Source organism: Sinocyclocheilus rhinocerous, unplaced genomic scaffold, assembly GCF_001515625.1.
Source record: "Sinocyclocheilus rhinocerous isolate Xijiao unplaced genomic scaffold, SAMN03320098_v1.1 scaffold1835, whole genome shotgun sequence".
In the NCBI taxonomy this organism is placed as follows: domain Eukaryota; kingdom Metazoa; phylum Chordata; class Actinopteri; order Cypriniformes; family Cyprinidae; genus Sinocyclocheilus; species Sinocyclocheilus rhinocerous.
In genome coordinates, this window is record NW_015655387.1 from 128,172 (window position 1) to 189,651 (window position 61,480).

At 34.1% G+C, this 61,480-nt stretch overlaps 3 protein-coding genes across 8 annotated transcripts; 1 reads left to right on the forward strand and 2 right to left on the reverse strand.

Annotated features, from left to right (window-relative positions):
• Nucleotides 1-22,196: 22,196 nt before the first annotated feature.
• LOC107718018 (calcipressin-1-like) lies at nucleotides 22,197-35,485 on the reverse strand. The gene is made up of 4 exons (XM_016524936.1): nucleotides 35,352-35,485; nucleotides 25,115-25,288; nucleotides 23,922-24,081; nucleotides 22,197-22,869 (listed from the first exon to the last, which is right to left on the reverse strand). The coding sequence occupies exons 1-4, from the start codon at nucleotides 35,469-35,471 to the stop codon at nucleotides 22,697-22,699; spliced, it is 627 nt and encodes a 208-aa protein (XP_016380422.1). The 5' UTR covers nucleotides 35,472-35,485; the 3' UTR covers nucleotides 22,197-22,696.
• Nucleotides 35,486-35,723: 238 nt separating this feature from the next.
• On the forward strand, nucleotides 35,724-49,122 carry LOC107718016 (chloride intracellular channel protein 4-like). Of its 6 annotated transcripts, none has more exons than XM_016524932.1 (7): nucleotides 35,724-35,800; nucleotides 36,857-38,624; nucleotides 44,430-44,539; nucleotides 45,869-45,994; nucleotides 46,087-46,193; nucleotides 46,287-46,468; nucleotides 47,273-47,523. In XM_016524932.1, the coding sequence occupies exons 2-7, from the start codon at nucleotides 36,873-36,875 to the stop codon at nucleotides 47,432-47,434; spliced, it is 2,439 nt and encodes an 812-aa protein (XP_016380418.1). In that variant the 5' UTR covers nucleotides 35,724-35,800; nucleotides 36,857-36,872; the 3' UTR covers nucleotides 47,435-47,523. The 6 variants fall into 6 exon arrangements, with proteins under 6 accessions (XP_016380418.1, XP_016380419.1, XP_016380415.1 ...); XM_016524933.1 differs by lacking the exon at nucleotides 35,724-35,800 and adding an exon at nucleotides 36,638-36,685; XM_016524929.1 differs by lacking the exon at nucleotides 35,724-35,800 and adding an exon at nucleotides 48,549-49,122 and having other exon boundaries at nucleotides 36,792-38,624; nucleotides 47,273-47,458.
• Nucleotides 49,005-54,788, reverse strand: LOC107718017 (uncharacterized). The gene is made up of 5 exons (XM_016524935.1): nucleotides 54,036-54,788; nucleotides 50,236-50,721; nucleotides 49,403-49,443; nucleotides 49,138-49,291; nucleotides 49,005-49,046 (listed from the first exon to the last, which is right to left on the reverse strand). The coding sequence occupies exons 1-5, from the start codon at nucleotides 54,139-54,141 to the stop codon at nucleotides 49,015-49,017; spliced, it is 819 nt and encodes a 272-aa protein (XP_016380421.1). The 5' UTR covers nucleotides 54,142-54,788; the 3' UTR covers nucleotides 49,005-49,014.
• Nucleotides 54,789-61,480: the final 6,692 nt, after the last annotated feature.

A 61,480-nucleotide genomic window follows, 5' to 3' on the forward strand; every position in this document is an offset into this window, starting at 1 on the left:
TCAAATCAATAATTCATAATAAGCGGCTAGCTGTACAATATCTTACATCTCACATCTGTGGCTATGAGAATGTGCTGGATATTTGGGTTGATTTGAAGACCTGAAAAGAGCTAGTCAGTCAGTGCTGCGATGTGTGTGAGACAGCCGAGAGCTCGATGAGGCCAGACGCCACAGACGTGCTTCATCACCTGTCTGTCAAAATGACGGGCAGAGATCGCTATGAGAGCTTTAAAACAAATTCTTCAATCTGAAGAGATGGATCTCGCATCCCTAAAAATCCCAGCAGAGCATCTTCTCTCCTCCTGGCAAACTCAAGCATTCTGCATCCGTTACTGTATCTGTGTCAAGGAAGAAAAAAACGAGTCATTACCCAATTTTTTTCTGTGAATTTATGGCTGCTTCTTCATAATTTACAAACCTGTCCTACTTATTGTTGCGGCATCTGTACCAGACTCCATGTCTGCAACTTTACTTACATTTAACTGAAGTACTAAAATTAACTGAAATATTTAAAAAAATACTAATAAAAATGACAAAAGCACATAACAAAATTACTCAAATTAAAACTGAAAATATAAACATATAAGCTAATTTAAAATATTGATAAATATTATAATAGTATGTAAATAATACCAAAACAACACAGTTGCAAAAATGTGAGATAGATATTATAACAAGATATTATATTTTACATAAATTTAAGAACCCAAATTATTGCAAATGATTGCTTATTATTGCAATGCAAATATCATAAATATTAAATAAAAAGGAGACATATTACTTAAAATGTCTATACATTTTTAAATATCTTAAATGTATTGGAATGTATTGAAATTAAGCTTTCATTTATGATTTTAAAAATCAATAAAAACGGACTTTTTTTTACTTTATTTGGTTGGAAAACATGCTTAACTGCCAAGAAAATAATGTGTTAAATCCTGATGGGCTTAAAAAGAAATGCTATTTTCCTTCAGATTCCCTTACATGAACATTCACACAAACTGCAGTTGAACTCTGAAGGAGTAATCATTGTGTTTTACTGGAACGCTCTCAGAGGGATTACATAACTCAAACATGTTTCATTTCAACACACGTGCATGTGAGAACATGGCAGAAATCCTTAGAAAATGCCCACAGTGCTGCTGCTGCTGCTGCATTATTCACTTGGAACTAACAAACACTATTATGGAACATACAGTATATGAAAGTTTAATTATCATGCATGGTTAATGCGTTTAATGGGACGCGGATCTCTCTGTGAGCTAAAAATATCTCCCTCTGAAGATCTTGACCTAAAAGATCAAATGCAGCTGGAGAATGTTAGATGAGCTAAATGTCTTGGCCTGGCGAGATGCTTTAAAAATGTAATAATAATTCTGAGTGGGTGGATTGGGGACAAAACATTACACACTACCATTTACCTGAAAATACACACCAATCTACAGAAGTCTGATTCTGCCTCATTATTATTAAAAAAATAAAAAAAATTAAAAGTAATTGTGACTTTTTTATCATAATTGCTACTTTATATCTCAGAATTTAATTTTAACAGCTGCAAATCACTGTTGTTATTGTTAACTAAAACTAATTAAAAATAGTTGTTGTTAATTAAAATAAAGCTGAAATAAAACCAAATAAAACTTAAAAATCAAAAATAATTCAAAATTAATTTCAAAAGAAATATTCCCTTGGCAAATAACTGAAATAAAAATTGAAGTAGTAAATCTGAAATACATAAAGCTAAATATAAAACAAAACTAATATAAATGACAAAAGCACATAACAAAATGACTAAATATTAAAATAAAAATTAGAAAAATAAAGCTAATTCAAACTATTAACAAATACTATAATAATATATAAATAATACTACAGTGTTGTAAATTTGCAACAGACAAAAACAACACATTATATTTTACCTAAGTAAAATAAAGCTTATATTTAAGAACCCAAAATGATTGCACATTTTTGATTATTATTGCAATGCAAACAAACCTCATTCTTATGAATGCATCTTCTGAATTAATTTTATTAAAGGGGTATTATGGTATTATGCATATTATGCTTTTTCACTTTTTGAATTTTAAAAGCGGCCCATTAAAATTAATAAAAAGTTGAGAACCACTCCTCTAGTCTACTGGAGATATTTCGTCTCTTTTCAAGAACTACAACGAGCGGCTCGTTTGGACTACAGCGTTGTTTTCCAGGGTTTGTGATGTCACAAAGCGGCCCATTAAAATTAATAAAAAGTTGAGAACCACTCCTCTAGTCTACTTCAAAACTGGATCTCACATAAAATAAACAAGGCACTCTAGGAAGTGATATTTTAAAAAAAAATAAAAAAAAGGTCTCTGCATCTATAATTTTATCTCATAAGCAATGGACTCTCATGCCGTCCCTTCCATCTACATTATCAGCACCAGTCTTTCCTTTTAGTGACATTTCTACTGTAACCTCAAAACACATCCGAACACAAGCAGTCTTATTCTTTATCTGTTTGGCTCTCACAAACATGCACACGCACACGTAAACCCTTTGTAATTATGGCTTAATGCGCCTCTCCAGGGACACAGTGAAGAAGATAAAGGAAGTAAATATCATGTCGTGTCCCTGAAGTCATTTCCCATCGGTGGGAGCTTTGTCACGCAGAGACCTTTGACCTGCAGCTTTATATCGGCTCATCCTTTAGGGAATCTAAAAAAAAGTGTGCAAACCAAAGTGGCTTCAAAACACGTGACGGAATAATAATCGCACATCTCAGCCCATTTTAAAAGGCTTTAGTCTGGACTTTGACCAGAATAATGTATTCAAATCCCAGCCTTTACCATTATAAAGCAATCTGCAAAGCTGCTTCCAAATCCTCTTTCAGCATCATAATCTGTTCCATATACAAAGCAAGTATGTGTTTCTTAAAATATATGACGACGGTCATTAATGTTGCCCAAAATGGGGTCAAGATGATTTAAAGACGCTGCCTAGAGAAAGCGAGAGAGTCTCCTGCTGTGGAAAACCGTGACCTGTTAGAATGAGTAATGGAAAGACGCTTCCTTATGGATGGAGCAGCATCTAGTGGCTCTCAGTTCATTAACTCATCACCCAAAAAATGCTAAAATGTGCTCACCCTCAGGCCATCCGAGATTAGGATGAGTTTGTTTCTTCATCAGATTTGGAGAAATGTAGCATTGCATCAGTGTCTCAGCAATGGATGTTCTGCAGTGAATGGGTGCCGTCAGAATGAGAGTCCAAACAGCTGATAAAAACATCACAATAATCCACAAGTAATCCACAGCACTCCAGTTCAACATCTTGAGAAGACAAAAGCTGCTGTTTGCAAGAAACAAATCCATCATAAGATGTTTTCAACCAAAAAGCATGTCCTCTCTCTATAACGCGTTTCCTCCAGTGAAAAAGTGGTCTGGTCTTAATCCGGAGAAAAATCTGCACAGATCAAGCACCGTTTACAAGCCAAAACAGCTGTAAACAAATACATGTGTAGATTTTGATGGACTGGAGTAAGGGTTATTATGGATTATGAACTCATAGTTTAGTTAAAAACATCTTAATGATGGGTTTTATTTCTTACAAACATGCAGCTTTTGGCTTGTTAAGACATTAACTGATGGACTGGAGTGGTGTGGATTACTTGTGGATTATTGTGATGTTTTTATCAGCTGTTTGGACTCTCATTCTGACGGCACCCATTCACTGCAGAGCAAGTGATGCAATGCTACATTTCTCCAAATCTGATGAAGAAACAAACTCATCTACATCTTTTATGGCCTGAGGGTGAGGACATTGTCAGCAAATTTTCATTTTTGGATAAACTATTGCTTTAAAGAGCAGCAGCAGCTGCAGCAGCAGGAGGTAGTGATGGTGACTCACATCACCAGATGCATCGCTGCATGCAAAAGAGAAACAAAACAAGTGTGGTAATGTTCTGAATGGAATACTAAAGTCCTACATACTTCACAATGTATATAGTATTGCTTACTACTTTCTAAAATTAGAATTGCATGCAATAAACAGCTAATTAAAATTGCAATGCAATTAAAATTGTGCACAGTGATGGAGCACAGTATGCTGTTCTTACAGCTGCATGAAGCTAGTGTTGGATGATCTACTATCATTTTATATTAGCATGTGTTTTAGTGATACACTGTATATAAAATCACTAAAACACATGCTAATATAAATGTTCTCATTGTTTTGATGCAAGGACAGAAGTTTAAATCATTGTTTTTGTCTTTCTGCATCACATTAAATCACCCGTCACTCATAAATACACTCATACAGAACACCACGTATGATGTACGGTTATATAACATATAATGTTGTTGGCCTGAATATGACGTCATTAATTATGGACCGTGATGTTGAAGGCCATTGCGTCATAGAGCCGCACATGAGCATCTGTTTCACTGAAACACGCCAGCCTACACAGGAATCATTCCTCAACCAGGATTTGCCTGCCACAACTCTAATTAACATCCACTCCACAACTCTAATTAACATCCACTCCACAACTCTAATTAACATCCACTCCACAACTTTAATTAGGCACTTGTGGCTTAAAGAAAAATCGTCAAAGCGGGATTGTGTTAATTAAGTTTTTAATCATTCGAATGTTTCTCATACCAAATATTCATACAACAGCCTTAAGGGTTCACAGCTCAGATGAATGAAATTAGCTGATCGGGCTCAAACCGATAAAAACTGATGATTCTATTACCCAGCTAACATTCTTCCAGTAACATTAATACAATGTTCATTCAAAGTTATCTGTTCTTTAATAATGTCCTCTAAAATTTACACATCATTCATGGAATGTTTTTTTTTTCTTCATTATTTTAGTAGGACATTCATCTAACATTTTTTTAATGTTAAAGAAATTAATTATTAATATATTTAAAACGTTAATTTAAACAGAGACTCATTTTAAAATATTAAGTAGTTTTAAAAAAAAAATTTCTGAATAATTAACTCCCAAACCTAAATGTAATCGTTTAAGTTCAGAACATTCAAAAGCAACATTCTCAAAATGAAAACAACAACAACAACAAACACTATTTATACATTGTTAATGGAATGTTTAGGTGGATGCTTGTCTAACAGATTGTTTTAAATGTTACTTCTTGTTTCAGAATGTTCAGAGAAATATCAAAAGTAATGCTTCCATAATGTTTAAAAAAATATTTATTCAAATGTACAATTAATTTCAAAATATTTAATTATTTAAATTTAAATGTAATTTATCTATAATTTTAATTTAAATTGAAACTATTTTAAAATAAGAAGTACATTTAAAACACATTTTCTGAATAAGAGCTAAATTTAATCATTTAAGAGTCGTAATTTAAATGTAACAAATTGTTTCAGAATGTGTACAGAACATTCAAAAGTAGCATTCTCTTAACGTTTATTTAAAATGGAATGTTCACTTAACATTTACATAACCCCAAAGAAATAAATGAATTAATTAATTAATAATAAAAAAATGAATGTTTTGAACATTCAGAGAACATTCAGAAATAACATATCCATAAACATTAGCAAAACGTTCTTATAACATATTTTTGTTAGCTGAGTAGTTTAAAACGCCCCTTTTAGACTTGCACTCTATTCATTTACTAACTGCTTGTTTTCTTAAAATAACACACTAGCTTCTCTAATCTTTTTGTATTCTATCTATTTGTTATATATTTATTATACAATTAACCAAAAGCAAAAAAGGCCTCTTGCTCTATTCTTTTTCTATTCTATCTGTTTTCTTTTTATTTATTATATAATAAAAAAAAAAAATCATTGCTCTTTTGTTGATTTTGATTGCTTCTATTGTCCTCATTTGTAAGTTAAAAGTGTCTGCTAAATGACTAAATGTAAATGTAGTTTGTTTCTTAGAGGAAGTTTTGTTCAAAACCTTTGACTTGGTTCAGTAACACCCTAGCAACCGCATAGCAACACCTTGGCAACCACCCAGAACACTCTAGTATCGTTATAGCTTTATCACAACAGACCCGGGACCCATTTTCAGATTTGTGACCTACTTGTGGAGCAGGACTGTAATAGATCAGCTGTATTTGTGTCTTCCTCTTCTCTCACAGTCTGTGAATGAGGCTATAGTCTATAGATCTGTGCTGCAAAGGTGCTCATTAAACCAAAGCAAACGTGCTGCACTTCAGTCTAGAGCTGTCTGGAGTGTGAATGTGGAGGATATTGAGCGATTGACTGAGCATCTGCAGCAGATGACGGTCCACTGAAGGAGCTGCTGGAAGATGAACAGCAGGATGAGAAGAAACCACATTCACAACACATTTTACTTCCATAACATGATGTATTTCTGAATGCATCAATATTCAACAAGGGAAAAAAAATGTAGGTCAGAAATTTGTGCAAAGACTCTATTTGACAAGTGGTTGAAAAAAAAAAAAAATCAATGAACAATGCTGTTAAAGCATCGGTTAATAGTTTTTAGGTATACATTTTATAAATTTAAAATGAAATAAATTAACATTAGTTAATCTTTTATGAAAACACAAATTAAAAATGAACAATTGTGTAATATTTATACAATGTATTGTATTATAATGTTAGTATTATATCATTTTTATGACATAGAACAATATTTATAAATTAACATTAGCAGATTAATAAATGCTATAAAAATGTTCATTTTTAGTTCATGATAATGCAGTAATTAATGTTAATATTTCGTTTTGATAGTCGTTACATTTCAAATTAATGTAAAAATAGATAAATGTATTTGTTTTAATGTAAATCAAATTTAATATTCATAATTTACATTTTTAATTTTATCCACAAGAATTGTGCAGTTGTAACTCCCTATTTGACCAGCAACTGAAAAATAAATATATAGAAAAACGAACAATAAATTAATCTTATTTAATGTTAGATTTACCCAATACATTTTATACATCAAAAGTTAATCAAATTAACATTAGTTATATTTTAAGAACAAATGTTTTAACGTAGAACAACTGTAATATTTATACAATTTGTGAAATAGTATTAGTATATTATTTTAATTTATATAATATTTACACCTATATTTATAAATTACAATTAGCATTAATAAATGCTGTAAAAATTAATTTAGCTGTTCATTGTTAGTTCATGATACTGAATGCATTAATGTTAATGTTTCATTTTTAAATATTTATGAAAATGATATGTAAAATTAATTCTAAAAACGAATACGCTTATTTTTCTAATTAATTGTGTTTATTTTATTTTTTTTACTTCTAAACAATTTTAAAAAGAAGTACTTTGTACTCTAAATTGATTCTTAATTCCCAAACTAAATTTAATAAGTTTCTAAGTAAGCGGAAGAAGTGTGAAGTAGACCAGAAAAGAAAAAAAATCTAATCTCTCTACTTTTCACAGTCCATTAACACTCTTTGTTGTTAAGTTTACAAAACTGCAATATCTGAACAGGCTGTTTGTTCCAAGCACTGATTTTGTGATTAGTTCAGTTGGTTTGACGTACGTCAGCGTCTCTAGTGTTGGATTGGTTTGTGTGCAGGGCGTTATGACCCATTTTTGGTTCAGTGGAATGCCGAGACTCTCAGTGGAATGCCCAGGTGCGGACCAGAACATGCTCCACAAACACGGATCATCAGGGGACTCGCGGCCCCTCGGCGCCCTCGATGTGTTAATGACATACGTGCAACATCAGCCGCTCTTAAAACTCAACACAACATCAGAGCATTCTTACAGAAAAGAATCAACAAACACAGATCTTTTCTTGTCTCCAGCAATGACATTAAACAGACACTCTGCTTCTCAGAATCTGCTCAGATCTAATAAGATTCCAAAATCTGCATCAACCGATTTCTTTATGAACTCCGACATCTCTCATCACAGTCATAATTGGTCTCCAATCAACAAATGACTTGTGCTGATGCATGCATAATTAATGCATTCATTTATGTTAATGTTTAATTTGAATATATGTAGTCTACATGTTTATTTTCAATGTAATTAATGGAATTATATTATGAAAATATTGTAAAACAAGTATCTAAAAATACATAAAATATTATATTAATCAACAGAAAAGAAAAATTGAACAAAATATATTTTTCTTGTTTTCCTTACACACACACACACAAGGTATTTTTGCATGTTTTAAGTTTATAATGATTTATAATCACATAATCAAGGCATGCAATTATTCATACAAGTGTGGAGGAAATTTCTTAAAAAAAAATAAATAAAAAAAAAATAATAATTAAAAAAAATAATAAAATTAAATAAATAAAATAAAATAAAATAAAATAAAATAAAATAAAATAAAATAAAATAAAATAAAATAAAATAAAATAAAATAAAATAAAATAAAATAAAATAAAATAAAATAAAATAAAATAAAATAAAATAAAATAAAATAAAATAAAATAAAATAAAATAAAATAAAATAAAATAAAATAAAATAAAATAAAATAAAATAAAATAAAATAAAATAAAATAAAATAAAATAAAATAAAATAATATAAAATAAAATAATAAAATAAAATAAAATAAAATAAAAACTTGAATGCTGATGTATCCACATTACCAGAAAACTGGTAACCAGTGTTTTAGTTTTTGTATCATTGGGATACTATTATACTTTTATTCATGCTTTAAATATGTTTTGTATTTTTTCCATTTAGTTTTTTAGTAGTTTAGTTTTTTAAAATATGTCTATAGTTTTTATTTTTATTTCAGTCTTAACTTTAGTTATTTGAAATAATATCTATAAATAAATATATAAATGTATAATATTTTATAAATGTATATTGTGTGTGTGTTTGTGTTTCACTTTTATTTCAAGTAATGAAAATTATGTTTTTTTTTAAAAATGTTTTTAGATTTAATTTTACTTTAGTTTTAGTTACCCTGCTGGTGATAAGGAATTATTCATAAATAATTTCAGAAACTTTTCATATAAAAACATAAAAGGACCTCTTTTTTGCATCAATAGATCAGAGAAACAAATACGTCCCATGGGCAAAAACTGTCTAAAACTATATAAAATATATCATTCATCAAAAGAAGCTGCTATGGATGTGTGAGAGGTTTATTTAGGGTACATTATCAAGCATATCAAGCTCACTTCAAAGGCTCCAGGTATATTTTGTCGCACCTCACGCTTTCAGTTCACAGCTAAAAGCTCTACAGCCTAAAATCACCATACATTATGCAAAGTACTGAAGAGGCTTCTTCTCATGATCACACTTGTATGGATACTGAAGCAGCGCAGGTTCGCTTTGATCATGAGAGGAGGCCGATCGATTACAAAACCCAAACACACACATTTACATACAAATACTTGCTATTTTTGCATTGTGGTCCATCAAACTAAAGCAGCTTTCTTCATATGCAAAAACTCAAACTACACACATAATGTTGTGCACTGGGAGACTTATGCAAGTTGATTGAGAGTTTTATGTAGCAAAGGTTTCAAAGTAGCTTTATAGAAAATCATGATGTTTATAATATTTAAATATCTTCATGCCTTATAGTTGCATTTAGCAGATTTTTTAGCAGAGCTTTGCAATAAGTTTATAGCCATTGAGATCTATAGAATATATGTGACCCTGGACCACAAAACCAGTCATAAGGGTCAATCTTTTGAAATTGAGATTTATACATCATCTGAAAGCTGAATAAATAAGCTTTTTTTGGTTTGTTAGGATAGGACGATATTTGGCCGAGATACAACTATTTGAAAATCTGGAATCTGAGGGTGCAAAAAAAATCAAAATATTAAGAAAATCATCTTTAAAGTTGTCCAAATTAAGTTCTTAGCAATGCATATTACTAATCAAAAATTAAGTTTTGATATATTTATGGTAGGAAATTTACAAAATATCTATGAACATGATCTTTACTTAATATCCTAATGATTTTTGGCATAAAAGAAAAATTTATCATTTTGACACATACAATGTATTTTTGGTTATTGCTACAAATATACCCCAGCGACTTATGACTGCTTTGTGGCCCAGGGTCAAATATTGGCCTATAATATTCTGTACGCCAATAAATATCCAATTTTATAAGAGCTGGGCGATAATATAGTTAGGGGTAAATTTTGCTACAAAACAAAAAAACTAAGCACTAGAGATTTGCTATATAATACATTAAACATTTTGCAATGATATAAACAATCACTCAGCTGAGTTTAATAATGATATTAAAATACATTTTTTTTTAAATATTTATAATAGACATTTCTTTTATGTTCTCTTTTTCTCCTATCTTCTCTTATGTTTAAACAAACACAAATTAACAATGAACAATAGCATATTATTTATGCAATTTATAATTTTAGTATAAAAACATAAAATCTATATTTGCATTACTTAGATAAATTTTTGTAATTTGTATTTATAATATATAGAACAATATTTATAAATTAACATTAACGTAGATTAATAAATGCTGTAAAAATTAATTAATTTACTGGTCATTGTACGTTCATGACCCCGAATGCATTAATTATTGCTATTGGTTAAATTGATTATTTATTAAAATAAAAATGTTAATTATTTTTTAAATTGAATCAATTTAAATATTTCAAATTTAATCTATCAATATTCTATATAATTTATTTTAGATTTATATGTTATATTTAATATAGATTAGATAGATAGATAGATAGATAGATAGACAGACAGACAGACAGATAGATAGATAGATAGATAGATAGATAGATAGATAGATAGATAGATAGACAGACAGACAGACAGAGATAGATAGATAGATAGATATCACAACATAGAACATAAATAATGGGAGAAATAATCCATTTTTAATTAGAGTAGTAAGCTATTTTCATTAATTGCTTTTGAATAACATACATAATGAACATTTATCTCTAATTGTCTGTGATCTTGACTTTTCACTGAGCCGTCAGTGTCACAATGCATGTTGTGTGACCTAAAGACGAGGTTTCTTGCAAGGCAGCATATTGTTCCTGCCTAAGTTTTTGAACAATCTTAAAATGCTGTCTCTGTAGACTGCTGGAAGACAGCTTGACAGCTTGTCATTGTCCAATTTGCTATGAGAACTTCATTAGGTTTGAACCTGTCCAAACGAAGGCCTCCAATCTCCCATTGCTCATCCTGACAAAACAAAAACAGCTCAGCTGCACAAACTGGCAGATGTTGTTTTGCAAAGACTCAAAAAAAGGCCCCGGTTTCCCGGAATCTAGTGTTATTTTACCCAGCGTGCCGAGCGCTTGAGCGAAGGTGCCTGTGGAGTGAAGGGGGCGATGAAGGTCATGAATGGAGAAAGCAAGACATTCATCACACACCTTACCTCTCTCTCTCTCTGTGTTTGTTCAGATGGACAGATAAACTCTTCCTCCCACATTCACTCCCACTGATCTTCATTAGCGCTTCACTTTCTGACTCGTGCTGCTGAGCGCTTGAGGCCATCGTGATAATCAGAGTGCATTTTAAATTTCCTTAACTATTTAAAAAATATGAAATGCAGATTGATCGATGTTCATGTGGGCTGAGAGCAATCCATCTCTAACCTGGAATCAGTAGGTTTTTGAATGCTGCATCTCTGTGCACCGTTGGTAACTTGCATAGCAAACGTGCTTCAGTTTTCAGGCCATAACACAAATGTTCATAAAACGATGTTTTTGGGTCATTGTGCTGCTTGAAAATTCATTTTTGCTCCACATGCAGATCTCTGACTGACTGAGACTCTGTGTTTGGCTCTATTCATTATTCAGGCTTAGAAACCTCTGAACATCAGCCGTGCTAACAGGGAACATTCTCTCAACGTTCTGGCAATGTTCATTAAAAGTTTTTTAATATTCTCAAAATGTTAGCACATAAACATTATTTCTACATCATTCATGGAAGGGTTTTGTTTGATGTTTGTCTAACGCTTTTTAAATGTTTCTGCTTGTTCAAAATGTTCATAGAACATTAAAAGGTAACATTTCTATAATGTTTGCCAATATAAAATGGAATGTTTCTGTAATGTTCTGAAAATCTTTTCTGTTACATAAAAAAAAACAGGCATTTTGAAAATTTTTATAACTTAATGGGAACGTTAGTACATTAGAGCATATTTTTGATAGATGGAATGCTGCCACTAACATGACAGCAGAAATGATTTTGTACCTGATTATCGGTTTGCATCATAGCATTTTGCTTTCGTTTACTTTAGTCTCATTTTCTCCCGATGGTTTAAGAGTTTGTCACATGGATTCCAGCAAACTCTTGGTGTGACTTCATGTTGGCTTTTCTCAGAAGTGACGTCTTTTTAGCCGCTTCCCCAAGAGGTGAATCTGTGAAGACACTGTTAATGTCTGGACAGTTTCAGCCATTTCAGCCACTAACACGTCAAATCTGTCTTCAACATTTGTAGCTTTTTGGTTCTCTGAGCAAAAAAACAAAAAAAAAACGAGGTCAAACGACAAGAACTATCAATTGAGTCATATGCAGTTTTTATAACAGACAGCTTTACGCACCTTGGAATCTTCTCTAGTCTTTTTATAACCTTATTTCGAAGGTTATCTCATTCAAGGTTAGCTCACTGATCTTCATGATAGCAGGACTGATCTGCTGTTTTAGGCACAAAACATTTTCTACACACGTATGTAAAATCAAACACTTAATCTGTGCAGCTGAGTGAAAGTTTTATTGATTTCTTAGATATTTAAAATTAAACTTGAACTTATAAACTTGATATCTTTAAATGTTCATACCATATAATTGCATTTAGCAGATTAGAGGTGGGCGATAATCTAGTTTACTTTACATTTTGCAATGGTACAAGCAATCAAGCAGATATTTTTTATAATATATTTCAAGCAGATATTTGTACATTTGTATAAAAAGACTGTATGCATACAATGCGGTGGTTGGCCATGCATTAATGTCTTGCATACGTGCAAAGAGTGTTTCTATCATGAAAGAATGTATCATGAAGTAATGTTTTGTTTAAAAAAAAAAAAAAAACTTAAAAAACGTAGGGAGAAATCCACTTAGCAATGCTTCAATATACCACTTTATTTATGCACTTCAACAGAATGAGACATGTTTGTCAGTTCAGTAGCTGTATCTGTTGATTAAAACAAATTCATATTTTGAAGCCTACTAGTGAAAACATCCGAGTCCCTAGTGTCTGTCACAGAAGTCAAAGAGGTCATAGGTCAGCGCTGGGGTGATCAGTGTTTCCAGCTGAGTGTGTACGTGTGCATTTACACTCTTCATATCAACACTGACGTCAAATTCACATGCAAATAACATATTTCACCGTGTGCAAGCATGAAAACATATATTTAAAAACTCAAACTCATAAACCTTTCACAAGTAACTATAATGCTCTAGCGCCACCTGCAGGCCTCCATTTCACTCTCGCTTAAAGTTGAAATTACATTAAAACTAACCCTGAGTTTTCTCATTACATTACAGAGAGAGGAAAAAAACACACTCAGAAGATCATGCAGCACAAACAGGAGCCCAGAAACCACTTTAGTCATTCATTTGTAAGAACAAAAGTAATGGCTGCTGGTCTTTGTCGCGTGTTCAGTCCACCTCACAGAAGATCTATTGTGTTGAGGCCTGGAGGAGGATTCAATTAAATCAGAGTAGGTGGACCATCTTCATCATGACAGCAGCTTGAGTGGGCGGCTGTTTTACAGTTTGTGCATTTATGTTCGCATGTGAACATGACATTTAGACCCATGTATATTAGTGGGTGTTTCTGGCTTGTTTTGTCTCAGCTGAGTCAGTCAACACAAAGACAATCACTGATGACATAATTTACAACACATGGCAGGAATAAACCCCAATCAGTGAAGAATCGAGGGCCTTTTCGTTTCAGAGAGGAGACTGAACTACAGTGTTGGGAAATCAAGGGCTCCAGCAGCAGCGGGAAACCAAATGAAACATTTGCATGTCCAAAATATTTTTTTTTCCAAGCAGCGCTGACATCATGGAAATTCAGAAACCTGAAAGGTCACGCTAACCATCTAAAACAACTTTATTTCTGTGTATGAGCGAAAACATGTAAGATAGAGAGAGAGAGAGAGATGCAAAATCCACAGCTATTTTCCATATATTTACATAAATAAATACACACACACACACACAAAAATAGACTCTCACAGCCAATTGTAATGTTGCTATGCCCTCTAAAGGGTGCTCTGTATTTGCTATAAAAACATACAAAAATGACATTAAAACGGACATTAAAAGTATTTTCCAAAAATGTACATTTTGCATAAACCATTACACTATTATAGTATAATATAATATAATATAATATAATATAATATAATATAATATAATATAATATAATATAATATAATATAATATAATATAATATAATATAATATAATATAATATAATATAATATAATATAATATAATATAATATAATACTATTTTTCAATATTTTAAATTAATTTCTTATATTTGTATTATTCCGCTCAAATATAATGTAATTAAATATTACGTAATATATTTCAATAAATATATTACAATTATATAATACATATCTTTTTTTTTATATTTTAAATTTTTATTTATTTTTGTTTTCAGTATTCAGAGTTATTCTACATAACGCTTAAGGATAGACTTAAAACAGTTTAATGAAACATTTATTCTAAATCCTTCTATAATGTTCATCAGCTTTCTAGAACTGGGCTGCGTTCAGCCCCGACAAAAACGGTGCAAAACGTTTTTTAAACGGAAACGGTGGTGCGTTGAACACTGTTCTGATGACGCAAGTGTTGCAGCTATGGCGGCTGAGGCCCCTGAGCTGTCCCTTTAAAGGACCATCTGATTGGCTGCGTCGTTATTACGTGACCTGGATGCGCTGCGGGATTGGTCATCTGGAGAATTGCGAGCATTGGGAGGCAAGTGTTGTCGGCTAATACGAAACATAACGTTTATTCTGCTATAGGGGGCGCTTTATAGCACAGAAAGCCAAATCTCTCACTGAGCTGCATTCAAATCTCGAGATTTATGTTTTTTTTTTTTTTTTACTGAGTTTAGAAATTACAATATATTATAAACATAATAATCTATTAATTTCAATTGATCATTTAAATTATATATTTTAGAAAAATCCAGTTTATTACGACTAGATCCATTTTCACAGCGCTGAGAAAACATGCACCACGTGGCACACGCTGTCACGTCAGGTCACCATAGACATAATAAATATTGTGTACGTATATATCTATGATTATGTACTTCTACTATGTACTTATGTAGCTGTATTTCTATAGTCTTTGATGCAGGTCACCCAGACCAATTTGAAACAACTTCCGGGCTACTAAGCTCCGCCTACTTCAGAATCCGGTATCATACTGATTTCCGTTCTAGCCGTTAATTCGGTTCGTGTGTTCTCGAGACGCCTCCAAAGGTCATTTTACTGTCCCATATGGCGAATAAATAGAAAAAGCTCGAGTTGAGTTTAGTGTCAGCCGCCAATCAAATCGAAAGAAGAAGAAGAGTTTAGAGTCGGACAGATTTACCTTCATTCTACAGAATAAAACCTCATCATGATCAACTGGAAGGTCAGTCGCATGCAGAACATTACGATGTATTTGATGATAATAATATTGTGTTAATAATATTTTCTGGCTGATAGTATCGTTACCTCGTCAGTAATACAGTCGCTAGATTAACAAAAAGTACCATGGTAAAAACATGTTTTTGGATATTTACTATAGCAGTATCGTGTTATTGTAGTGCTACCATGGTATTCTTTGCTGTGTGTGTGTGTGTGTGTGTGTGTGTGTTTGTGTATTTATTTATTTACGTGTGTTTTCTCTGTAAACTAAGGGTGCATACTATTGCTGAGAAACACAGTCACTACTCAGCAGTCAGATGTCTGTATGCACAAAGACACAGATCCCTAAAGAAGACCATGTCTGCAGATAAAACTTAGTTTAGAAGCATTTTTTAAATGTGAACGAGCACCTCATGACTACACCACGTTATGTACCAGAAGCTGCAAAAGACCCAGGCGCAAGTGGAATGTACAAAACATGGTGACATTAATTTTTAAGTAAATATAATGGGCGATATATAAATATATATATATATGTATATGTATGTATGTATGTATGTATATATATGTTCCAGTTAATAATGACAATAGAATGAACTGGATGTTAATAAATAGATAATAATAAAATCACATTTCTTACATTAACCCAAAACCCCAAAATATTGCAAAATTCACAGATACTCACTGATGTTTGTGCTGCTGTTCATTTCCTTCCTGTGAACGATGTCACTTCCTGCAGGTTGATCTCATTAAGGAAGATCTCTACAAAATAGTTCATAATAAAAAATAAGATGGGAAGTGATATTAAGGATTATTGAGGAAGTTGATCACGAAATAAAACAATATTCACAAGAATAGTCTATTGGAATAGAATATTGGAGAAAGTACAGTACAGAAAACTAAAGTATTGAAATTATTTTAAATTCACCTGTATGCTCACTGTGACTTTATCATAAAATAAATTTATATTTTTTACATAAAAATATATGAAACATTTTAGCACTTTAGTATCAATAACCACTGTAATCAAACGAATGTCATTTTTAATATTATTTATATACTATTCTAGTATTTATTCATATTTTGATTAGCTTTTATTTTTTTGTTTTCAGTTTTCAGTTTAGTTCAAATTTTAGTAATTTTGCCATGTGCTTTTGTCATTTTAATTTAAGGTTTTGTTTTGAAGGTTAAATGTTTCTATTTAGCTTTAATTCATTTTTATTTCAGTATCAGTTTTTGCAATTTTTACAAATTAAAATTATTTCAGTTTGTGGCCAAATCAGCATTTCAAATTTTAATTTAGGTTTAAGTTTTTCGTGTAATATTTCAATTGCCGAAAATGTTTTTTTTTTAACAGTTTGAGTTAACAATAACAAAACTGTATCAAACAGAAGAGTGAAACAATGTAACAATCCTTTTTTTTTTTTTTCAATGTGATTGCATATTTAGTTTTGATAACAATAACGTCTGGTAATGATATGATGTGTGTGTTGTATTGTAATGGGAGTTTTGTGTTGTTGTAGTCATAATGGCGTGTGTAACTGTGTGTTGTCAGGCTCTGGATGACGTGCCGGTGCTGCTGTACATCCTGGCACTGAAGACGCTTGTGTTGTGTTTGGCGTTTGCTGGAACGAAGATCTACCAGAGTAAGAAAGCAGAAGCTGCTCTGAAACAGCAGATGGAGATGCAGAAGAAACTCGCTCTGCAAACGCAGGAGCTCATCGATAACAAGAAGGACGACTGACGTCAGAAAACAGGTGAATAAACGCACGATTGACAGAACCTGAGCAGAGTAATGGCAGTGTGTTTAACCCTAAAAAGGGCAAAACCATAAAGAGACATCAGAAAATGTATTTATTGCAAATAATAAAATTTCATGATTTGTTTTCTAAACTTGACTCTTATATTGGATTTTAATGTTAGTATCCCCCAGGATACGTCTCCCCTTTGGGGGTATAAATTCACTGAAAACAACCCTTGTTTATCAATGCTTGTTGCAACATGGTTGTAATTCCTCAACGCTCTGGAATACAGACCTAAGGGTGGTCTCTTTTTTTTAAAGAAGACACATAGCAGATTATTGCTGAAGTGAAAGCATTTCAAAATAAGTATAAATAAAGTTTACGTTTACAGTAAAGATAATGTAGTATACTATTTTTATTTTATTGTATATAAAATGCATATTTTATAAAATAGGTTGCACTCTAAAATTTCTATGAAATCAAAGCCATATGTCTAACCAAGTTATGTTCCAAATTTAAAAGTTGATATCAAAACAGTTGTGGTTCCTGTGAGATTTTGTTTGGGCACTATACCAAAAATAACCACTGGGTTACGCCCAAACTCTTTTAAAATGTTTTTGCAAATGTTTCAGAAGTTTTCTGTCACAAATCAATCATTGTCTGTCACAATAACACTTCTATAACCAAATATGTGACCCTAGACCACAAAACCAGTCATATAAGGGTCAATTTTTCGAAACTGAGATTTATACATCATCTGAAAGCTGAATAAATAAGCTTTCCATTGATGTATGGTTTGTTATGATACAACTATTTGAAAATCTGGAATCTGAGGGTGCAAACAAATCAAAATATAGAGAAAATCATCTTTAAAGTTGTCCAAATGTTCTTAGCAATGCATATTACTAATCAAAAATTACGTTTTGATATATTTACGGTAGGACATTTACAAAATATCTTCATGGAACATGATCTTTACTTAATATCCTAATGATTTTTGGCATAAAAGAAAAATCTATAATTTTGACCCATACAATGTATTTTTGGCTATTGCTACAAATATACCCCAGCGACTTAACACTGCTTTTGTGCTCCAGGGTCACATATGGAACCTTGACTGTCAGACCTTTCCAGCAATATGTGTTTTATCAAGATTACAAAAATATTTGATTTTCTCTCTCTCTCTATATATATATATATATATATATATATATATATACACGAGTCTGTATATATGCTATTATGTCTTGATTCATTATACCCCTAAAAGGGCGACGGTATCTCCTGAGATACAAACATTTAGACACAGATTACAAAAAAAGTAAGCATTTAATAATTTTTAAACCGGTAAGTCCTCTCCAGCATGTATAAATATGTGAACTAGATCAACCAAAGCTTCCCCCAGGATACTTCGCCCCTTTCAGGGTTAATTCTGTGTTTGTTGCGGCAGTGCTGTCAGCGTGACGTGTGGATTCAGATGTTAAAGCAAAAGCCTCGGCAACATGGACTGCTGCACAAGTCTTGCTTTTTATACACCGTTTTTATTTATTATCTCAGAAGTTTGTAAATAAAAATGTTTTTATTCCTATATCCAATTATGCTGTGTGTTCATAACTTAAATAGTTCAGAATTGTGGTATTCATGAATCAGACTAAAACAAAACAGTAGTGTATAATAAACAGGGTATAAAAGACTTCATATGATTTTGATGTATGTACTGGCATTACATAGAGTTTTGTGCATGACCAGCAGGTGCCGCTGTACAGATCCTCTTGCTGAATGAAGCGACTGTGAGCTGCAGAAATGAAATATGAGCAGGACAAGGTTACATCGACCTGTTTATCAATACCTCATTGCTTTCTGGGAAAGAACCTGCTATAAATGACACTTAATGTAGATGAAACAGAGTTTAACATGCTTGAGCTTTGAAACCTGGATAACCAAAATCAGTTTATGAAATGTATATGAATTATATATATTATGAATTATTATATTTCATTAATTTATTAAATATTTTTAAATGTATAAATTATATATATATATATACACACAATATTTTTTTTTATATATACTTTTTTATTTTATATTAGTGCTGTCAAACGATTAATGGCATCCAAAATAAATGTTTTTGTTTACATAATATATGTATGTGTGCTGTGTATATTTATTATGTATATATAAATACACACATACATGCATGTATATATTTCAGAAAAATAGGTTATGTCTATATATTAAATATATCTATTTATAATAAATAAATAAATTATTTGAATATAAATATAGACATGTAAATATTATCTAAATATATACTGTATGTGTGTATTTATGTATACATAATAAATATACACAGAACACACACATACTGTATATAATGCAAACAAAAACATTTGTATGCGATTAATCGCACTATTTTATATATAACATTTATTAACTATTGTTAGTTAAAATAATCTCTATATGTATAGATTATATATAGTATTTTAATTAACCTATTAACATTTATAATAATATATAGAATACCTAAGTTAATAACTATAACGTATAATAATTGCATTTTTTGTACTGGCTCATGATGCAAAAATCTTTACGCGTTATACAATATTTTTCTTTGCTTTGGGGTGAAATAACAGATCAATTTTGCTCTTGAATTATAGAGTATTTCAGTTTTTACGAACACACAAGCACATTTAGAAGAAACTCAAGCATCATTGCCTGATGCATTTTGCTGTCCTGATGTAATTTGAAAGCAATTTTAATTATGAAGCAGATCATTCTTAAGCTGCTGATCCTGCATTGTCACGCAGAAAATGAGCAACAGCCAACGACTGAGTGATTCTGAATCTGATGTTCGTTTGCTTCATACCAACATCATGCTTAAAGAAATATGAATGCATAAAGGGGTCATATGATGCTTTTTTAAAGATCATTATTTTGTGTATTTGGTGTAACAGAATATGTTGACATGCTTTAATGTTCAAAAAACACATTATTTTTCAAATACTGTACATTATCTAGTTGGAATATTCAAAATCTAACAATCAACAACTGCACTGTGTTTTTAAAGTTTCTAAAGTCTTAGCTTTGTTTTGAGTCTTTACACCTTTGATAAATGATTAAAAATAAAATTAATTTTCATCTTCTGTTAGTCAAAGACTGGTTCAAACAACACGAATAAACACTAGATTCAGTTCTTTGGTCAAGATAGTTTTATTAAAGGTAGGTTAATGCTTCCTCCCTCTATATTTCGCTAACGAATAAGATTTTTGTTGTTGTTGTTGTTGTTGATAGAAATCCTCAAGTTTTTTTAAGATATTGGCTACATTCAAATACATCAAATATGCACAGTATGTTATAGATGCTTAAAATCACTGGTTGACAGCAGAACGTCTCCTACAGTAATGGAAAAGAGGACAACATCTCCAAAGACAGTAGAGCACAACAAGTCACAGAGCGCAACAGTGAACGTCTGCCAGAGAAATCACATTCATTTTCTCCATAATGATTGATTAGGGTTGTTAAGAGATCATATGTGCTTCTGTGGGTTTATTATTATTTTTTAAATCATTCAGTTTCATTCATCAGAAAAAGTCGCTGTTGATATGGAAATGGAAATCATAACAGACAGGTTAAAAGCGACTGCTCACTCCCATGATGCACTGCAAATGACTATTTTATTTTAGTTTGCCTACATCAACATTCCATATTTTATATAATGGGTTACGTGTAGTTTCTTTGTAACTGTAAAATTTACTAGCAATTTCTGAGTGGAAATTCTACACCAATTCTTTTTCAGTCAATATTTTTTATTTAATTTTATACATGCAGCCAATTATTTATAGTCAGTATTTTTTTTTGTTTATACATACAGCCAATTATGTAACTGTAAAATTATTTTGAGTACATTTCATAAGAAAAAAAACGTCTAAAATGACAATTAATTTTTTAATTAATTGTATTATTTTAATTAATTGTATTAATTTAATTAATTTAAAAAAATTGTTTTTCTTCTTAAAAAATTCATTTAATTTAGTGACTTGCTGTTTCTTTGTAATTGTTTGTGCAATTTACTAGCAATTTCTGAGTAAAAATAGTTTCTGAACCAAATTTGTTCAGTGTATAATCAATATGTTTTAATTTAATTTTCATTTTATTTTATTTATTCATACAGCCAACTATTTATATCACTTTAAATTTGTCTGTTTTCCTTTCAAAGTTGTAAATAAAACAGATGGTTGCGTACACTGTACAAGAAAATACAATTTTATTTTTTCAAAATTTTAATGTAACATTTAATGTGTCATTTTGAAATTTACTAGGAATTTCTGAGTGAAACTTTTCTGCAACATTTTTTTTTTCATAGTATTGTCAATACTTTTGTTCTATTTTTTACATGGAGCCAATTATGTATAGCCAACATTTTATTTTATAATACAAGTACACAATTTAGTACAAGTGTCTTTTTGATCCAATTTTCAAATACCTTTTTGTATGAAATCAAATGTGGTGATACATGGAGAAAATGAACGGGAAAACACTTGCGTCACCAAGGCGGGAAAAGTCGGTGTTCACAGCTGCGCTCGATATACAAAGACAAGTACTTCATGTTGTTGTCAGTTTAGCAGGTAACACTTTACAATAAGGTTCCCTTAGTTAATGTATTAACAAACAATGAACAATACATTTATTACAGTATTTATTAATCTTTGTTCATGTTAGTTAATGAAAATACAGTTGTTCATTGTTAGTTCATGTTAATTCACAGTGCATTAACTAATGTTTACAAGCACAACTTTTTATTTTAATAATGCATTAGTAAATGCTGTAGAAGTATTGTTCATTCTTAGTTCATGTTAACTAAAGTGATGAACCTTATTGTAAAGTGTTACCGTTTACCACATTATAAGGCTCTATTTTTAAAGTGCATAATACTTGGAGCTTGTGAAGAACTTCAGCAACAATAATAATGACTTTCAAAGACTGTACGAGTGACTAAACGTAGAGACGATACATGATAATGGCGATGAGTACATGTTAGTGGCCCCGAACGATACACACTTCAGACACAATGTTCAGTTTGTTTGTGCTACATGAAAACTCCTTCAGATTTTACCGCCGCTTTTCTCTCGGATTATTAAAATACACAGTTGTGACGTCAAGCAAATAATGACATTCGTAAGATGAGAGGAACTCTCCCAAGTCCTCAAAGTCCCTGACTCCATCAGAGATGGATGGTAAGAAATGAAACGCGAGATATGAGGATGGTCGACTCCCTCGCTAACTAGGAAGAGGATCTGATGCTCGCCGGCCTCCCCGGTGGCGAGGATGATGAACTGCATGACCGCATGCTTCCTAGTTATCCCAGTGTTGGTTGAGAAGATGAAACGGCCCAGAATTAGCCGCTCACTGGTTGACGGATGGGACGTAATCTGGGCGGCGGGTCTGGATGATCTTGGGTCGCGCACGTTTGCCGCCCTCTCCTGTCTCGTCTTCGCCGTCGGAGCTGTCATCCTCACAAACGTGTACGATCACACTGGGTGTGTTGGTGGTTCCAGTGTGGAGCTCGTATTGTTCTCCTAAAAATACATGAAAACATTGCAAACATCAATTATTCCACTAACTAATATTGTACTGATATAAATAACAGAATTAAAAAAAAAAAAAAAAATGTTTTTGAACGTTTCTGTTCACTGGGGCTGCATTTATTCGATTAAAAAATACAGTAAAAACTGTAATACTGTGAAATAATATTTACATTTAAAATAACTTTTCTATTTGAATATATTGTAAAATGTATTTTATTTCTGTGATGCGCAACTGTATTTTCAGCATCATTACTCCAGTCTTCAGTGTCACATGATCTTCAGAAATCATTCTAATATGTTGATTTGCTGCTCAAGAAACATTTCTGATTATTATCGATGTTGAAAACAGTTGTGCTGCCCAATATTTTTGTGGAAACTGTAATACATTTTTTTCAGGATTCTTTGGGGTAAATATGATTTAAACAAACAAGCAAAAAAAAAAAAAGATGTTTATAATGTTACAAAAGATTTCGATTTCAAATAAATGCTTTTCTTTTGAACATTCTATTCATCTGTGAATCCTGAAAAATAAAAATGCATCACAGTTTCCACAAAAGTATTGGGCAACTGTTTTCAACATTGATAATAATCAGAAATGTTTCTTGAGCAGCAAATCAGCATATTAGAATGATTTCTGAAGCATCGTGTGACACTGAAGACTGGAGTCATGATGCTGAAAATACAGCTTTGATCACAGAAATAAATTACATTGTAACAGATATTCACATAGAAGACAGCTGTTTTAAATTGCAATAATATTTCAAAATTTGTACTGTAATTTTGATCAATTAAACACAGCCTTGTTGAGCAGAAGAGGCTTCTTTCAATAACATCAAAAAAACATCCAAATTCTTTGTCAGTGTAAATGTCTTTACAGTCACTTTTGATCAATTGAATGCATCTTTGCTTAGTAAAAATATTCATGTCTTCAAAAAAATCTTGCTGACTGTATACACAGCATATGCTGTTGATATATATAGTGCAGCACTCAAAAAGGTTTTAGTCTCAAGGTATACCATGGAAATGAGGTAAATAGGTTATACCTGGTCCTAGTTTAGACACAGCACACAGCAGGTCATAGTTGATGATGGGCTTAGCGTCCTGCGACTGCGCCCAGCCTACAGGGGGCGACGCTGGAGGAGAGATGAGGAACTGCTTCTCTGGTTTAGGAGGCTCAAGACGAGGACTGCCGATATGTACTGACTGTACGGGAGAAGAGAAAAAATGGAGGAAACAAGGAACAAACAAATCAGAAAGAGAAAAACATATGCATTTACATTTAAGATGCGTTTATCCAAAGCGACTGACATCGCATTCAAGATATACATTTTAATATTTCATGCATTCATGAAAATCAAAAGAAAAAATTTGCTGAAAATGTTCTCACCACCTCTGGTCATACGAGATGTAGATGAGTTTGTTTCTTCATCAGATTTGGAGAAATGTAGCATTGCATCAGTGTCTCAGCAATGGATGCTCTGCAGTGAATGGGTGCCGTCAGAATGAGTCCAAACAGCTGATAAAAACATCACAATAATCCACAAGTAATCCGCACCACTCCAGTCCATCAGTTAACATCTGGAGAAGACAAAAGCTGAAACAAATCTAGCATTAAGACGTTTTAACTTTAAACCGTTGCTTCCGGCTAAAATACGAGTCTATAATCCATAATAACGCTTCCTCCAGTGAAAACGTCCATCTTCTGTTGTCTCATATCAAAATCCACACACATATTTGTTTAGAGCTGTTTTGGCTTGTAAAAGGTGCTTGATCTGTGCAGATTTCTCTTCTGATTCAGACAAGAACACTTTTTCACTGGAGGAAGCTTGATTACGGATACAGGACTTGTTGCCGGAATCAATACATTGTTAAAAACACCTTAATGATGGATTTGTTTGTTTTTTACAAACACTCAGCTTTTGTCTTCTCCAGATGTTAACTGATGGACTGGAGTGCTGTGGATTATTGTGATGTTTTTATCAGCTGTTTGGACTCTCATTCTGACGGCACCCATTCACTGCAGAGCATCCACTGCTGAGCAAGTCATGTAACGTTACATTTACTCATCTACATCTTGGATGAACCATTCCTTTAAGATGTAAGACCATGAACATTATATTACAATATAAATACAGTATAATTAATCAAATGCTCTCATCACTAAACAAAAAGTACCATGCTAGACTTTAGAGCACCTTGGAGTACCATGTATTACTTCTTTGTGAGGATTATTTACCTGAGCGAAATACAGACGCATCTCCTTTCCATTGAAGTCGCTCTTATGGAGTTTGACTCGGGCCTCGGCTGCCGCCAACGCATCGGTGAAGTTGATCCGAACCCGTCTGAAGCTTTTGAAGAACTGGAACGACGTGCTGGGATCAAACGCACGGAACAAAGCTTCAAACTGCTCCTGATGACGCAAAATAAGGAAAAAACATGTCAAATAACTGGACTGAGATGAAACTAGACAATCACAATATAGAAAAATACAGAACAGTGCAATTTCATCCAAGAAAAACATTTTACAAGAGAGTTGCGAACATCATAGAAGGGAAAAAAACAACCTACGGGTCTAAATCATGAAACGGAGTAAAATGAAAATCATTTGTAAAACCATTCTTGCATAGATTGAACTAAATGTGTCTATTTACAAAAGAATGGTTTTACAAACAAACAAAGTAAAAAAAATCCTGCAGAAAAAAAAAAACAGCAAACCACCTTAGGCTGGTTTAAGCTGGTTTTCTTCAGCAGGGCTCTGCTGTAGCATGCAATAAATTCAATATTTATTAAGACAGCAACATTTCTATCATCTCTCTAAATATTGGCTCCAGCAGTTTGTGAGTTTTTCTTTTTCCTTCGTATTTTTTCATGCATGCAACACACTTGCCTGCAATTATTTAATGTAAGGAGTGTTAATTTATTGGTTTTAATAAACAATTTAGACAGAAATTCATTCTGCTTAAGTTTAATTAATGAGATCCAACATACACTACTGTTCAAGAGTCTGGTGTCTGTAATATGTTTTATTGTTTTTGAAATAATTCTCTTCTGCTTACCAAGTCTGCATTAATTTGATCAAAAATACAGCAAAATTGTGAAACATTACTACAATTTAAAAAAAGTTTTTTCTATGTAAATATGTTAAAATATAATGTATTGCTGTGCTCAAAGCAGTATTTTCAGCTTCATTACTCCAGTCTTCAGTGTCACATGATCTTCAGAAATCATTCTAATATGCTGATTTGCTGCTCAAGAAACATTTCTGATTATTATCAATGTTGAAAACAGTTGTGCTGCTTCATATTTTTGTGGAAACCGTGATGCAATTTATTTTTTGGGATACTTTGATGAATAGAAAGTTCGAACCATCTTTTTGAAATAGAAATCTTTGTAACATTATAAATGCCTTTACTGTCCCCTTTGATCAGTTTAATGCATCCTTGCTGAAAGTTCCTATACAGCTCCTTCCAAAAATATATCCTACTAACCCTAAACTCAAAAATAGAAATCAACTGAATACAACGTGTAAACATGTTTCAAGCTTCAAGCCTCCAATCCTTTTGCTCCAGGGCTGGAGAAGTAAGAACTCAAGATCAGCAGACCAACATGAGCAGATTAGGTTATGCATTAGAGTCCTAAGTAATGAAAGAAGCCAAACCTTTAAACTTATGGAAGACCAAATGTAAAAACAAAAAAACGATGCAATGATTAGTTGAATTTAAATTAGCACCAGAACCTGAAAGAGAAATGCATCCAAATGTCAATAAACCTTGACTTGATCATCTCACTAACAATCAGTCTTACCCGAATCTGTGGCCGACTGAATATCTCATGGTCCGCCGGTGTAGCAACTTTGTAGCTTTTACACAAAAGCACTGCAAAAATGCTGGCAATTGTTTAACCTTCTTAAGTAGGTTTACCATACATGGTGAAAAACTGTTAATGGTTTAACATTGCATTATTTGTAATTTTACTGTAAAATATTGTCAAATGTATGTCTTTTGCAAGTGAATTACTATATAATTTACAGTAAAAGAACATTCCCAAATATGGTAAAAACTTAAACCTTACATATACAGTGGAGAAAATATAAATGGTTTAACATTGCATATGTAATTTTACTGTAAAAAAACTGTGAAAATGTTTTTTTTATTTTTTTTGCCAGTGGATTACCATATAACTTAGTGAAAAAAAGTACATTCTCAAAAAATAGTACAACTTTTTAACATTCCCAAAATATGGTAAAAACTTGTTAACTGGTTAACTTTAAGTAACCTTACATATGCAGTGGAGAAAATATAAATGGTTTAACATTGCATATGTAATTTTACTGTAAAAAAATGTGAAAATGTTTTTGTTTTTTTTGCCAGTGGATTACCATATAACTTAGTGAAAAAAAGTACATTCTCAAAAAAATAGTACAACTTTTAACATTGTATTATATGTAATTTTACTGTAAATAATGCACATTTGTGGGTGAAAAACAGTGAAAGGACATTTGCAGAAAATGGTAAAAAGATGGTTGTTAAAGATAATGGTAAAAAGATGGATGTTAACTTGTTAATTGTATTAACTAAGTAACTTTATCATATATGGCTAAAATCTGTAAATAGTTTAAGATTGTATTATATGTCATTTTACTGTAAAATAATGCAATTGGTTTTGCTATTTAATTTACAGTGAAAAACCGTAAAAAGGACATTCCCAGAAAATAGTAAAAACCAAAAAATTATTTAAACCAAAAGTTTAAATAACCAGTTAGTAAACTGTAAGTAAACCTTACCATATACGGTTTACCACTACATGCAATTATACTGTAAAATACTGTCAAATTTATGTTTTGAGTGACAAAAAGCAAAAAAAACATTCTCAGAAATTGGTAAACAATGGTTAATAACTTGTTAATTAGTTTATGGTTGAAATAGAATAGTTTAAAATAGAAATTTATGGTTTGCGTAAGTGAATTACCATATAATTTACAGTAAAAGGACATTCCCAAAAATCCCTGCATGAAATATCACATATTTTATTTTTACATTATTTAAATGCTTCCGTTTCTTTTTCTTCAGTAATGTACATTAGGGTGTTTTGTGTTACATTTTCTGTTATTTAGTTGCTGTATATTGCATTATTTTAGTGTCATGCGTGTTATCCTGAATCACTTTTATTCTGGTTATCAGTGCATTTTGGTTAAAACTGATTTTTGGTAGTTTAAGTAAACTGGATATATTAATATTACTAACAGTGCACACTTTTTCACCAATTAAAATCATTTGATTCATACTCATTCATTTGTTAATGATTAATTCTGTGAACTTGTTCATTAAACTGAACTGACTCAAAACGATTTGCTCACAAATCAGTCATTGCTACAGCTTGTGAACAACTTTTGTTTTGTGCAATATTCTAGTACAATTTTAAAAACTCCCTGCCATGTCTCCGTTTTCTATGACCGTGGGAACCATTTAGACCAAATGGCAACAGAAAACAAGCTGACTGCTGTGAACTCACTCTTGTTTGTGTGTGTGAATGTGTTGATGGTAAAGACTGCATGGTTAGACAGTAACCCGTGAGTCTTGTCTAAATATTACACCGACCAGCGGTTTGTGTGCTCGCTGTGGAAAGACGGCGCATCTCTGACTCAATGGAAAAATGGAAATATGAAACCGAAATAAGGTGATGGAAAAAATGCAAAGGGAAGCAGACAGTAGATGGGTGTTATGCAAAGAGCAGTGGAGGTGAGACAGCGGATAGTTGTGCTGATATGTGAGCGGTGGTACACATAAGCCCTCAAATGATATTTATATCCAGCTGCACAGAAGAACATGATGATGGAACATATGATCCATTTACATAATATCTACAGTAGATCTATTAAAGTTTAATGACATTTGAGCTACTTCAAATGGCAGGGATTTAAATGACATAATATTAAAGCAGTGGCAAATTGGTGCAAATTCTTTACATCATATTCTGTTTCTGTTTATAATACCTGTGCAATAATAATTATCATATGCATTTATTTGTCTTTAATGAACACTACCTAATTTTTGTATTTATTATAACATTGTCATATTATTTAAACTGCACAGCAACCATCAGGAAACCTGAGTAACTGCATAGCAACACCCTAGCAACCACACAGCAACATTCTAGCAACCAATCAAAACACTCTAGCAACTGTATAGCAACACCCTAGCAACAACTCAGAACAACTTAGCAACAGAAACCCTCCAGAGCATGCTAGAAACCACATAGACAACTCCTAGCAACCACCCAGAACACCTGAGTAACTGCATAGCAATTCCCTAGCAACCACACAGAATACCACAGCAACACTTTAGCAACCGTTCAAAACACTGTAGCAATCATATAGCAACTTCCCAGAAACCACTCAGAACAACTTAGCAACAGCATAGCAACAATTCAGAGCAACATAGCAACTGCCTAGCAACCACCCAGAACACCCAAGCAACCACATAGCAACTCACACCAGCAACTGTATAGCAACACTCTAGCAATCCGTCAGAACACCTTACCAACCGCATAGCAACCATCCAGAGCGATCTAGCAACTGCCTAGTAACAACCACCCAGATCACTCTAGCAAGCATGCAGCAACACCCTAGCAACCTCCTTGCAACTCCAGAACACCCTAGCAACCACCCAGAATACCCTAGCAACTGTATAGCAACACTCTAGCAGCCTCCTAGCAACCACTTAGAACACCTTTGAAACCATCTAGAGCAACTGCCTAGTAGAAATCACCCAACACACCCTAGTAACCACATAACGTATCCTAGCAACCACATAGAATACCCTAGCAACCATCCAGAACATCTAAGCAACCCCAAAGCAACCACCCAGAGCGATCTAGCAACTGCCTAGTAACAACTACCCAGATCACCCTAGCAAGCATGCAGCAACACCCTAGCAACTCCAGAACACCTTAGCAACCGCATAGCAACACCCTAGCAACCACCCAGAATATCCAAGCAACTACATCGCAACACCCCGCCTCTATCTGTCTTGACAAACGTTTTATCTAATTGCTTAATTTACACTGTAAAGGTGGCACAGAAGCACTTCTGAAGTGGCATTTAGGCGGCTTTATACAGACTGTTTATTACTGCTCAGAGCTGGCATTAATGCATTTATTTATATTGTAAAAAAAAACTCTAGGCTACTTTGCTACTAGGGGCTGAAGTGCCTCAGAGCAGGCATCATTTAGTCTGGCTTTGCATTTTGCACTGAATTCTGAGCAGACACCGAGCAGCCTAAGCCTGGCTGCGTAAGTCATTCATATTGTATACCCTCCATTATCCTGTATTTACTGTACTAAAGGGGTAAATACATTCTGTGTACTGTAGGTACACGCTGTCCACTTCTAATGCATCAGCTTCAGAAGTATTTCATGTAATTTGCCCTGGGGCACACGCAGCCATAGTGCGACACACCATCTGTGCATTAGCTTCAAACTCACTTCAAACATATAGTCACAGTTTCTGCTATGAAAGGTGACAGAGAGAACGCAGAACCAGGTTTACGGTGCTGCACTGGAGGAACAGACGCAGAGCACTCATGCATACGGGACAGAGTCAATCCCAGGACAAAAGCCGAGTCACATGTGCACTCAGCCATAATGCAGGACAGCTTCAACATTTCCCCATGCTAGATGGTACTGGTACAGTATTCTCAATTGCACTGTTTCGCTGGCTCTTTAATAATGATTAAAATGAGGATTTGGGTGAGGTAGAGCGGTCAAACATCAACCAGGCAGACATTACACTACAAACACAGAAACAGGTGAAGCTTTACCTTTCAAAACAAGCTGGTGGAATAAAGTGACCTGGAATGTCTAATGCTTAACCATAACACATGCGAGGTCAGTAAGATATTTTTAAAGCATGATGCATTCAATTGTTTAAAAGTGACATTAAAGACATTTATAATGTTCAAATAAATGCTGTTTTTTTTAAATGCTGTGAATCCTGAAAAATAAAATGTATCACGGTTTCCACAAAAAAAATATTGGGCAGCACAACTGTTTTCAACATTGATAATAATCAGAAATGTTTCTCGAGCAGCAAATCAGCATATTAGAATGATTTCTGAAGATCATGTGACACTGAAGACTGGAGTAATGATGCTGAAAATTCAGATTTGATTCACATAGAAAACAGCTATTTTAAATTGTAATATTTCACAATTTTACTGTATTTATTGATCAAATTAGTGCAGCCTTGGTGAGCAGAAGAGACTTATTTCAAAAGCATTAAAAAACATACAGACTCAATCGCAGTGTAGGTTGCTCAGTCATTGGACAAGGGATAATTAACCCAAAAATGAACTTTCTGTCATCATTTGCTCATTGTCATGTCATTCCAAACATTACACTAAAGAACTACATCAAATGTGGCAACGCAATGCTCAAATTATTTAATTTGAGGGTGAATAAAGGCTTAAACTGTATTCTGTTCATCATACAAAGCGCTCGCCACTTCAGAAGACTTACGGATTAATTTCACGCTATCTTTACGTTCTTCTTTTGTGCTCTGATGAATAGAGAAATTCATCCGAGTTTGGAATAACAATTTTCATTTATGAATGAACTATCCTTTCAAGGGAAGACCTATAATATACAGAATGACCATTCAGCGTGTTACGTTCAAAAGAACAATCACAACATGGTTTTTATTTCATCAATTCATGACATAATTGAAATGAATCACAATTTAGTCACTCAACTTCATAGAGAAAGATAATTCATTTTTAAACAGTATCAGAGATATTTAATAATGCCAAAATTAAAGTTAATATATATATATATAGAAATATCATAATCTTTCCATATAAAAACCGGAGATGTAAAAAAATGACCGACTTCACTTTTACATCAGATTTGTGCAATGCTCTGTCTTATGGAAAAGCACAGCTTGTTTATTTATAATTTAGTAATCCTGACAGACACCTGGCCTTCTTCGCTAACACATTTTCCATTGTTTTTATGGGATAGTTTCAAATTCCACACTTAATCCAAGTTCCTGCTAAAAATAGCCCTCTTTGGAAATGGCGATATTACATAATAAGCCTGATTTTAAACAATACTGGGATGAAAGTCATGCATGGCAGAGAAAAACAACTGTTTCATAAGTGGCTTCAAGAGATAAATATGAGCTAGGACAGCGAGCGACCTTTGACCTCAGTGGAAAAAAAATGCAAAGCAAAAAATGCTCTTCTTTTCCATGAGAGCAGCTGAGGTCAAGGATATTTCTAGGAGTCTGGTTCCTCACTGAACGTCCTTTTGTAGCAGTAAAGCAGGTGTGGAGCTAAAATAAGCCATGGCTTTGTGGAAGCTTCAAACACCCTCACTAAACAGAGACCCCAGCGGGTCATAGTCATATTATTAGAATGGAAAATGAGGGAGAGGATGGAAAATGGACTGTGTTGGGTTAAGAATCACATCACTGAGAGAAGCACCAACTGAGATTTTCAGTCGAGCATCAGGATTACGTTCTGCTCAAACTTAGTATTAAACTTCAATCGATAATCATCGGTGCTATAGACCTAAATAATGCCTCAGGTCTCCTCCTGTTGAGAAAAAGTGTGCTGTTAGTTTTCCAATAAAACAGGTGAAGGTCGGGCCGAAGAGAAATTTAGCATTACATCGCTTACTCTGCAGTGAATGGGTGCCGTCCAAACAAGCTGCTAAAAACACAAGTAATCCACACAACTCCAGTCCATCAATTAACGTCTTGAGAAAACAAAAGCTGCATGTTTGTAAGAAACGAATCCATCATTAAGACATTTGTAACTTTAAACCATTGCTTCTGGCTAAAATACGAGTCCAAAATAATGCTTCCTTCCAGTTAAAAAGTCCATCTCCTGTTGTCTCTCACATCAAAATCCAGCCACATATTTGTTTAGAGCTTTTGGCTTGTAAACGGTGCTTGATCTGTGCAGATTTCTCTCCTGATTCAGACCAGACCACTTTTTCACTGGAGGAAGCGTGATTATGGACTCGGACAGAAGGTTTAAGCCAGAAGCAATGGTTTGAAGTTAAAGGGGTCATCGGATGCCCATTTTCCACAAGTTGATATGATTCTTTGGGGTCTTAATGAAAAGTCTATAACATACTAGGGCTGCACGATTAATCGAATGCGATTGTCATGCGCATTTTGTTAGTAATGCCGGGTCTGTAATCAGCAGTAAATCATCATCACGTGATTTCAGATGGAGCAGCATTTACTACACATAGCCGTATTTCACTGACAAGTTACGCAAAAAAAATTGCAGACGATTTTATTGCGCGATTCTGAAATCGAAGAAATCGTTCGCGATAATGAAAGCTGTTTGCGTAGCTTCTCAGTGAACTACGGCTCTGTGAAGTAAATGCTGCTCCATCTGAAAGCATGTGAAAATACCACATTTAATAACATATTTTTACTCCAAACTCACTTCATAACGTCAGTCGAGTGTTTGAAATAAATCCTTCTGTGAGATGATGTGGCTTCTCACACAGAATAAGGCACGCAACATATTTCATAGTATTTAAGCAGTGATAAAGGCATTGCATTATAAATATACTTTATTTTAATGAAAATTATAATAATAAGAACTCAGATAAACCGTATATTGCCGTAGTCGTGTGTTTATTAGTCACGTTGAATCAATGAAAGCAGTTGAATCCATTTCGATTTATCGTGCAGCCCTATAACATACTTTGGTTAAAATTTCTCAATAGTAGTGTAAAGAACACCCTTTTTACCTTGTTAATATCAGCTCTTTTCACAGCAATCTGTTTTGCTGCATTTCCCTTTAAATGCTAATGAGCTCTCGTCACCCCTCTCTTCTGTGGGGTGACGAGCCGTCCTGTTTACTTTAGCCGCGAAACTTGCTAACTAGCATATTATTAGGAAAGGCGATTTGCAAAAATTCATAAAAAAACCCTTATACTCACTTCATCTGTAGGTGAAGCTGGATCACGAATGATTCGCATTTAGGTAGACTGGAGGGCGCATTCCCTTCAAAAACGAAAGTAACGTTAATCCCCTGCGTCTTCAGCGGCTCAGATGTCGGGAGTAAATGACGACTGCTATGTTCATTATTACATCCAACAACAAAACACCTCAATCACTTAGGAGCCATTCTTGTCATTCTTGGACTGTTTCATAGCTCACTCAGAGCGGGTCTAAGGTAAGACGGCCGTGTCAGTCAACTATCGTGGGAGTGGCCTGGGTCTGTGTGACGTCACACAGCCAATAAGCTGAGAATGGCTTGATTTGAAAAAGGGGATAATATTTATAGAGATTCAAAAAATACCACTGGGTGGATTTTTATCATTATAGGGTGGTTGTGTACACACACTGCCAACACACATTTATGTTCAAACAACATGTAAAAGCGAGTTTTGCATCCGATGACACCTTTAAAAACATCTTAATGATGGAATTGTTTCTTACAAACAGCAGCTTTTGTCTTCTCCAGATGTTAACTGGTGGACTGGAGTGGTACTTGTGGATTATTGTGATGTTTTTATCAGCTGTTTGGACTCTCATACTGACGGCACCCATTCACTGCAGAGGATCCATTGCTGAGACACTGATGCAATGCTATATTTCTCCAAATCTGATGAAGAAACAAACTCATCTACATCTTTTAACTTTTGAGTGAACTATTCCTTTAGGTAATTTCTTGTAAACCATTTTATAAACAATACAGATTCTACATAAAATGAATTCGGTGTGGCTCATACAGTGGCACAGTAGACTGACTTGTTTGGTTTGTTTAGTATTGAGGCAGATATGTATTGTGAGGGAGCAAATATGACTAAAATAAGTGAAATCGCGATGCATTTTCTATTAAACACAAGATGCATGTTTACAAATACACTTGTGATGCCCGCCTTGAGACCTAAAGCCTTTCAGCTTTTTAGCATATTATCTGCAGGACATGGATTTGTTCAAATTAATGTAGATTACAAGTGTACACCCTAAAAAAACTACTGTGGTACTATGTCCAAAAAAATTATAAAAATGCATTTCCAAAATACCATAGTACAATGTCCAAGAGAACAGTGTAGTGCCATGGCACTTTTTGTTGCATTTTAGTAAAACAAGGCAGAAAAGACATCACATTCCCAAAGTAAAATGTCCAAAACATTGTATTATTGTGGTGCATATGCAACTACCATTCGTCAAGGGACAATGTCCAAACACATGGCAGTACCATGTCCAAGAAAACAAGGTGCATGAAACAATGGTATTACCATGACACAAATAAAAAGCTTTTTGTTTGTGCAATGCTCATGTCCCACAAGCCTTACTCCAGTAAATGAATTGTGATTGGTAAAGAACAACAATGTAGTTCGTGTCCTATATGGCTTTGATGGAAAACACTTCCGCGAGATCGGGTCTGACTGCTGCGGTAAAGCGGGTGATAATCAGGGTAAAAGCAGAGCGAGTGCACGCCTACCTTTAACTGCTGCTCATTAAAAACCTCTTCTGGCACTTTGCACGCGATGAGCGCGTTGGGTTGGTCGTTGAGCTGGACTTCAGAAGTCGCCGCCCCTCCGCCGCTCTCTGACTGCTGCATGGCAACAGATGTAACCGCGGCGTTCGGTGCCTTTGATCTCAACTGCGGTGCCTTTGATCAAACGTTTCAGCGCTCAGCTCATGGCGTCATGCTCGGCTTTCTACCTTCTGCAAAAGCAGCGTCTCCAAAACCTCAAGCTGACACACGCTACTGTTCGTGCAAAGCTAGTGCACATGAAATGTGCTGCATAGTGTTACTAGCAAAACCGTGATGTATTCCTGAAACGAAAATGACGTCTACACTTGCGACAGCCTGCACAGGGGGCCAAAACAGCTGATATGACGTCATGGTTTCCGCTTACGCACGAGCGCTGTGCATGAAGCATTGATGTAAGTATTCCTTGTGAAAATGATATAGATTGTTCAAAATGTAACAAAAAGCGCAGGAGTCACCGGAATACATGGTTAGGTTTGTGTAAAGTGTAGAGTGCTTGTATTTTAAATGTGATTAATGCAGAGATTATCACACTTAAGTGGTCTTTGAGTGCCCTCTTTTGGTCAGATTTGTAATGCACACGATAAAGCTCATTAAATGCACTGCTTGGAAAAACAGTGGCCAAAAGTATTTTGATACTGGGTTTACACTAAAATTGTCTTAATTCATTGCAATAAATAAGAATATCTATCTATCTATCTATCTTTGCGAAAAAGAAGCACACTTTAGCATACTTTTAGTACAAAAGGGTACTAATGAATATAGTATATAGTATAAAAGACTATACTTATTTGCAAACTAAATGGTATGTTTTTGGACACTTAATTGCACATTATTTGCAATTAAATGAAAATGTAAAAAGGTGTACTTCTTTAAAGCGAAACACAATATTTAAATGTAATGAATTAAAATGTACTTTAAAATAAAATGTAATAAAAATCTATTTAAAAAAAATAGAAATAGAAATTTCAGTAAAGCAACGTTTCCCTGAAAAATACTTTAAAAAGAAAAAAAAAAGAAAAATAATTTTTGAAAAAAGTTCAGAAAGTATATATATATTTTTATTTATTTATTTGTATATTTTTTTCAGTTCATCTAAGGTAGCAAACAAGATGGAGAATTCCAATTCACTACTTTAAATCGCTGCCCTTCCCTTAAACCGATCATCTTGAGCTGACCAGGCTCCCATTGGAGTGGATTTGAGAGGGCAGGCAAGTCACGTGGGGATCAGAATGTGAAATTTACCATAATCCTCCAGAGGAAAAAGAGTGGGAGCGAGAGTAAGTCCTAGTTACCTTTACAGAACATAGACTGCAGAAGTAGACAGAAGAGCTTTGGTGTGCTAGTTATACAAGTTCTACATAGTCATAGTGAACATAGTGAATTATGGCCCAGGCCAAAAATGATATGAGTATCAACATGGAGATTTCTAACGGAGCTGTCATCCACAGTCCTGTAGGGTTGTGCATGGAGATGGAAGATCGGAGGACTGGAGAGGAAGAGGAGGAGGAGGAGGAGGTTGAACTGGCCGAAGAGGTGGACGAGGATATCAACATTGGAGATGATGATGGCGGAGAAAGCAATGCAATGCCCTCAACAGACGTGATCATTCATAAAACAGAGGAAGAGGATAATGTGGAAGATGTAGAGGACCAAGTTGGCCAAGAGACAGTGGTTCTGCAAAATGAGTTAAATGCTGGAGAGATGGAGGAAGAAGAAGTGGACATAACCGCCAAACTAACAACGCCTGAGCTACAGGTAACAGTTGAACTGCCAACGACAACACAAACACAAGTTCCAGAACTTCGAAACGAAGCTGAAGAGCTTGGAGGAACATTGAAAGAACTGGACAAGGATCGAGCAGATCACAAGTTGGAAACGCTGTATGAAGACGAAAAGGAAAGCGATGAACCACAAATGCAAACCTTGAGCGAAAGGCAGACGGAGACACAGGAACATCAGGAGCTGCTCCTGTCTGAGGTAAGAGAGTTTACCTGTAGCCTCCTTGAGAAAATAAAAAACAAGTCCAGAGAGGATCAAATTCAGCAAGTAAAGAGTGACATAATTTTGCAAGAAGAGGAGCATGAAGAGGTGAAGGTGGAAAGCTGGGATGATGAGGGTGTAAAAAACGATGTAGACGAAGCGCCACGGACGGTTTCTACCAGTGAAGGAGAATCTATAGAAGACTTTCAGAGTCTTGGGGAAGAGGAAGAAACAGCAACATTTGATAATGTTGGCGAAGAACAGTCTACAGCCGAGGTGCCTTTATTGGAGGACTGTATAGCAGTTGGAGAGCCAATGCACAATGATGACTTCGAGACAACTAGTGATGAAAAGACCACTTACAATGCACCAGAAGAAAGTTCGATTGACTGGATTGCAACAGAGCAACCATCAACTGATATGATTGGTGGAAACATAGAGGAGATGGTCCAGAATTCAGATCAGTTGGTGGAAAGCATCGTGCAGGAATATGAAAGTCTAGAGCGGATTGAACAGGTGGTGAGTGACACCAATCTGGAGAATTGTGAAAAAATAGTAGCAGATACCGAATCACCTATTGTCAATGGACCTGAGGAGACAAGAGGAGCTGATAAAGAGGCAGAAGGCATCAAAAAGATTCAAGATGATGCTCAAAGAGTTGTAGAGGTTACAAAAGAGCTGGTCAAGAAGGAGGAGCTTCTTATAGAGAAGGGAAGCTGTACAAAGGCGGAACAGCCACTTGATGATCCTGAGGTTGTAGAAGAGGGGGTGTGCAAGAAGCAGGAACAGCTGGGCAATAGCAAACGGGAGGTCGCAGAGGGAGGTGAAGCTGCAAAGGAACAGACAAAGCAAGAAGTGCCAGCACCTGTAGAGGAGGGGGCGGGGAACTGGCTAGAAGAGCTCAAGGCTGTCATTGAAGATGAGCCCAGGAGGAAAGCCCAGGGGGGGCGTAAAGTCACCATACCTGCCTGGTTGAAGGGCAGGGTGAGCTCGGATGCTCATTTCCAAGAGCCGCCGAAGCCCCTCAGCAGTCGGGTCAGAAGAGTGAGCGGGAGCAGTGAAGGCGAGGTGAATATCAAGGCCAAAGTTCAAGAGGTCATTATGGCAAATGGATGCCCTGCAGCAGCTGTAGTTCAACAGGAAGAGGAAAAAACCTCGGAAAATACGACAAAGATGGAGAATCCAGCTCAACAGGAGGGCAATCCACATGACCTGCAGATCGCCCTCTATGTGAAGGTACCTTCTACTGTTTATAGCCAGATGATGGTCAAGATTTATCTGTATATAGGAGTATTAGAAGTTAACAGGCCTTAAACTGTAGGTCTATTATGGCAGTGTGCAATCTGAAAAGTGTCAGAAGCTTTACTTTTAAGCTTTAAGAAAGGTTGTTACATAACCCTAAGTTTGGGGTCAATGAAAAGTTAATGCTTTTATTCAGCAAGGATGCATTACATTCATCAAAAGTAAGAGTAGACATTTATAATGTTACAAAAATGTTCAAATAAATGCTGCTTTTGAACTTTCTATTCATCAAAGAATCCTGAAAAATAAAATGTATCACAGTTTGCACAAAAATATGGAGCAATTAAATGTTTGTAACATCAATAATAATCAGAAATGTTTCTTAAGCAGCAAATCAGCATATTATACTGATTTCTGAAGATCATGTGACACTGAAGACTGGAGTAATGATGCTGAAAATACAGATGCGCATCACAGAAATAAATTACATTTTACAACATATTTACTTAAAAAAACATTTATTTTAGATTGTAATAATATTTCACAATTTTTACTGTTTTTAAATCAAATATGCTACCGCAGTTTTACTGTAGTGACAGTAGCCTATTGTTATTGTTAACTAAAAACCAATTGATAATTGAAATTGATTATCAATTAATAATTTATCATTTTAAAAAAGTAATTATGAATAATAATAACTGAAATGAAATAAAATAAAATGACAGATAAAAACTTTTAATTAATAAAAATATTGATACTATAACAGTATATAAATAATAGTAAAATAACACTGGTAAAAAGAAATATTATAAAATGTTGGTGGGAACTGATCACTGTGGGACATTTTCGTTACATACATATAAACTGTCAAAAGGCAAACAAAATTCAGATATTTGTATTAATGCTGACAGAATAATGCACTGAGTCTGATTTTAGGAATGACAATGATCAGGCTGTCTTGTTAGCGACATTAGCATACGGTTTCCTACAATGACAGCATGTCCTTCTGCTCAGCAGATGGTGTTACTATCACTAACCCTAATTGCATTAGTGTCTTTGCTGTACTGGTTAATTGGTCTGTCATCCCGCATCTAGAAAACTAGACTGTAATTCCCAGTCCAGGGCAGTGTTACTGGAACAAGTTGGTTAAGCTGGTTATTGTTGCAGGTGCATTAACCTGATCACAGTATTATTGCAGGATGACCTGCCAAAACCAGCATGAAAGTGCCAAAAATATACCATATACTGGTAGCTAATGCACTTTAACTGGCCTTTACAGTCACTGATCTGACGAGAAACTGCAATAGCTTAAATTCAGTTGCAAGGTGTTTTAATTACAGTGGTTCATATGACATAAACAGTATATCTGAAGTAGTATATTAAGGCTTAAGTTTCAAGTCAAAGTCTGAAGTCATAATTGCCACCCTGTGTTGTGATGTGCTGTATAAATGGATGCTGCTGGTGATATAATGCACTTAGTTAATTGAGATTATTCTCGGCTGTTGTTGAGCTGATGGATTGATTGGTGAGCTAAAAATGAATCTGACACAACCCACTGCGGTGTTTCTTTGTTGATTGTAGAACGTTCCAATAGAAAATACCATATAAAGTATCCTCTCAACAAACATTAGAAAAGAACTGGCTTTAAGTATCACTTTTGCAATTAACTTCTATTGCCTTGACTTCTTTATCAAAGATTATGCAACATTATAGTGCAAAATAGAAGTATCTAGATGTTAAACATTTATTTATTTATTTATTTATTTATTTATTTGTTTGTTTGTTTGTTTAAATTTAACTATGAGTTTGGTTCTTAATCAATAATATTAATCAAGAATCAAACTTTTTCAACTGTTATGTAGACTTAAGTTTACCCAAGATTATGCGATAAAACATACTAAAAACATAACATTATAGATAAACAGATGGGCACTGGTATTCAGGTGTAAAACTTTCTCTTTCTTAAAACTACAGCAATAGATGGTTTTATTTATTTAATTTTCTTTTTATTTATTTACGTGTAGATTCATGTATATATGTATTTATTTCTACTTCATTTAATTTAACTGTGAGCGTGGCTCTTAACCAAGCAAAACTACTATTATTTATTTAAATAATCATTTAATTATAATTTTTTTTAATTTATTTTGTTTTAAATGTATTTTATTTTATTTGTTAGACTTTGTTGCTCCAATAAGCAAACCTACAGCAAAAGTCGTTTTTATAGTATTTTATTTTTATTTTTATTTTATTTGTTAAACTTTGTTCTTAACCAGCCAAACTACATCAACAGTAGTTTGTTTTATTTATTTATTTTAACAATTGTTTATTTTATATTTTATTTTAAATGTATTTTATTTTTTTTGTTAAACTTTGTTGTTCTTAATCAAGCAAAACTACAGCAATAGTTTTATTTATTTATTTATTATTTTTTAGAATTGTTTGAAACATTCGGAACAAAGCTCTCACGTCAGCCAAATTCTTGTTGTATGAAGGAGGCTGACCAGCGGGTCGTTAAGCCTGCTAAAAATGCCCTTAAATCCCACCCGTATGTTTCTGCAGAGCGATTCCCGTAACAAAGATGGCCTTTGTGCGCGTTTCAACTCACTCTACATTTCAGATCACTAACAAATCAAAACAAGCATCAGTTTGTGTCTCATGATTGGTTTGTGTTTATTGTAGTAGTTTTGCTTTGGTAACAGGATCTAAGTGATGGATGGCATGTGCTGACAGTTATCTAATCAAAGATGCACCTGTGCCTCTTATTCAGCGACAAACGGCTGATTCTTATTCTTTATTGCCTCGAGTGATGTGTTTTGCCTCTGCTCATATGTTTCTGAGTGAATAATGTGTTTGTAAGTGAATAGTGTAGTGGGTTAATCGTGTCCCAGCATTCCTCCACACATTAATCTGATTAACATGTTTGTTGGTCTGGGGGGTCTGTGGAGTTTTTGACCGAACCGAGTGTTTGTTTTGTTCTCCGTTCAAAAAATAATATGATTCCTGAATGTGCAAAACTCAGCGTCATGATGCTGTGTGGTTGCTAGGGTGCTCTGGATGGTTGCTAGGCTGGTGTTTATTGCCCCACAGTGAAGTTAATGCTACAATTGAATTAATATAATGTAATTGCTGTGCCGTTACATGTATGCTTATATTCAAATGTGGCTTATAAATCAGGTTTTATAGTCTGAACGTTATTTTTTTATGAATTGACACACACTTTGACATGAGCACACAGCCTGATTAATAGCAGTACCCCTTAAAAATGAAGCTCTGCCCTCTGCTGGTGTTATGTTTATGCTGGTGGTATGATTTTCCTTCATCAAAGCCTGTTTTTTTAGCCTGTTAATATGGGCAGCTTATCTTCAGGTGACCAGAACTCACATAATCATTCACAACCTCCAGACTCATAAATACAGTAGCACAGTAATAAATCAATCCAGACACAACAGCAGACGCATATTTACACCACTGCAAAACTCATTTGTTTTGTAATTACCCTTCATATGGTAATGCATATAGTTTATTTCTATTGCACTGGAAATCATAATAGAGATTCCCATCATCATAAAGAACATTTTTTACAATGTTGATCTGTAAAATGCTTTCATAGCACACGTCTCATGAACGGCGTCTCTATTGCTGATAACAATGAACAAACGTCTCAGTGTCTCGTCCTGCGCGTTTGACCGTTTTTTCCACCCACAGAAGATGAAGACAGACTCTTACCAAATTAAATCAGCCATTCTGGATGCACAAAGACAAAGGCAAAAGTCATTTTTATACATGCAGAGAAAGCATTTGAGAAGCTGATTTGACTTGTGAGACATGTGAAAGCAGTATATCTGCAGCCATATTTCACGATGGCTTGGTTTGATGTAGCAGCTAAAAAACTGGGCTTTCCTAGCATTGAGCTGTTTGTGAAGGTAAGATGTTCTCACATTGAATCTTTGAAGAGCTAATGACCTTGTTTTTCATATTTTGAGCATATGAATAGGAAACAGTAGTCAATATTTACTATTGACTCAAAGTCTCAAACATTGCGGAAAGTGTTCCTAACTACTGTGCTCTGAATAAACATCTTGCGATGTTTGTCAGTCTAAGCTTATTTAGCTCCTTAATGGTTTTTCGTAATGTATTGTGTGGTTCAATCATTTACTCACCATCATGTTGTTCCAAACATGAATGAGTTTCTTCAGATGTTGAACACAAAAGAAGATATTTTGAAGAATGTAGGTAACCAAAAAGTTGATGGTAGCCATTGACTTCCATAGTACATAGAAATACTATGGAAGTCAATGGCTACATCAACAAAAGAAGACATTTGGAAGAATGTTGGTAAACAGTTGATGGTAGCCATTGACTTCCATATTGTGGAAAAAATACTATAGATGTTATGTCACCAAAAGAAGATATGTTGAAAAATATTGGTAACCAAGCAGGTGACGGTAGCTATTGACTTCTGTGGTATGGAAAAAATACTTTAAAAAAAAAAAACGTCAATGGCTACCGACTTCCATATTGTGGAAAAAATACTATAGATGTTATGTCACCAAAAGAAAATATGTTGAAAAATATTGGTAACAAAGCAGGTGTCGGTAGCTATTGACTTCTGTGGTATGGAAAAAAATACTTCGGAAGTCAATGGCTACCATCAACAAAAGATGGTATTTTGAAGAATATTCACAACCTAGCAGTTGGCAGTAGCCACATAGTATGGAAAAATACTAATGAAATCAAAAGCTACCATCAACAAAAGAAGATATTTTGTGAAAAATATTGGTATCCAAACAGATGACAGTAGCATTGATTTCCATAGTATGGAGGAAAAAACTACTATAGAAGTCAATGGCTACCATCAAAAAAAAGAAAATATTTTGAAGAATGTTGGCAACCAAATGGTTGACGGTAGCCATTGACTTCTATAGTATAGAAAAATACTCTGGAAGTCAATGGCTACCATCAACAAAAGACGATATTTTAAAGAATGCTGGTAACCTAGCAGTTGATGGTAGCCATTGACTTCCATAGTATGGAATACTAATTAAGTTAAAAGCTACCATCAACAAAAGAAGATATTTTGAAGAATGTTGGTGACCAAACAGTTGACGGTAGCCATTCATAGTTATACTACAGAAGTCGAAAAAATACTATACTACTAAAATATACTACAAATACTATAGAAGTAAAAAATACTATAGAAGTCAATGGCTACCGTCAACTGTTTAGTTACCAACATTCTTCAAAATATCTTCTTTTGTGCTTAACAAAAGAAAGAAACTGTGAAAAAAAGTGGAGGAAGAGTAAATGATGACACAATTTTCTTTTCTTTCTTTTTTTACATCCTCTGATTAACCTTTTGTTCGGCATTTAATTGATGTGAAACAAGATGATAAAAGAAGCTTGTTTGGATTTTGAAGTAATCTAGATCTAAGTGTTAATAACCAAGTAATTACTTTAGCCGAATGTGTACCATTGCATATTTAAATCACTTATAATAAAAGAAAACACTTAAATATATTGCATAATATGTCAGGTCTTTTTAATGATTTCTGTATTATTCTGGATTTTCTGTACATCTTGGAGCTTAACTATTTGACTAAAAAAGTAATTTATATTTTAAACTTCATTTTAAAATCCTCATTTCATCATACAGTGTCTTCATGCATTAGGAAGTGTTTGCTGTGCAGAGCAAACCAAATCAAAAGCTCAAGCTTCAAACACACTGTACTCTCGTCTCTTGAAGAGCACTGACGTCTGTAGTGGAAGGAATGATGGGATAATGTGTGTGTCTCTCAGGCCGGCAGTGATGGAGAGAGTATCGGGAACTGTCCCTTCTCTCAGAGACTCTTCATGATCCTCTGGCTGAAAGGAGTCATCTTCAACGTCACCACTGTGGACCTCAAGAGGTGAAGCACAGAATTCACAGATAAAGACACAACAACACATATTTCCATTAGGATGTTCCTGTAGCTCACGCTGTAGAGCATGACGCACGCAACGCTAAGGTTGCGGGTTCAATCCCCATCGAATGTATTAGCTGATAAAATTTATTGAATGCAGTGTAAATTAGTGTTTTCAAAGATTAATTTTAATTTTGCGAAATTAATATCCAGAAATGGATATTATTTCATTATTTTTAATATTATTTCATTTACTGTAAATGTCTTGTTGGAGTTATTAACTGATAAAATGCAATGTATTGAATGCAATGTACAGTAAGTCACTTTGGAAAAGATGCATAAATATAAATGTAGGACAGTTATGATTCCTAATAGAATAAAATGATTTTAATATGTTATTCTGGTCAACTAAATTATATATGAATTTAGTGGATATCAGGATCTTCTTTAACTCCATTAAGATACTTTTTCTTACGAATAATGATAGGAATTTCATTTGCAATTCTGTACACATTTCTTTAGGACTTTTTGACTATGGTTATTGAGGATAGTGTAGTGTTGTTTTAGTACTATTTATTACAATTATACTCTTTATTAATATTCATATTTATTAATTATATTATTTATTAATATTTTGAATTGGCTTTTATTTTTGAAGTTTTCATTTAAATTTTAGTTTTAGAAATTTCAATGTGAGCTTCTGACATTTTATTAAAAAAGGATTATTACTTTTTTATATATATTTTTATTTAGCTCTTATTGATTTTTATTTCTGTTTTAGTCATTTGTTATCTGCTTTTGTTATTTTTATTGTGTGCGTGTGTGCGTGTGTGTGTGCGTGTGCGTGCGTGTGTGCGTGTGTGTGTGTGTATTAAGCATTTTTTTATTTCAGTTTCAGTTTTCGTAATTTTAGTATTTCAATTTATAAACTTAATTTATTTCAGTTAGTTGCCACTTGCCACTTTATCTTTTTCATCTAATATTTATATTTATATTTGTTTTGTTTAATTTTATTTTAGCTTCATTTTAATTTATGAAAAAAAAATTTTTTTATAGCTTTAGTTCAGAGGTTCCCAAACTTTTCAATATGAAGAGTAATGTTGCACTATATCCAGCTATATTATATTAAAATATATTACATGAAAAAGTGCATAAATAATTAGACAAAAATTTAAATATATTTTTTACACATATTTTATTCACAAATCAAATTCATTTATTTATTTATTTAATGCAAAAAAAAAAAAAAAAATGTTAAAACAAAAACTTAAATTAGAAATACCCCCCCCAATAGCAACACTGATGATGGCAGGTTTGTTGGTCCGTGTCACACAGAAAGCCGGCGGATCTGCAGGATCTCGCTCCAGGAACCAACCCTCCATTCATGACCTTCAACGGAGAGGTGCTGGTGGACGTCAACAAGATCGAGGAGTTTCTCGAGGAACGACTGGTCCCACCACGGTACTTACTATCGCTTCACCTGCCATTGCCTCAGATCCTTATTACATTCCTTAAAAAATTCTTACAAATTAACCCTGGTACATTTTTTTAAGATACCCAAAGTTGGCAGCAAAGCATCCAGAATCCAACACAGCAGGAATAGATGTATTTGCCAAGTTTTCTGCCTACATCAAGAACCCTCGTAAAGAAGCTAATGAGGGTGAGTTTAATTGGTTTTATTGAAGATTGTGAAATGATGCTCTTTTCTTCTGTAGTTCTGTTTTGATCTGGTGTTTGTGTGTATATACTGTAGGTCTGGAGAAAGCTCTTCTGAAGTCTCTGAAGAGGTTGGATGAGTATTTGCAGACGCCGCTGGCCGAGGAGATAGATGCCAACAGTGTAGATGATCCCGGTGTGTCCACACGCAGTTTTCTGGATGGACCGGACCTCACGCTCGCCGACTGCAACCTGCTGCCCAAACTACACATCATTAAGGTATTTCCTTTCCTTCATGTGCCATCGCTCATTCTATGACTTTGCCTGCCTTTTTGTGTGTAAAATAAATATTTCATTTTCTGAAAGCCCAAAATATTTTACTGGTAATATTTACGTAATAATCTTGTTTTAAGTTTTGAAGTACAAGGTTTAAATTATTTGCTGTCAGACAAGGGTTAGTATATTTAACTAAAAGTAAAACTGAAATTAAAACCATTAAAAATAAATGAAATTAAATAAAATAAACCAACTGAAAAACATAAAAAATAAAATCTAAAACTATACTACAAGGCTGAAATATAAATTTAGTTTAACTCGATGTATTAAAATAACTAAAACTATATATATTTTGTATATTAACAATATATATATATATACAGTGGGTACGGAAAGTATTCAGACCCCCTTAAATTTTTCACTCATTGTTATATTGCAGCCATTTGCTAAAATCATTTAAGTTAATTTTTTTTCCTCAATGTACTTTCCGTACCCACTGTATATATATATATAGTTTTATTCACTTTTATTTTGTTTTAGTTATTTTAGCAAATAGTTATAAATCATATACATTTGAATATTTATGTAATATAAATAATTAATACATTATAATCTAAAAATAATAAAATAAAAAATATATAATTTTAACTTTTAATTACATTTTTTATTTTATTTTCACACTTAATATAAATATATATAATTATATAATTGCACAAATTTTAGAGCCAGTGTTTTTGGCATGCACACATTTTTACTCCGCAAAAATGCATATGCTGGATTTCCATGCCTCCATACTCTGTGTTGCAGATTGTTGCCAGGAAGTACAGGGGTTTTGAGATTCCTGCTGAGATGACCGGGGTTTGGCGATATTTAAATAATGCTTACAAGAGAGAGGAGTTCATGAACACCTGCCCTGCTGAGCGCGAGATCGAGTGCGCTTACCTGGACGTCGCCAAAAAGATCAAATAGTTCAGGATGACCAGACAAGTACTGGTAGCTCAGAGCACCGTCACATGCTTGTGTGTGTGTCTGTGTCTGTGTCTGTGTGTGTGCGTGCGTGCGTGCGCGCGCGTGCGTGCGTGTGTGTGTGTGTCTGTGTCTTTGTGCGTGTCTGTGTGTGTGCGTGCGTGCGTGCGCGCGCGTGCGTGCGTGTGTGTGTGTGTCTGTGTCTTTGTGCGTGTCTGTGTGTGTGCGTGCGTGCGTGCGCGCGCGTGCGTGCGTGTGTGTGTGTGTCTGTGTCTTTGTGCGTGTCTGTGTGTGTGCGTGCGTGCATGTGTGTGTGTGTGTGTGTGTGTGTGCGTGCGCTCACTGGTGGAGCTGCACTAATACTATGGTATATTGATCATAAATCAGTAGACTGGCATACGTTTTCCTTCAAACAATGGCAGGACCAGGAAAATAGTATAAGACCAGACGCAGAGATAAAATACTCTTAACAATCGATCTGTCTTCATAGATGATATAGATAGACTAGATATGGCACATTCATTATATTCACCAAGGCCTTGACCAAATCTCAATCACCTTTAAGCTATGGATCTCTATATTTCTGGATTTTTCTTTCTATTTTTTGCATATTTGAATTTTTACTTACGCTTCTTCTGGTCAGGCCAGTATATTTTCACACATTTTCTATTTGCATTTTATATTTAAAGAAATCCTGTTTATTTTACAATATCACCACCATATATGTTTAATGAAACTCTCCTTTTGTATCATCACACGAGGCTATTATCCACACGTTTACTAATTACGTTACTGATTGTAATTGTTTTGACTTTCCAAGTTTAGGATGAAACCGCTTCTTCCTTTATATTTGATTGCTGTTGTTGTTTTAATCGATGCACATAACTTGTTAAAACACGCTATTTATGCAACTATTTATACGCCTTATGAAGCTCTGACAAGAAGACTTTAATTAAACTAATCAGAATTCATCATTAAGTCTTCATGGTTTTTAATTTCCTATCCCCGTGATGAACTAGGGTCGTGTGAAGATTGAGAGCTTGATACGAGAGACGAACGAAATGAAAGACTGTGGTGGTGCTGAACTTCTTTTGACTCGTTCTCTTGTATTCTGCAGGATCTCAGTGAACGTCACCCAAGCAACCGCAGCTCTTTGAGCAATCAGATCAATTTCAAAGGCGTAATATCAACAGCTTGTCTTTCTAGTCGACTTGCTACCTCATCATCACCATAGTGACCTCTACGTTTGAGCTCGGAGAACTTGTGCAAACGCTAGTACAGTGACGCACGTCACTCTTTAAATACGGTCTTATTTTGCAATGATCACCGAGAGAGATATCTGTAGAAAAATAAAGTTCTCTTTATTATCACAGTAGTTTTTTGCATGCTTTGTCATTTTTATTGGAGCTTGCAACAACGAAGAGCGTTAAGAGCATTTCGTGCACAAAGTCAAAGGTACACACGTCACAGAGGTCAGAGGGGTCAGTCGTGTTATTGATGGTCCTTTGAGAAGAGTTTAAGCATCTCTGTTTGAGAACAGGATTTGTTGCTTGGTGAAATGAGGGAGACATGAGCTGCTCATCTCAGTTCTGAGAGCAGTACTTCCAGAAGCACACTGTTTTTGGAGAAAGATAAACAGTTTATTTAATTTTTTGTCATGCACATGGCAAGTTTTTGTTATCCAGACCAGTTGGTTTGCATCATACCTCGCTTGTTGGTTTTCTTAGCTGATGGAAGAGACTGTTTAAAGGCTTTTCCGTTGAGTTTGGGATCCATTTGGTCAGTGCTGGGCTTCGGTGAAATCCCACCGCCGTCTATAGAGGTCGCTGTGGTGGATTTCAGGTTTCCATCTGTAACTCTCTGCAGGTTAGAAAACACGAATTATAGCATAAAGCACAAATTGGACTTTTTATATATTTGTAAATATACTGTAAATATTATTTATTTATTTATTTTAATATCTGATCATACCATTTTGTTCTTCTTCCCAGTACTTCGTCCGTTGCTATTTCCTTTGAAGAAGAAGAAAAAAAAAACAATAAGAGGCAAGATTTAATTAAACTAAATTGCATTCAATATGAAATCATTCAAAAGTTTGAGGTCGGTAAGATTTTAAATGTTTTTTTAAAGAAGTCTCTTCTGCTCACCAAGGCTGCATTTATTTGATCAAAAATACTAGTGTTATTATTATTTGAATATATTTTGTATTAAGATTTTATTTTTATATTTTCAGTTTTACTACTTGTTTAAGTTGTAGTCCATTTTAATATGCTTTTTTCATTTGTATTTTTTTTAATAGTTCTATTTGTTTTAGTAATTTTAATACTTAAGCTTAAACTTTCTTTCAATTAGTTGCAAAGACAACATCTGTAATTATTTCATCAATTTCATTTCAACTTTATTTCAAATAGCAAAAATATTATTAATAGTTTTAATTTTTATTTACAATTACACTAATAGAAAAAACAGTGAAAATTGTGACATATTATTACAATTTAAAATAGCTGTTTTCTAAGTTAATATATGTTAAAATATAATTTATGTCTGTGATCAAAGCTGGATTTTCAACATCATTACTCCAGTCTTCAGTGTCACATGATCTTCAGAAATCATACTATTATGCTGATTTGCTGCTCAAGAAACATTTCTGATTATTATCAATGTTGAAAACATTTCCACTATTTTTGTGGAAAGTGATACATTTTATTTTTCAGGATTCCTAGATAAACATAAAGTTCAGAAGAACAGCATTTATTTGAAACAGACTGAATGAAATCTTTTTAAAATGTCTATTTTTGACACACCTCTGGTTATGAAGGTGATTCGATGGCTCAGTGTGCTGTTCATGAACTTGTGAAGCTCTTCAAGTGCACTCAGCATCTTCACCAGCTCCTCTCGAGCGGCCGGATCTGATTGTTCGGCTGCTGATGGAGCGCCGCCGTGCTCGTTTGAATCAATCAGCTTTGACAGTCTGAACAGTCTGTTCTTCTCCTTTTTCCGCCGGGAATCGGCTGAACTGTTTGTGCGGTCAATGCTCAGAGATCCATCACGAATCTCCTCGTGTCCATCAGAAAGAAGTGTTAGTGTCTTTAATGGATTATTGACACCCGTGTCTAAGGTTTTGTCTCTGATATTTGGGCTAGTTGTCGCTGTGATTATTTCGTCTAATGCTTTCATCGCTACGGTTTTTCCATCTCCGGCTGGAAATGTCGTCATTGATCTGGTCTTCAGTAGCTTCTCGAAAATCCTCGTCGCTTGTGCTGCATTTTCCTCAATATTCCTCTGTGGATCTGGAAGGAAATACCGATACTTTAAGGCATTTTTGAATCTGTTAAAGCAACTGTAGCTCTGTGACTTTGGAGCCACTTTCAGTTATGTGTTGCAGCCAAAAAGCAATCCGCCCTTTTCTCAGAACTCCGTACCCGCTCTCCACATTTGGCGGGAAGCATGGGAAAGAAACAACCATTCGCCTTATTAGAAGTCAGTGTAATATCAGACTGATTTTAAATAGTAAACATACTTTTTCGAAGCTTTGAATCAATCGAACCAATGGTTTACTGTTTCGTAGCGCTCGAAACGCCACACGCTGGTCAAAACTGTGTAAATGCAACAAAACTCAAGCCAAAACATGCATAAATGTTTTTTTGTTTTTTTTAGCTTGTCTAAACAGGCCAGTTAGAGACTATTATTAGTGCCCTATTAGACACTGGTTCAATGGTTAACTGTCCCAATGGCAAACCACTGACATTTCGAAACATTTTGAAAGTAACATTGTGAAGTAACAATGTCTGAAAATCTCTTACTGAAATCATGTGACTTTGGCAGTTTGATATGCTCCAAAATACTGGTTTGAAAGAAATGATTCGCAAAGGTTTCAAAGCATCACAATGCAGCTGCTTTAAAGGGTTGGTGAAATGAAAATTCATTCATCATTTACTCACCCTGGTGTCATTCCTAACCTGTATGACTTTCTTTCATTTTTGGAATTTTTTGATATTTTGAACTTTTGGTAACCAAACAGTTTCGGTTCCCATTGACTTCCATCATATAGACAGAGAATACAATGGAAGTCAATGAGAACGGACCAGTGTTCTTCAAAATATCGTCGTATGTGTTTCACATGAAAAAACAAAGACATACAAGTTTGAAAAAACACGAAGGTGAGTAAATGATGAGAGAATTTTCATTTTTTTGGGTGGACTAACCCTTTAACCTCTATTTTTAAACTCCTTTGGAGCTCAATGGAATGCAATTGAATTAGTTTCAGCTACAGTAAAGTGTTTGCATGTCTCTAAAATTCCAGTTTATGGTTGGTACCAGAATGATGCATCCCCTCTGAAAGGGTTTGTCTCATTTAGTGGCGTACCGATCTAAGTCCTGTTGACACGGAATTGTTCCCATACCCATAGAAACAAGTCAATGGGAATGCCAATGCACTGAAACACCCTGCAGAACCTTGAAAAGAGAGACATCCCAAACTTCAAACATCCCTTAAAAGGCCTTTTCTTGGCTTGGACAAACATACAAGGTGTAACAGATGATAAATGCCTTTTGTCCTCATCATCATTCTGATCTTAGAGGTGGACACTGACAAACTGCGTGTTCACACTCATGTACAAACACATGTGGAGCCGCTCTCTGCCTGCAGCCATGTTTACAGAAGTCTTGGGGAAGTTGGCGAGTTGTTAGGACGACCGCAGTGCGTCTCGGTGATGTCAGAGGTGGGGTTTTTGGACTCAGAAATACAAAAAAAGACGTTTGTAAACACTAAACTTGCCATCACTCCATTAAAAACGCTTTGAAGGGCCTCTTGATAAAATACGAGTGGTATTATCACCCTCGTTAAAGGCAGTCGTGACCATTGTTGCAATGAAAAAGTGCACCAGATTCCATACATGCATATTGTACTAAATTAGCATGACCTGAATTGTAGTGATTATTTTAGTAGTAGTGCACTTATTATTTTAAGAACACTGTTTGTGCATGTGCATTTACATTCACATTAAGTTATGAAAACATTATAAATGTTCTCTGATTTTTTAAAAAAGTTTTTTTTTACATTTTTGGTTATGCGAATGTTAAAGGAACATTCCATTTTACATTTTGAGAACATTATTAAATGTCAAATAACTTTAAGCAAACATTCTATTAATGTTACTGGAAGAATGTTTGTTCATAACATTGAGAGAACATTCTGAGAGCGTTTGCTGTTAGCTGCTTTATTGTTGCATGGTGAAGATACTGTGCACAGTGCGCGCACATCCAGGTCAAGAAGTTCTGTAAGACAATCAGAATTAACCTAAATGAGATCCGCTGAGACTTAATGACCTAATTCATAACTCAACTTGAAACCCCTGAGCCAATTTTAGCTGGAAACCTGAATGTGAAGGCAGATTTAAGGTTTGCACACACACTGGAAGTGCGGACAGCACAAGACCAACAGAAGACCACAAGAGCTGGCGCCACTGGACTAATTATCTTGGTCCAGCGCCATCTCTGAGTCTGTAGGCTTGACAACAGTGAAACTAACATCTCACAGGACGGAGAAATCAAAAAATGAGATCTCATTAATATCTCAAATGTCTCCTCTACACTCTTAAAAATAAAGGTTCTTTATTGGCATCTATGCTTCCATTAAGAACCTTTAGCATCCATGTAAACCTTTCCAATCCACAAAAGATTCTTATTTAGTGGAAAACTATTAACACTGAGAAAAGCTGGTTCTTTTGAGAACCGCCCACCAGAATGTTTTTTGGGGAACCAAAAATAGTTCTTCTATGGCATTGCTGCAAAACCCCCTTTAGAAGCCCATTTTCAGCTGTCACACTCTTACTGAATGACAACCCTTGACTCATATGGTTGTGTTTTTATTTCTGAACGATTCTTGAAAGATTTATAATCCATTAAATCTTTTAGATTTGTTTGCAGGTTGGGACCATAAAGTTAGAAATCAGTGTTCCTGATTAATTTAGGTGAATTAACACTAAAACTGTCTTACTGTGAATCAGTCTGTATTGTATAAAGCACTATATAAATAAATCTGACTTGACTTGAGTCAGAAATATGGCATGGCACTACAATGCAAAAAAAAAAAGTTTCTTACTTAATATTTTTGCCTTGTTTTCCATTACAAACATCTAAAAATTATTACATCAAGATACATTTATTTGAGGAAAATGCATTAAAATATAAAGGCTTGTTTTCTGCTTAATACAAGAAAAAAATATGTCCGTGGGGCAAGAAAAAGAATCTTGTTTTCCTTTTGAATTATGTTATTTTTTTTCCTTGTTTTAAGCATAAACTCACTTCATTTTGGAAGATTTTTCAGCAAACAAAACTGAATTTCTAATAGACCTATATGGCCATTTTACTTCTCAAGTAAATGTGTCTTTATTTAAGAACATTTGTACTGAAAAACAGGAAAAATGCTGAGAAAGAAAATCATTCTTGCAGTGAAACGCCAAGGTCATTAGTTCGTTTCCCAGGAAGTGCATGCACTAATTAAATGTACACATGGAATGCAACGTAAGTAGTTTGAAATAAAAGCACCTTATTGAACCAAATGCATGAACGTAAACTGTGAGCTGGTTTTGACCTGCCTCACCTCCATCAGCTGGTTCTCCAGGCATCAGCGGAGCAGCATCCAACACCGAAGCAACAGTCAGCAGAGCAACTGTGGTCAATAGTTTCAACATGTCCACCTTATTCATCTCGGTGACCTGAAGGTGAGACCGTCCAGCTGTGAATGAAAGCTAAATGAATCTCAATTTTCTGTCTCAAAATGGCAAATCGTACACCTGCCGCACTCTTTTGCACTGATGCGCCTCTAAGATGAGAAGGCTTGTCAAGTGTGTTGCACTTTACAGTATTTTACGCCGCACTTCTTCTACCGTCACGCCACATCCACCGGGCCTTTTAAAACGAGACACCCACACTGACACCGTCCAATCAGGCCGCTCATCCCTCCCTGCCATGTCCAGGCGTGGTGTGACATTTGGGGCCGTGTTTGGCGTTGGGGTCTCCATTGTGGAGGCGGCGGCAGGCTGTGGGCCCTTCTGCGTCAGAGGCCCTTTTTACTCCGGCCCCTGTGCAAACACATTAAGAAGTGCCTTATCACTGCTTACACAGCAGTGCACCCGATGACTTTGTCCACTCCTCGACGGGGTCAAAAGGGCCATCCCGAATCCGGACGACGTCTGATGTGTGCGCCAATGCAAATAGCCCTCATGCATATGAGAAGAAATTAGCATGACTTGAAGTGCAGGACGCGTCTGACGAGAAAGATGAGAAAACAAATGCATTAGTCACCATCATTTCATGTGATCAATCACACTTATGTAAAACATTTTTCAAAATGAAACAGCAATTTACCTTTGTCCTTGAGTTTTGATGTCATCATATCACTTATTTACAGTAGCTCAGTGTTATTTTAATATTTTTTCCATATTATTTAGCTTTTATTTACAGCTTCTTCTTTTTTTTTTCACAATATTAATACAGATTTAATTAATTTAGAGCTTTAACTTTGTCATTTTTAAGTTTTTCTTCATGAAATTAGCATGAACTGAAATGTAGGATGCGTTCTGCACTTCATGAGAAAATAAATGTATTGGTGCGTTTAAACAAATTATAAACTTATATTAAAAATATTTCATGCAATTATAGTGTAATTTTTTTTTATATAAGAGTGTTTTTGTTAGAAATAATATATGCAGTTTGACATGTCTATATAGGCAGTCATGAAGTTCTATTTAAAATATTTTTAAACAAATATGCATAGATATAATAACTTTGCCATTATAAAATCTGTTTTGGTTTTCTGTAATGACACTAAATCGATCACATTTATATGATAATAATAATAATGTCCATGAGTCCATGAGTACTGATGTTGTCACACCACTTATTTACACTATTATTTATATATCAGTATAATATTTATTATTATTTGAAATGTATTGTAGTAACTTCTTATGTGCTTTATTATTATTGTTATTTTACATTATTATTATTGTTATGTTATTTTAATTTTACATTTTAAAATTTGAAGTTCAAATTTTTTCTACATTTTTTAAAATCTAATATTTATATTTTATTTCAGCTTTATTCCAATTAATGATTCAAATTGTTTTACTATGATTTTGGTTAACAATAACAACACTGCAGTAACTACAACAAAAATTGAGCTGTCATAAATGAAATAAGGAACAGGAAGTGACATCATTTCAAGGCGCAATCAAAAGCTGGTATGTTCTACTTTTATTGGTTGCCAGGGTGATCTGGGTGTTTTTTTATTGGCCAAAGTCTATTCTGGGCTTAGTTACACCGTAGACCCATTGAAACCAATGGAGCTACGATCAACTTAGGCTTACGATGCTTTTGGGAAACGCAGCCCTGCAGGTCTCCTCTGCATTTTGGCCCATTTTATAGTCGCATGATTTGAGGAATCATTCATATCTAGAACCTTGCATATGCAAGAATCTCCAATAAAGCAAATTACTTTAGGATGCAAGTAATAAAAGCTGTAAAGTTTGGGTGAGAAACGGTGTGCGTTCCTGCTGGAAGTGATTTGTGTTTGCTCTGGCCGTGGTGTCAGGAGAGAGGGATGGGAATGCAGACGGAGGATCAGAGCCTCAATGGAGGTTGCTGGGAAAGGAGAAGCCGACCTGAGAGCATCCAGCAACTCATTACCCTTTCAGAGCACAGTCACCACTTCTGTGAGGCAGCGTCAAAACTCGTGTCCTGACACACACTGTCTCTCCAAAGGAAATGTGTCCCTGCTGTGGCCAAGAAAGTAGCCTTTTCTTGTTTGTTTGTTTGTATAACAGTGTTAGAGTTGAAACCAGATTCTGGAGGATCCAGAACAAAACCCAACACTCAGGCTGTCCATTTCAATGAACTTTTTGCAATATTCATGTAGAGATTTTTAGAGCATTTTTCTTTTTTGCAACATAAATCACAAATATTTCATTATATTATAGAGGGTTTTCACTAGTGTCTGAATTTTTTTTAATTAATATTTAGAAAATATATATATTTAAAAAATATATATTATATTTTTTGTTTTAATATTTTTGTATTAATATTTTTTAAATATTTTTCATTATTTATTTATCTGTTTACTTATTTTTAGTTTAGTTGTGATTTTTTATGTTCTTTCCTCTCAGCTCAGGATAATCAAGTCTTTTTCCTGGTCATTTGCTGAAGTCCTTCACTAGAGGGCAGTGTTGGATTTCATTTATCTTGTCCTGCTTGTGATGTTAAAGTGAGAGATGGAAACAAGATCATCTTAAACTGATGGTTCTCCTGCAGTATTTTAGACCACTGAACATGATTTAAACTGTGATGCGTTGCGTTGCATTGCATTATTTTACTTTAATGAATGTAATTATTGTACTTTCTTCTTATTTATTATTCATTTTATTGCATTTTAAAATTAACTTTGTGACCTTCATTTTGCATGTTTTTTTTTTCTTTTGAGCTCATTTTAAATTCTGTCACAGTCTTTAAAATAGTAATTTTGGCCTTTGTGTTCACTTCAAACAACAAAGTTGTTGTTGTTGTTGTTGTTGTTTTTGAAAGTAGTTAAAACTGTAATTCAACAAAAATGCTTTAAATTAATGAAAAGTGGCAGTAAAGACATTTATAATGTTACAAAAGATTTCTATTCCAAATAAATGCTTTTTTAAAATCTTTCTATTCATCCGTGAAGCCTGAAAAATAAAATGTATCACACAAAAATATTGGGCAGCACAACTGTTTTCAACATTGATAATAATCAGAAATGTTTCTTTAGCAGCAAATCAGCATATTAGAATGATTTCTGAAGATCATGTGACACTGAAGACTGGAGTAATGATGCTGAAAATTCAGCTGCGCATCCCAGAAATAAATGACATTTTAACAAATATTCACACAGAAAATTGTTGTTTTAAATTGTAATGATATATCACTGTTTTTACTGTATTTTTTGGGTGAGCAGAAGAGACTGTATAGCAGCACACATGATGCTGAGGATGCGAGTGATTGAGACGAGCGTGAGGTCTGGACAGAAGAGGGAAGGGAAGGTCAGGCCGCAGAAAAGAGCGATTTGTTTTCAGTGAAACTGGAGATCCTCCCCCACTTACCGCCGGCGCAACCTACAGCGGAATCAATTACCACTTGTCAGGATGAAACCAAAGCCATGCAACACAATAAGGGCACGACCTAAGAATTTTGTGTGAGTGTGTGTGTGTGTGTGTGATTTTATTTGTGACTTTTATTTGTTTGTTTGTACAAAGCAAGGCCAGTCCAGGCTTAAACCAATATAAATTAATTTTATTTTTTAATATTCTGTTCAAATTTGGGCTTCTTTTTCTGTTTTTATATGTCCTTGTTGAATAAATAAAAAGCTACAGTACGTTTTTGGTGTATTTAACATTTATTAATACTGTAGTACTTTGTATATTTTTTTATGAAAGTAGTTCTGGCTCTAAAACATGATTGGATGATCCACATTCTGAACTTTAATTAAATTCTATTTTAATGGGGCATGTAGCCCGGCAACCACAGCCAGCCATCAAACTAATTATTTGGCAAACAAATTGTTTATTGTTTATTGTTTATAAGCATTAATCATTAATATAGTAATTTATCATATTGCCATTTGCTGCTGTTTTAAAGAAGTAGAAGTCACTCTAGGCCTGTGTTACAGTATTTATAGAACTTTAATTCAATGTGTTACTTGTTTCTTTTATTATTTGTGAATTGTTTTTTCGCAATTTCTGAGTGAAAATTGTTTCAAAGATACAATCCTACACAACTGTTGTTTTTTAGTGTATATATTATCTACTTATTTGGCGAAATAATTGTTTATTGTTAATTAGCATTAATACTAGTTATTATTAATAAATATAGATGCGTTTTATCATAGTGCTGTTTTATGAAAAAAGTAACTCTTGGTCTGTGTTACAGTGATTTTAATATTTTTGTCACATGCTTCAATATCACACATAACCATACATCAATCAATCAATCAATCAATAAATAAAAAGAATTAATCAATCAATCAAATACTCTGGCCAAAACATGTTTTAAATATATGTTAAATATATTTTGTAAACAGTGAAGATAACATTGAAAATATATTTAGTTTCAACCTTCATACACCAAAATATATTTCAAAATGTATTTAATGGGCAATAAAATACATTTCCATTTTTTTTATTCAATTTTGTAATATATTCTTACATGTTATAGACAACAAATAACAAAAAATGGCATATGTGAATGTATTTTCTCGGATTGAAATATATGGAGGGCAAAATATACTAAATATATCAAATGTGACCCTGGACCACAAAACCAGTCATAAGGGTAATGTTTTTGAAACTGAGCTTTCCATTGATGTATGGTTTGTTAGGATAGGACAATATTTGGCAGAGATACAAAATCTGGAATCTGAGGGTGCTAAAAAAATCTAAATATTGAGAAAATCATCTTTAATGTTGTCCAAATGAAGTTCTTAGCAATGCATATTACTAATCAAAAATTAAGTTTTGATATATTTGTTTGATATATTAAATATCTTCATGGAACATGATCTTTACTTAATATCCTAATGATTTTTGGCATAAAAGAAAAATTTATAATTTTGACCCATACAATGTATTTTTGGTTATTGCTACAAAAATACCTGTGCTACTTATGACTGCTTTTGTGTTCCAGGGTCACAAATATATTTTGGCCAAAAATATATTGGTAGAAAATATATTTACGTTAATATATATTGTGGAACATATTTTAGCAAATATATTTTTTGTATATTTTAAAAATATATTTGAATATATATATATATATATATATATATAATTTGTATATATATATATATATATGCATCATCTTCTTCATTTTACTTTTAGTTGAAATTTACTTAATCTACTTAATTAACATTTTATTGGCCTGTTTGTTTTCTTTAACAGTGGTTGATTCTGGTGTGTTGATTGAAGCTGAATGAAGTGTAATGTGTGAATGAGTGTGTGTGTGTGCGCGTGTCTGCTGTCACTCTACACCTCACGGACGCTGTGGCTCACCAGAGGCCAGTGTGGTTCAGGGAAGGTTTGGAAACGTCTGAAACCTCTAACCACAGGAGCAGGCCGGCCACCCAAGCCGACAGGCTGCGGGCGAGGGAGAGCTAATATCTGCTGCGCCGCTGTGCCACACACCGACCGAACAATACACACTCACTGCAAACATCATAGAGTTACAGCAGACAGAGCCCAAAATATCAGTGCATGCTCAGATTCTGCGCATTATTAGGGCACATATTATATATGGATACTTTGACAATATTGTACAACAATCCTGCCAATACCAAGATGCAAAGAAAAACCAGTCTTAATTATTTTTATTTTATATATAGTAAATAAGTAAATATACAACAAAATAAAATAACTAGATTTTTAGTTTAAATATGTTATCTATGCTATGTTGCTATATGTTATAATAGCTGTAGAACACATACAATTCTGTCTGGTTTAGATAATTTAGATTAAAAAAACTGTGAGCAATGAAGTAATATAATGTTTCTGAAAGAAGTCTCTTCTGCTCACCAAGTTTGCATTTATTCAATCAAAAATACAGTAAAACTGTGAAATATTACTGCAATTTAAAATAGATGCTTTCTACGTGAATATCAGTTCAAATGTCATTTATTCTCATGATGCAAAGCTGAATTTTCAGCATCATTACTCCAGTCTTCAGTGTCACATGATCTTCAGAAATCATTCTAATATTTGCTGTTCAAGAAACATTTCTGATATGTATCAATGTTGAAAACTGATTCATATTTTTGTGGAAACCGTGATGCATTTTATTTTCAGGATTCACAGATGAATAGAAAGTTCAAAAGAACAGCATTTATTTGAAACTGAAATCTTTTGTAACATTATAAATGTCTTTACTGGCACTTTTGATTAATTTAATGCGTCATTGGTAAATAAAAGTATTAATTTCAAAAGGTGAAACAAAAAAATTCATGCTTGCGTAATGTTTTGGGTGAAAGAAATGAATAAAATTACAACATGTGACAACTTGCCCTCACCTAACACTTATGCAAAACACTCTTTTTGACCCTTTCAGTTCAAATCTCGCATTATATAGCTGAGTCTTGTCTTCCCAAAAAAATTGCTCTGATTTAAATCAGTTTTCAGTTAGATGTTGCAAACCAATGCTACAGTAAATGTGTGTAACTGGACTAAACCTTTTAGTTACTGAGATAAAGACAGCTCTGTCCTTCATAACTCAGAATGACAGCTTGATCTACAATATTACAGCCAGCAACACCACCGTATAACATCACAGAGACCACAATGTGACAGACACGAGTCTTTCAACCGGGACTGAAGCATGACAGCTCAGAGAGGAAGAGCAATGAAAGGAAAGAGCAGGATGAGTAACGCTGAGGAGCATTTCCAAGCGTCCTAAGCGTCCTGGAGGACGACTCTGCGAGTGATTGGTTACTATTAGGAGACACTAATGGGTGTGACATTGATGACATTGATAACCTGATCGCATGTTTTTTAGTGCTAACTTCTGCACTCCCGTCCAGCCATCAATCATTATTGCACGCCGGGCCAACTCCCTTGGCTCGCTAAATATTTAATCGGCTTTAAAAAAGATTACGGGCCAAAAAGGAGAGACAATGATCACACTCTTTCCCTTTTCTCTCTCTAGGTTTTTTCTCTTTTCAGTTTCTGTTTGTATTTACACAAACCAAAGAGTAAACTGTGAAAATCTATCTTTAACAGCTTATAATATGGGGCTATTTTAGTATTATTAAGATACTATTAAAGTTATATTGATATATATATATATTTTTTTCATTTATTTTACTTAAAGATTTACTTTTGATTTGTATTTTGTCATTTTTTAATGTCTATACAGTTTGAATTCATTTTTATTTCAGTTCAAGTTTTAGTTTTAGTAACTCGAATTAAACTGAAATGTAAATAAAAATGAGAATTCAACTGGAAAAAAATAAGTTGAAGTTTTTTTTTTTTTTTTTTTTTA

What these genes read in the sequence shown, in the direction of transcription:
- LOC107718018 (XM_016524936.1), bottom strand. Translation starts at nt 35,471, where the DNA reads ATGCAGCAGTCAGAGAGCGGCGGAGGGGCGGCGACTTCTGAAGTCCAG. An exon ending in TTAATGAGCAGCAGTTAAAG is followed by an intron (nt 25,289 to 35,351) that starts GTAGGCGTGCAC and finishes TTGCGTCATCAG; the next exon opens with GAGCAGTTTGAAGCTTTGTT. An exon ending in TGTGTCTAAACTAGGACCAG is followed by an intron (nt 22,870 to 23,921) that starts GTATAACCTATT and finishes ATGTATTTTTAG; the next exon opens with GAGAACAATACGAGCTCCAC.
- LOC107718016 (XM_016524929.1), top strand. Translation starts at nt 36,792, where the DNA reads ATGGCCCAGGCCAAAAATGATATGAGTATCAACATGGAGATTTCTAAC. An exon ending in AGATCGCCCTCTATGTGAAG is followed by an intron (nt 38,625 to 44,429) that starts GTACCTTCTACT and finishes TGTGTCTCTCAG; the next exon opens with GCCGGCAGTGATGGAGAGAG. An exon ending in CCAAACTACACATCATTAAG is followed by an intron (nt 46,469 to 47,272) that starts GTATTTCCTTTC and finishes TCTGTGTTGCAG; the next exon opens with ATTGTTGCCAGGAAGTACAG.
- LOC107718017 (XM_016524935.1), bottom strand. Translation starts at nt 54,141, where the DNA reads ATGAATAAGGTGGACATGTTGAAACTATTGACCACAGTTGCTCTGCTG. An exon ending in TGGAGAACCAGCTGATGGAG is followed by an intron (nt 50,722 to 54,035) that starts GTGAGGCAGGTC and finishes ATTTCCTTCCAG; the next exon opens with ATCCACAGAGGAATATTGAG. An exon ending in AATCACCTTCATAACCAGAG is followed by an intron (nt 49,444 to 50,235) that starts GTGTGTCAAAAA and finishes TCTTCTTCAAAG; the next exon opens with GAAATAGCAACGGACGAAGT.